General features: G+C 45.2%; 2 protein-coding genes across 5 annotated transcripts in view; one reads left to right on the top strand and one right to left on the bottom strand.

The window, feature by feature from the left end:
• Positions 1-1,844: 1,844 nt before the first annotated feature.
• Positions 1,845-30,168, bottom strand: GPD1L (glycerol-3-phosphate dehydrogenase 1 like). Its single transcript, XM_053410414.1, has 8 exons — positions 29,993-30,168; positions 22,277-22,454; positions 20,750-20,890; positions 19,351-19,489; positions 17,498-17,610; positions 10,942-11,175; positions 9,428-9,534; positions 1,845-6,297 (listed from the first exon to the last, which is right to left on the bottom strand). The coding sequence occupies exons 1-8, from the start codon at positions 30,040-30,042 to the stop codon at positions 6,201-6,203; spliced, it is 1,059 nt and encodes a 352-aa protein (XP_053266389.1). The 5' UTR covers positions 30,043-30,168; the 3' UTR covers positions 1,845-6,200.
• An 18,599-nt stretch (positions 30,169-48,767) lies between these two features.
• OSBPL10 (oxysterol binding protein like 10) overlaps positions 48,768-60,948 on the top strand; it is a 78,923-nt gene continuing 66,742 nt past the window's right edge. For 2 of the 4 annotated variants that reach the window (XM_053409600.1, XM_053409599.1), the window contains exon 1: positions 48,776-49,448. In XM_053409600.1, the coding sequence (XP_053265575.1) occupies positions 49,102-49,448 (347 nt within the window). In that variant the 5' untranslated portion in view covers positions 48,776-49,101. Of the gene's footprint in view, positions 49,449-60,948 lie in introns of all 4 variants that reach the window. The other 2 variants (XR_008332903.1, XM_053409598.1) reach the window with 2 other exon arrangements.

Below are 60,948 nucleotides of genomic sequence, written 5' to 3'. Positions count from 1 at the left end.
GGACGCATGGCAACCCTACTGTGGTCCCTTCCAACTACTATTCTATAATTCTAAAACAACCCCAGCAACTATAGCAGAGAAAATGCTAGGGTCACCACCCCAGCAATTTGCACAGCAATGCCCTCTAGTGGAGCTTCACATTCTTGCAATGAAATGTATTGGTGTACAATCATCTGTGCAATGGTTGAATAAACAGGAATAGAAATTGGATGGTATGCCACAGGTGAAAGTCTTACATTTCAAAAAGATAATCGTAAGTGTCCCTTTCCATTGTTATGATTTTTTGCTACCAACGTGGGATCTCTACCACTTGCACAGGACAGGACCCCATTCACCTTGGCAGATGTTCACACATGTGAAACAAACAGAATGGTTTATGTGCAGGAGCTTCATATGTACGCTGAAGCACACATGGAGCTCTGCTTTAGGGCAGCAGTGGCTGCTCACTGAAAGCCTTTGCACCCCAAATACGCATGTTGTTGTTGTTGTTTAGTCGTGTCCGACTTTCATGACCCCATGGACCAGAGCACGCCAGGCACTTCTGTCTTCCACTGCCTCCTGCACTTTGGTCAAACTCATGCTGGTAGCTTCAAGAACACTGTCCAACCATCTCGTCCTCTGTCATCCCCTTCTCCTTGTGCCCTCCATCTTTCCCAACATCAGGGTCTTTTCCAGGGAGTCTTCTCTTCTCATGAGGTGGCCAAAGTATTGGAGCCTCAGCTGCAGGATCTGTCCTTCCAGTGAGCACTCAGGGCAAATACTATGACTATGCCAAATACGCACAGTCAATACTGAATCCTGCTTTGTTAATTGTGGAGGAAGCCACATTTAAAACAAACAAAAAACAACAACATTGAATTTAGACAGCAAAGCCATTCCACAGTAAAATAAGTAAATAAATAAAAATTCTTAATGGCTGAATTGCTGTTCATTTGTAACTTAACGAAAATATCTACCCACATAACACTACATGTTTGAAGGGAAAGAGCTCTGTTCACCAGCTTTTTTTCCCCTTTAAAATTGTTTAATGTTTATCCCTTTGCTGTAGTGTATCATTTTTTGATAAAGGCTAGCATGCAGTTCAATCCTAAACAAGTTCACATAGGAGCAAACACTTTCTTGTAAGCATACTTAGCATTGCAACCTTAGAGGCACATTCCAATATACTTAGTGGCAGGCATAGTGTTCCTTCAAACTGCAGGCTTCGGTGACTTTTAACATCATGCCAATTTTGTCTTCCCCCCACCCCACTGTTTTGCTTAATATGCTGCATAAAGGAGACTTTTCAAGAACTCAAAGGATTGCTGCTTATTTTGTGCCATTTTGTCTGACCTTAATAAAGGCATGCTGTACTTTGGATTTTGCGCTTCCCCTTCAATCGACCAAGGCAGCTACCTATTATTTTGTGCGTTAGTTGTGTAACTTTTAGAATTATAGAATTGTGGAGTTGGAAGGGCCCCCCGAGGGTCATCTAGACCAACCCCCCTGCAATGCAGGAATCCTGCTCACAGCTGTCCCTCAGTGGGCTCGAACCACCAACCTTTTGGTTAACAGCCAGATGCACCTGTGGGCCAATGTGCCACCTGTGGGCAATCCGAACTATGTCTGCCTGGAAGTTAAGTCCCATTGAATTCAATGGGGTTTACTCCAGAGTTAGAGGCGTAAGTACTGCAGCCTAATTTAGGAAATCTACGGGAAAGAAACGAGTCCTTTCTAACCTTTTGTCCTCCTTCTGTCTTGTTAAAGTGTAGCAGAAAACAGCAACGGAAGAAAAAAGTCTTTGTAACATAGGAGTATTTAGCTGGGCAAATAAATGCCTACAGGAAGAAACACAACACAAAGCATAGTTTATTATGTTTTACTGAAAAAACAGTAACAACAACAACAATAGTGAGTGGAGCTTGGAGAAATCATTCAATGTTACTTCCATTGCATTTCAAAACCAACTGGCTTAACAGAAACAAAGCAAATATTCATTTCATTAAACAGAGTTAATAGCTTTAAAAGTGATTCAACAGTACATGTAATTTGCTACATTCAGTTTACATAGCCCTTTATGTACTACACAAAACATAAATGGACATACACATTGTATGTTAAAAAGATAATAAAGGCAGGTCCATTATTAAGCTAGATAATTAAAAATTAAAAAGAAATGTCATAATTTCCCATAAGACCCAATAGGGTTTATGCCATCAAGGGGAGTGTGTGCTTTCTGCCCAATATAGCCCACCAACAGCCATTCTTTCAAACATGCTCTCCTGAGATTCTAAACAAATCTCACAGTACCACATTAAATTTGAGCCACTCAAGTCCTGACCATCTTTCCTAGTCAACAGAATAGTGGAATCAAGAAAATGAAGGCAAAATGCAGCCCATAAAATTAGCAGCTGCACACTCGCGGTGTAGAGAGTTAACAAAACATGTTTACAGAATCATTTTGTTTTTTTAATTGCTATAGCAAAGGATGTTTCACATGTGCTTTTATTACATGTGTGTGTGTGTGGGGAAAGGTGTGCAATTCACTTACATGACTATGGGGAAGGGGCTATAGCTCAGCAGTAGAGAATCTGGTTTGCTTGCAGAAGGTCAGAGGTTCAATCCCTAGAATCTAAAGGGTAGGGCTGGGAAAGACTCTCCCTTCCCAGAAATCCTGGACAGCGTCTGCCAGTAGTTGACCCTCAGGTCAATCATGGCTCACCAGGGAGTCCAAGTTGGCCTGTGACATCATTTCCCCCAAACCACGCCCACCTGGCAGAGTTTGCCTGCAGAAGGAGGGAGAGATAAAGGTCTGGCCCACTGAGCAATAAAAGTTCCCTACCCCCTGGTGTAGGCAATTCTGATCTAGATGGATCCAGTGGTGTAGCATGGGTTGCCAGTGTTTAGGGCCGCGTGGCAGGGCTGGGTGGGAGGTAAACGGACGGAGTATGCATGTGCGTTCAATTGCCTAACGGCGTCTGCGTCACCCAGGAGATTGCAGTCACAGAGATAAGAAAAGAAGGGTTGTTCCATTGTCTGGAGAGGTCACTTCCTGGTTCTCATGGAGAAGCTGTTTTCAACGGAGCCCAGTAATGGAAGGGCACAGCTGTATTGAGGCAGCACCGGGTGTTGAAATTTTGCGCCCCTGTGGCCTCTCCCCCGCACTACGCCACTGGATGGATCAATGGTCTAACACAGTGTAAAGAAGCTCCCTATGTAGCAAATACATGCAAATGCAATTAGCACATACAAAGAACAACATGCTCTGCATTTTCAGTTTCTATCCTTTTCCCTACATGGCGGGAGGGGCGTGTGAAAGTATCTCCATTCTCAGGTTTTAAGCACTATCTCAGCTGTGTAAATAAATGTACGTGAGGCATTCATTCCCAGGTATCCATTTCATTATAACACGTATAACCTCAAAAGGTTGCACAATAAAACTACTTGGGGCACTTCCATAGTCTTTAAAGAAGGACTATTCTGGGTCTTCTGAATCTTGTTGAACTTCCAACAAGAAAGACCTTAATAACCATACCCAATCCCTTTAAGGGCTAGGAGGGTATGCAAAAAGGTAAAGGGACCCCTGACCATTAGGTCCAGTCGTGACCAACTCTGGGGTTGTGGCGCTCATCTTGCTTTATTGGCCGAGGGAGCCAGCTTATAGCTTCCGGGTCATGTGGCCAGCATGACTAAGCCGCTTCTCGTGAACCAGAGCAGTGCATGGAAACGCTGTTTACCTTCCCGCCAGAGCGGTACCTATTTATCTACTTGCACTTTGACGTGCTTTCGAACTGCTAGGTTGGCAGGAGTTGGGACTGAGCAACGGGAGCTCACTCCGTCACGGGGATTCAAACCGCTGACCTGATCGGCAAGTCCTAGGCTCTGTGGTTTAACCCACAGTGCCACCCACGTCCCTCTAGGAGGGGATGTAAAGGTAGCTAAAAAGCCAGTGTGCTGGAGTGGTGAGAGCATTCTGGTCTACAACTGGGGAGACCCAAGTTCAAATCCTACCATGGAGCTTCACTGGGTGACCTTAGGCGAACCGCATCTCAGCCTAACCTACTTCACAGGGTTGTTGGTTAAACTTGAGGACCACACACACACCACTTTCAATCCCTTTTAGGAAAAGTGGGATATAAATGTATAATAACTTCCATGCTGAAAGTTCCATAATCAGCACAGGATTGCCTTCTAGTACTTGACATACTTGCATTCATCTGCAGGTTATGAAATCATATTAATACACCTGACAACATCCCTCCCCCCAGTTTTTGGTATCTTTTCTTCCAACATAAATAGGCGAACTACCGTATTTTTCGCTCTATAACACGCACCCGACCATAACACGCACGTAGTTTTTAGAGGAGGAAAATCCGTAGGCATGCCACCTGTAGGCATTCCCTCCATAACACGCACAGACATTTCCCCTTACTTTCTAGGAGGAAAAAAGTGAGTGTTATGGTGCAAAAAATACGGTATTTAATGTCCAATTCTAACAAGGGAATTGAGGGATATATCAGATTCTTCAACAGCTGTAAATCAAGATAAAGTAATTATTTCAGTCTTTAAGACCACAGTCCTATACACGCTTAGGGAGGTCAAGGCAGTTTAGATGAGGAAGAACGCCCAGAAACATTTCTCATTTTAAGTCAGCGGGTACTATTAAATAGATTTCAACAGCTGGGCAGAGAAGTCATAACAGGCACTGAAATAAACCACAGTCATAACTGAACACAGTTTGCTTATTATACAATCATGTGCTAATGGGAATTGTCATCACATTCCTCGGTGTGTGGTATTCTGAACCACCCCTGGTATATTACCTACACCAGGGATGGAGAGCCTGTGTGCCTCCAGATTTTGTGGACTACAACTCCCATCATCCCTTACCATCAGCCCTGCTGGCTGGGGCTGATGGGAAATGGAGTCCAACAACATCTGGAGGCGCACACGAGTTATCCACCTCCGACCTACACTAAGCACAACATACTGAGTGCTAGAACGCAGGGCCTGTGAATCACAACCACACAAGTTGCTGTCAGATAACAGTATAACAGCACTAAGTTGCCTGTGTAGGAATCTTTCTGTGGGATACAGGGGAATTTGCTATTTCTAATGTAACTTGAGGAGTGGACAAACAACGAAACCGCAAGAGGTTTTTCCTCTCCGCGTACTGGCCATTTCCAACACATCAAAGCATGCCAGCAGATCAGTAGCAAGATTGCATCTGAGTATCTGTTGTGAATTCCTTTGAATAGCTTTCCAAGCCAAGTGGCAATGAATTTGCAATTTCCGTCATACATGCACTGGATCAGAGAATTCTCTCTCTCTCTCTCTCTCTCTCTCACACACACACACCTGTTTGCCTGAATCCAGCCGGCATAAGGCCAGTTTTGCATTCGCATGTTCCAAAACCACAGTTTCGTTTTGGTAATAAACGTGGGATGATGCCAAGCACCAAAGCCATATCTATAAAGCCCCTTGTTTGGTACACAGGCCCTGTCTACATTACTTCCCCTTTTTAAAAGATGAAAGATATTGCAACTATTTAAACACATTTGATTCCCCCCCCCCTCAATTTCTTAAAATCTCTTTTAAAATGTAAGTAAGTTAAAAGGTCAAAGTGCTCTTCCCTCACCTAATAAATGCTATCAAATTGATTATCATCAAAACATTTGTTAAAAAAAAGAAACATTCTCAAGTAAAGGCATGTAACCCTGATTAAAAGCTGGGCGTACACTACAGAAGCTCATTTTTTTTATATATAGCAAAGAGCCTCAATGCAGAATGCATTTCAGGCCATCTCTGATGCCCATAAAAAAGAAAAAGGATCTGTACCTGCGTCTCTCTCCCCCCCGCCAACAATAATCACTGGAGTGCTCTAGATGGGTCCCTTTAGGAAAAGAAAGCATCAGAATGAAGGCTACAAAAACATCAAGCATTTTCCATACTGCTAAGACATATAAATGGATACTCAGAGGAGTGTGAAAGCCCTGCTCGGTGTTATTCTGAAATCTACCCAAAATGTTAGCCAGTAAAAAAAAGACCGCTGACATTCTAGGCGTCGCACTATTACATCAAACTGAAAATTACCTACAAATTGACATTCATTTTGCCATGATTGCTTAACGGAGTTAACGCTTTGCAAAACTTCATGATACCCATTTGAACCCACGTATTACTATGAAAAGGCAGGAGTTGCGACAATGGCAAGGCATGCGTTATATATGCTCGGGGTGACTCTGAAGACAGGAAATCATATCCTGGACGGGTTTCCCTTCGTAGCAGATTTGGTAGACAGCAGCAAATAGTGGAAACCTAAAAAACAGACACAAGACGAAGGCAAACGTTTTACTAGATGGAGAGGAGAAAAGCTAAGAATGCCGAGCATTCAGGATGCAGAACAAAATTTGATACACAAATCTATATCTATATCTATCATCTATCTATATCTATCTATCTATCTATCATCTATCTATCTATCTATCTATCTATCTATCTATCTATCTATCATCTATCTATCATCTAGGGAAGAGGTTTGTTGCTGAAACAGAGCTTGAGGAATGTATACAAATTAATGCAAGAGTATTTTACGGGACATTTTAGACAACTGCCCATCTATTCATCTATCTATCATCTATCTATCTATCATCTATCTATCTATCTATCTATCTATCTATCTATCTATCTATCATCTATCTATATCTATCATCTATCTATCTATCTATCTATCTATCTATCATCTATCATCTATCTATCTATCTATCTATCATCTATCTATCTATCTATCTATCATCTATCTATCATCTATCTATCTATCTATCTATCATCTAGGGAAGAGGTTTGTTACTTAAACAGAGCTTGAGGAATGTATACAAATTAATGCAAGAGTTCTTTATGGGACATTTTAGACAACTGCCCATCTAACAAAAAATTTCATCTCCCCAGAAAAGTTAGTTGTAGATGCTGGGGTTGCCAGCTCAGGGCTGAGCTTTCTTCCCCCACCCCACCCCACCCTATTTTCTAACCCTTCTAGAAAGTTAGGAAGCAAAATATGCATGTATCCTAAGCTATTTCTGTGAAATGAGCCTGGCTGCTTCCACCTGTCAGTGTTTTCAGACGAGTGAAGTCAGAGCTGTGATTGGTAAGTGAGTTCTCTGGACATCAGGCCATAGGAATCTCCAGGATCCTGAAGAGCTGCTATTGTCCCATCCCCTTTAGCACACTTATTTTCTCTGTAGTTTGCCCTTTCCCCTAGCAAGCAGGGGACGCATCTTTCCCGTGGTGGGTATGTCTGAGATCAGGTAGATCCCTAGAAGTTATTTTGTGCAAACGCTATGACACAATAAGCACGGGTGGATGTTAAATAATCCCTCCTCCTCCTTCAAAGGCAAGTGTGAAATCTTTGCAATGAGGCTTAGGTAAAGGTAAAGGGACCCCTGACCATTAGGTCCAGTTGAGACTGACTCTGGGGTTGCGGAGCTCATCTCGCTTTATTGGTCGAGGGAGCAGGCATTTGTCCACAGACAGCTTCCGGGTCATGGGGCCAGCATGACTAAGCCGCTTCTGGCGAACCAGAGCAGCACACAGAAACACCATTTACCTTCCCGCTGGAGCGGTACCTATTTATCTACTTGCACTTCATGCTTTTCAACTGCTAGGTTGGCAGGAGCAGGGACCGAGCAACAGGAGCTCACCCCATCGCAGGGATTCGAACCGCTGACCTTCTGATCGGCAAGTCCTAGGCTCTGTGGTTTAACCCACAGCGCCACCCGCGTCCCGCAATGAGGCTTAGGCTGCTACTAAGAACGTGCCCATCTGTTTGCTGCCATTCCTGGGAACCGGGTAAAATTTTCGTTTGTGGCAATAAAAATGCTGCCTTGGACTCAGTAGGCAAGGTAAGCATACTGTGTTGCTGTTACTAACACCAGACAGGGCTGGATCTAACACAAATCCTTCTGCAAACTGACGTAGTCTTTCCATTTGAGGAAGGAACTTCAGTTTGGCAGAGGCTTTTGTAAACAGAGCTGAGAAGTCAATGTTCCTCAATTCCACCTTATACCTGTAGCCACCTCTAACATCGTCCCTCTACGCTCCAGAGCAGATTTTCAGATGCAGGGGGAACTGCCTAAAATAGTCTCCCCCCCTTCTCTTTACGGTAGCCAAATTTGTACCCTGTTCCACAGGCAGAGTTCTGCTCATGGATCTCCTTGTTCCTTCTAGGAACAAAACAAATCCTGTTTTTTAGGATTAAGCCCCCAAAACGGACTTTGGACATGTCTGACACATTTCTCTTCCTTACCTCCTGCTGGGTGTTAAAAGATGCGAACAGATAAAACAAGAATACTGAAATCTGAGTTGGCATAAGTGGGAGGGCCAAACATTTTTCAACTCTTTTTTTGGGGGGGGGGGCAAGAACAAGAGCGGAAAACCAAATTCAGTGGGAGCTTTCAAGTTCCTCCAATAAGCTATTATGTGCATCTTGTTCCTTGGTAAAACTACAGCAGCAAGCTGTAATATAGAAAAGATGACAACCCAAGAGAATTGCTTTTAAAGCCGATGGATAAAAGCGGCACTCCTAAAAGGAACTGCCAGTCAAAAGCACCAATTATTTGGGAGACTAGATTGAACAAAAGAACAATGAAAAAGTGGGGGAACCACTCGATTTCTAAGGTCTTTTGGTAAAAGTCCCTTAGAATTTCTCATTATTCAAAAGACTATTCCATCATTGGGAGCAGCCATCTATTAAATGCAACAGTACTCGAATACAATGAAACCAGTGCTCATGTTTTCCACCGAGACAGACATGAAGAGGCAACTTATATTTTAACTTTACCTTTGCGATGAATCTTTCGTCAATACATTAATGTCAGTGGGTTCTGTAGAAATGCTTCTTTTATTTGCATATAAACCAGGCATAGGCAAAGTCAGCCCTCTAGGGACTACAAAACCCATCATCCCTGACCACTGGTCCTGTTAGCTAGGGATGATAAGAGTTGTAGTCCCAAAACATCTGGAGGGCCGAGTTTGCCTATGCCTGATATAAACAATGAATATAATTTAGTGAGAGGCACCACGAGGTAGCTGTTCGTTTATAATAGGGATGGTTAACCTTTTTTCATTTTCTTTTTCTCGAGGGCCACCTGCTAGCTGTCGATGTGCTCACCCACACTTCCAGACACAGACAAGGCACACATACAAACAGGCCCATAAGCCCCCAGCGGATCCATGCAGAATATTTCCCCCCACCCTGCTCATCAAATGTTCAAGCCCATGCCAAACTGCATCTCTATCAGGGTACTGGGGTATAATTTGCTCTGGAGATTATGTTAAAGAATAATTTGGGGCCAGGGGGAAAACAACCAAAAATAAAGTTACCAGAAGCTAGTGCCAGCATATTTGAGAAGGAAATCGTTTTAAAACATGGCTTAAACATGATCTCACTTACTTCTCCACTAATCCTTTCTGTTGAAGAATGCGATACACCTCTGCGGATGTCTGCGGCCCTTGAAGCTTTTGTCCATTCAACATCTCTTGCTCCAATTCTTCAATAGACTAAATTTTTTAACAAAAAGGTGTATCTTTTAATGATTCATAAGATGCAGATAAGCGATATCATTTTTTTTTGTTGGGAGGGGGCAGTGTACCACCTGGGCTACCCCAGATTTGCATGTATCCAGGCTAACCCACAAAACACAGAAATTGCCTTGTTAGATCACACCACTTTGTCTTCAACTATGGACGGTGGTTGCTGTAACCCAGAAACATCTGGAGGGCTGGATGTTCCCCATTCCTGATTTAGAGAGAAAACTTCACAACTCTTTGGACCAAGAGGAGAACCAGTGCAGACTGAACCTAAACAGAACAGTCCATGCCCCAAATCAGAAGAGTAGAGATGTGCTCCAAATCCAAAGCCCTATCTATTGCAACAATCCACAGGTTACAGAATCATAGAACTGTAGAATTGGGACTCTCAGGATCATTTAGTTCAGTGATGGCCAAATTTGGCCCTCCAGCTGTTTTGGGACTATAACTCCCATCATCCATAGGTAACAGGAGCAGTGGTCAGGGATGATAGGAACTGTAGTCCCAAAACAGCTGTGGAGGGCCAAGTTTGGCCATCACTGATCTAGTCCAACCCCCTGCAATACAGGAATATGCAGCTATCCCAGGCTTCCTCAACCTCGGCCCTCCAGATGTTTTTGGCCTACAACTCCCATGATCCCTAGCTAGCAGGACCAGTGGTCAGGGATGATGGGAATTGTAGTCTCAAAACATCTGGAGGGCCGAGGTTGAGGAAGCCTGAGCTATCCCATCCAGGGATCGAACCTGCAACCTTGGCGTTATCGGCACCCCAATCTAACCCAGTGTTTCCCAACCTTGGGTCTCCAGCTGTTTTTTGGACTACAACTCCCATCATCCCTAGCTAGCAAGACCCAGTGGTCAGGGATGATGGGAATTGTAGTCTCAAAACAACCGGAGACCCAAGTTTGGGAAACTCTGATCTAACCAATTGAGCTATCTAAGCTGTAGAGTACAGTGCTAGATTTACTGAAGGGAGGGGAGAGGGAATCGTAGAGGACACCTTTGGAAAATTCCCACGCCTCAAACCCTGACTCCGTCCCCCCACCCCAATTGTAAATAAATAATATTGGCCCTCCTGTTCCCTTCTAAAACCAATTATCTAAGGAGCCCATCACACTAGGTAATGGAGTCAGGTCCGATCTGATACATCCTGCAATGGAACACTACTTAAGAGAATGCTGTGGTTGTCATTATTGTCATCCCAAGACCCCAGCAAATCACCACGAGACCCGTGTTGTACTTTTCCCACATGACAGACAATTATTTTACTCTGTGTGTCCACCTGTCACAAGATGGTTCCAAAAAACAGAAGAGATTCAAGAGTCAGTCACAGGAAAGAAAACAAGTGAGAAGAAGAGCAAGTCCCAGGGACCGTACCTTTCCTGTTTTAACAAATGCTTCGGCCACTCTCCGATTGCGGCCCCCGTAGCACGTGGTGATCAGGTCTGCCACGCCACAGCTCTCCAGGAAAGTGGCAGTGGACACCTGCCCCTTGCAGAAGAACTTCGCGAAGGCAATCATTTCCATCAGCCCCAGCCTAATGACAGCTGCTTTGGTGTTATCGCCGCAGCGGAGGCCATCGCAGAAGCCAGCTCCCACAGCCACAATGTTCTAACGGAGGATTGAGGAGGAGAAGGGGAAAAAAAGGGAGAGGAAAACAACTGTTTGAGAAACAGGCTCTGAAGCGGCAAGGAAGGTGGAAGGGCTCTTGCTTAGGGACAGAGCTCATTGGGTGACTTCAGCCTAATCTACCTCACAGGGTTGTTGTGAGTGTATGTGCCTGGGGGAACCATGTGTGCCATCCGAAGCTCCAAGAAAGCAGTAGGAAAGTTTTAAAGCAATGTTAAATGCAAAAAAAGATGTGCAATTCTTATTTATCCCTACTACTCCTACTATAACTCCTGCCAACCTAGCAGATCGAAAGCATGCCAGTGCAAGTAGATAAATAGGTACCGCTCCGGCGGGAAGGTAAACGGCGTTTCCGTGCGCTGCTCTGGTTTGCCAGAAGCGGCTTAGTCATGCTGGCCACATGACCTGGAAGCTGTACGCCGGCTCCCTCGGCCAATAAAGCGAGATGAGCGCCGCAAACCCAGAGTCGGCCACAACTGGACCTAATAGCCAGGGGTCCCTTTACCTTTACCTTACTCCTATTCTTACGCCAAGCAAAACACTGACTTGCCCAAGAGAACTCAATGACTTCGCAGTTCTGGACCAGGAAAATAAATCCTCATGCTAGAAATGCTATGTAAATGATCAGGCACATTTCACCAAAATGATGTAGCGTGCTTAAAATCCCCACCCTGGCCCCAGGATAAAGAGGCTACAAAGCTTCCTCTTTGAGACAGAGAACTCTGTAATGTTCCCTCCCCATTTGGTAGCAGCTTACAGCATTTCACTGCACCACTTAGATCAACTTGTTATCGTCGTAGGATCATAGAGTTGGAAGCGATCATGAGGGTCATCTAGTCCAACCCCCTGCAATGTGAGAATCTGTTCCCCAGTGTCAGGGGACTGCCATCGGAACAGGGAAGGGAAGCAGAGGGGCAGTTGGGTTACAGGGAACCTCTGAAAATCTTGCGAAGCAGTTCCTCTTCCTGTGGTGAGGAAAGCCCCACCTCCAGTGGGGAAGGGGGGAAGGGACCAGAGGATGCTGCTGGGAGCCTCAGCACCGCTCCTGGCCAAGCCGGCCAGGAGGGAAGCACGCCTCTTCCGTCGCCCACCCTGCGCAGAGGTGTAAAACGCAAAGAAGGAAGGAAAAGGCTGGGGGTGACGAAGCTCTTATGTCGGGGGAGGACCCGGAAACAACCACTCCCGGATTCTGCTAGCGATTGAGGCAGACATGAACTTTTGGTTCTGTACTGTAAATAGTTTTGCACCAAAATAAAACCTGTAAAAGACAGGTCGGAGTCCTGACTGGTTACTCACGAGCAACCACCATTGCCATCTGATACCCAGCATGGGAATCGAACCCACAACCCTAAGATTGAGAGTCTCGTGCTCTACCGAATGAACTATCCCAGCAGACACTGAGATGACAGCTATGCATGCTAAAAGGCCCACGTTCAATCTGATCTCTCCAGTTCAATCAAGTACCTTTGCCTGAGGTCTTGGCGTTCAGCTGCAAGACCAATGGTCCGATTCTTCATAAAGTAGCATCATATGCTCACGATGTAAATACCGTGGAGATATCTATAGCTGTCCGAGACCGGCTTTCCCGTTCAGACTGCCCATAGCTCAGGGAGACAGGCAGTGAATCACAAGGTTGAGCTCAGATTCAATGAACCGCAGAGAACTTTGCCGGGAATGAAATAAATTCAGAATAGATAGCCAACGTGCGCCTTGGCAAGCTTAGCTGAGAGCTGGTGTGAATAATGGATTGTCGCTTGCATTCCCACATTTCTAGGGCATGGAACAGCCAGAAACTAAGCTCTTCAACAGCAGAGGAAGTGCAGACATATATTTACAGTGCTGTACATCGCATAATTGCTGCTGTTACCCAATTACCCTAAAAGAATTTGGCAGCATTTCGCATTAGCATGGAACAGCCACAAATCTGCAAACTCAAAAGGAAGCCTACACACAGCAGGAATGAATGAGTGAGAGAATAGCCTGGAGAGGGAGGTACAAGTGGTGAGTTTGACCTTAAAGAAAGCACTTTCCGTCTCTCTGGAATAAAATGTTGCTTATATGAAAAGATTCAGTATCATCGCTCCCCCTGATGACCAACTTGCAGGTGTCCAGGAGGCTGAAGAGCAGAGTGCTAGAAAATTTGTGTGTGGTCCAGCACAGCTACACATCTTCCAGAACTACCGTATTTTTCGCTCCATAGGGCGCACCTAGTTTTTAGGGGGGGGGGAATAAAGGGAAAAAAATTATTCGCTCCATAGTACGCACACACATTTCCCCTTCATTTTTGGGGTGGAAAAAGTGCGTCCTATAGAGCGAAAAATACGGTAGCTCTCAGCAGCACCAGGATAGCCTTGGGCCACAAGAGAATGAGCAAAGTGTTGCGTCAAGGAGTTCACTGGAAAATGATGTTGCAGGTAATGAAGAAGAGTGATGTTCCTGCTAGAAGGACTGAAAAGGGTGGCGGAAATGGGATTGTGCATCCTAATTGTCTCTCTCCAGCAGGTATTTTTTTGGCAGTAAAGGGGAACTTTACTGGAAAAAAGCAGAGACATCACCTTGCCAACAAAGGTCCATATAGTTAAAGCTATGGTCTTCCCAGTAGTGATGTATGGAAGTGAGAGCTGGACCATAAAGAAGGCTGATTGCCGAAGAATTGATGCTTTTGAATTATGGTGCTGGAGGAGACTCTTGAGAGTCCCATGGACTGCAAGAAGATCAAACCTATCCATTCTTCAGGAAATCAGCCCTGAGTGCTCACTGGAAGGACAGATCCTGAAGCTGAGGCTCCAATACTTTGGCCATCTCATGAGAAGAGAAGACTCCCTAGAAAAGACCCTGATGTTGGGAAAGATGGAGGGCACAAGGAGAAGGGGACGACAGAGGACAAGATGGTTGGACAGTGGTCTCGAAGCTACCAGCATGAGTTTGACCAAACTGCGGGAGGCAGTGGAAGACAGGAGTGCCTGGCGTGCTCTGGTACATGGGGTCACGAAGAGTCAGACACAACTAAACGACTAAACAACAACAACAACAAAAGGGGAACTGGGACACAAAGACACCAATTCTTCTCTGTATATCCTTTCAGCAGGACCAAGCCCTTTCGCACGGCAGGTGAAAATGTCCCAGGGGTCTCCTGTAGTGAAGCCCCTTGCATTGGCTGAGGCCAAATAATCCTATTGGCTGCAAAGGAGAGGTGACCCCCTATCGCTGTCAAAGAGAGTGTGCAGAGAGGGGGCAACAGGAACTCACTGTGAAAGAATAAAAGTTTACTGGACCTTCACCCTCCTTCTCTCCCTCTAATGATCTGCCGTTCCCTGTTTGCTTTCGCATATTGTGGAAGGAAGTGTTTCAAATCACTGAAAGACCTACATTGGCTCGCAGTATGTTTCCGAGCACAATTCAAAGTGTTGGTGCTGAACTTTAAACGGCCTCGGCCCAGTATACTTGAAGGAGTGTCTCCACCTCCATTGTTCTGCCCAGACACTGAGGTCCAGCTCCGAGGGCCTTCTGGTGGTTCCCTCACTGTGAGAAGCGAAGTTACAGGGAACCAGGCAGAGGGCCTTCTTGGTAGTGGCACCCACCTTATGGAACACCCTCCCATCAGACGTCAAGTAAATAAACAACTATCTGACCTTTAGAAGACATCTGAAGGCAGTCCTAGTTAGGGAAGTTTTAAATGTTTGATCTTTTATTGTGTTTTTAAAAATCCTGTTGGAAGCCGCCCAGAGTAGCTGGGGAGGCCTGGCCAGTTGGGCAGGGTATAAGTAATTAATAAACAACAACAACTCTTGGGGCCAAGTACAAGAAGAAGCCTCTATCGCGCAGAGATGTTCAGGTCTTACTATGAAAGTTTTAAATCATATCTCTAGTGGTTCCAGCATCTGAAGTGTGGCACTTCTCCACTCTCTTAAAAAGAAGGGAAACGTATTGCTTTCAAAAGTACTCATGCATGCTTTTCACCAGATTGGTCCCTAGCAATGAAAATGGCCAGTGCACAAAACAGGCAGGAAGCTCTTGTCGCCGGGCACTCGTTTCTAGTGCCTTGTCTCTATAGCACCAGTATGAATGATAACAATCTAACACATCTGGTATTTTTTGAAATGGGGGAAATCTATTTGCAGAGCCTTTTAGCTGCATCTGTATCTCCACCAGCTTGTTGCCAGACATGATAAAAATACATCCAATGAAAGCGGATATGCAGCAGATGTTCTTTCATCATCTTCCAGCTGCAAACATTATAGGCACTGCATTTAGATGTGCTTTTAAGCAATGTTGTGAGCTAAAAATTATCATGATTGGCACATGAATCCCACCTGCAGAACTTTTTTTTGTTGCGCTTGATTCAGTCCTCAGGCAGCTATCCTTAGGGAAACCTTCCCTGTTTTTAGAAAAAGAAGGTAAAGGTAAAGGGACCCCTGACCATTAGGTCCAGTCGTGACCGACTCTGGGGTTGAGGCGCTCATCTCGCTTTACTGGCTGAGGGAGCCGGCGTACAGCCTCCGGGTCATGTGGCCAGCATGACTAAGCCGCTTCTGGCGAACCAGAGCAGTGCATGGAAACACCGTTTACCTTCCCGCCGGAGCGGTACCTATTTATCTACTTGCACTTTGACGTGCTTTCGAACTGCTAGGTTGGCAGGAGCTGGGACCGAGCAACGGGAGCTCACCCCATCGCAGGGATTCGAACCGCCGACCTTCTGATTGGCAAGTCAAAGGCTCTGTGGTTTAACCCACAGCACCACATGCGTCCCTATTGAAAAAGAAGAGCCAATTAAAAAGGGTGGGGCACCGCATCCCACAAAACAGATATGCGAGTGCAAGGAGTTATGGCTGGGCAAAATAACTTCCCCTCCCTCTCCTATCCTGATGCACCCAACTAAATTTGTTCCGTACTTTCCCCCAACACACTAGAACAGATTTGGGGAGAACATTGAGGTATATGCAGGGAGGAGAAGGTCTGTTGCACAAGCCGAAATCCTTCTGCTACTGGATCTATTTAGTCAGATTTATTTAGTCCGGCAAATAGAAGGGGAAGAAATGGAGGCAGTGAGAGATTTTACTTTCTTGGGTTCCATGATCACTGCAGATGGTGACAGCAGCCACGAAATTAAAAGACCCCTGTTTCTTGGGAGGAAAGCAATGACACCCTAGACAGCATCTTAAAAAGCAGAGACATCACCGTATAGTTAAAGCTATGGTTTTCCCAGTAGTGATGTATGGAAGTGAGAGCTGGACCATAAAGAAGGCTGATTGCCGAAGAATTGATGCTTTTGAAGTATGGTGCTGGAGGAGCCTCTTGAGAGTCCCATGGACTGCAAGAAGATCAAATCTATATCCATTCTGAAGGAAATCAACCCTGAGTGCTCACTGGAAGGACAGATCCTGAAGCTGAGGCTCCAATACTTTGGCCACCTCATGAGAAGAGAAGACTCCCTGGAAAAGACCCTGATGTTGGGAAATATGGAGGGCACAAGGAGAAGGGGAAGACAGAGGATGAGATGGTTGGACAGTGTTCTCGAAGCTAACAGCATGAGTTTGACCAAACTGCGGGAGGCAGTGGAAGACAGGAGTGCCTGGCGTGCTCTGGTCCATGGGGTCAGAGAGTCGGACACGACTAAGCGACTAAACAACAACAACAACAATTTAGTTCGGCAACAACCAATGGGACAACGTTGGTGGTACTCATTTGATACTTAAGGACTTCGGAGTATTGCCCCGTGCCTATTACTCTGGTGCTCACCTTTTGAAATCCAGCCTGCAGATAAGAGAGCCAAATGCAACGAAAAAAATAACATCTTCACATATTAGGAAGTGCCCCTACCACCAAACCCCTTTACAAAGAAATAAAGTCTATGTTTGGGTCACTGTCCCAAGCTTGGCCAGATTCTTCTGCTTTGGCACAAAGGAGACAGTTGTTGGGACTATAACTCCCCATAATCCCTGTCCACTGGCCCTGCTGGCTGGAGTTGATGTGAGTTGGAGTCCAACAATTTCGGGAATGCTGCAGGCTTCCCCATCCCTACCCTTGTGGTTTGTTTGGGGGTTCTTGCTGCATAGGAAAAACGGAAGATCTTGAGTATGGCATCACAGTACTTCCCCTTGGACACAAAATATGAGGAAGCCATCTGAGAGAAGGCAAGCTGAGTGGAGTTTTGTTATCACCCTCTAACCGAGCTGTAGCATCAAGAGGAAGCAAGCATCAGGTGTTGGCCTAGTACCCAACTTCCCATAGCTCTCTGCTCTCTAGTTTTAGGGTTGTTGTTTTTTAGCTTTTAATGTCATCCCTGCCCAAAAACAAATATTACCTTAAGAGCACCGCAAAGCTCAACAGTATCGGCATCGTCCACCACAGTTATTCGGAAGTTCGGAGTCTGGAGAAGTTCTTTGAAGAGGAAGCCATTCTCCAAAATTTTGCAGCCTGTTATTTTGGGTTGTGGAGGTGAAGGGCAGAAGGAGAACGGTCAGCTTTATTTTAGCTAGCATGCTGGTTTTTAGAAACAAGACAGAACTGTTCAAAACAAGGTACTAGGCAACTCTTCATGTCTACTTTTATATCCTTTAAAGCCCTTGATCAGGCATATACTATATAGGCCCAAATATAAGCCACACTCCCCCCCCCCCAAAATTCCGACCATAAAAAGTTAAAGTGCAGCTTAAATTCGCAACCTTACAAAAATTATCTTTTACGATATCGCTGCTGAAACAGAAATGCGGTAAAATGGAACAAAAAACCACACGTTTTATTGCCGATTTGCGAGCTTGAGACTGTTCATTTGCCATTTACAGGTGTGAGTGCCTGCGGAATTGCAGCAACTGAATAACGATTTGCTATTTTAGCGACTGTGCAGTAACTTTTGTGGGCTTGCAAGATCAAAGGCTTAAATTGGCTCGGTGCTACAATTCTACCAACCGCAGCGATTTTCAGCCTGTAACCCGATTTTAAGGGAGCGGGTTATATTCAGGTTTTGTCTTTTTTCCTCCCCCCCCCCACTTGAATTTTAAAGGTGCATCTTATTTGCAGGTGCGTCTTATATTCCGGCCAATACGGTACTTCTTTCTCATCTTTCCTTAGTGGAATCCAAAGTGGGCTTACCACCCTGCAAGGGACGAGAGGCCTAGAGACAGTGACCTGGGCTCAAGGCCCATCCAGTACACCTCATGACTTGAACCCAAGTCTTCTCAACATGGTCTGTCGCCTATCCAAGAGCCAGATGCACTATCAAAAACGCTCTGCTGCAAAGCCTTCCCTGCACATGAGGGCTCTTAAAGTGAGAGGACCTGGATCCTACCAGTGCCTTACGGGATGCTGAAGACAAGCCTGATGGAGAAATCCATGGGCCAAAAGATGCCTACAATAACCTAGTAGGGCGTTATATAATTTGGCCCACTCCTGCTCTATTTTAATAAAATTCCAGGTACTATCACAAAGATATTAATGAAGCATGACTGTGTTTTTCAGTAGACTGTGTCTTCCATCCAAAATGCTATCTTATATATATATAAAGGTAAAGGGACCCCTGACCATTAGGTCCAGTCGTGACCGATTCTGGGGTCGCGGCGCTCATCTCGCTTTATTGGCCGAGGGAGCCGGAGTACAGCTTCTGGGTCATGTGGCCAGCATGACTAAGCCACTTCTGGCGAACCAGAGCAGCGCACGGAAACACCATTTACCTTCCCGCTGGAGTGGTACCTATTTATCTACTTGCACTTTGACGTGCTTTCGAACTGCTAGGTTGGCAGGAGCAGGGACCGAGCAACGGGAGCTCCCCCTGTCGTGGGGATTCGAACCGCCGACCTTCTGATCGGCAAGTCCTAGGCTCTGTGGTTTAACGCACAGCGCCACCCGCGTCCCATCTTATATACATAGGTCCCTCATAAAAACAATTTTTAAAAATTCAACTAGGAATATATAAATATAGATTATAAGCACGCCCCTTCTTCAAGCATGTCATTCACCCCTGCGCAAGATGTTACGGTAATTTCCTGGATCTCTACCATTCCTAAGGGTAATCTACAGAGGAATCAAATTCTACTGTTTGCGTCTTGGGTGAAGGATGGGATAAAAAAAGGTCATAAATAACATCTAAAGTCCTTAGAGGATTGGTACCAGATGACAGCAGGGAGAAGACCTTATATAAAGCATCCTAAAAAAATTTACCTATTGTGGTTTCACAGAACTTCTCCGCTGCGACTTCATTGGCAATATTTGCTCCCATCAGCACACTGATGTCTATTCCCATTTTCTCTCGGATGATGTCAGATATGAGTTTGAGACCCTCTGGACCTTCGTCTATTCCCTGCAGTAAACATTAAAAGGTAACCACTATAGTCAGTTATCAACATCGGACAGAAGACTGATAATTATCCTCACTAGTGGATGAAATTCTGCCTATATGCCACCTGGGTGGAATCTACACACATATTAAAAAACGCTGTGAAAATGCTTGGTTTTAAAACGGTTTGAAAAATACACTGAATTTTTGCATAGCTCATTTTCACCATCTAGTGTCACATTTGCATATTGCACTTTAAAAGGTAGAGGACCCCTGACAGTTAAGTCCAGTCGCGGATGACTCTGGGGTTGCGGCGCTCATCTCGCTTTACTGGCCAAGGGAGCCGGGGTTTGTCCGCAGACAGTTTTTCCGGATTATGTGGCCAGCATGACTAAGCCACTTCTGGCGCAACGGAACACCGAAACCAGAGCAGCGCACGGAAACGCCGTTTACCTTCCCACCGGAGCGGTACCTATTTATCTACTTGCACTTTTTTGGTGTGCTTTCGAACTGCTAGGTTGGCAAGAGCTGGGACCAAGCAACGGGAGCTCACCCTGTTGTGGGGATTCGAATCGCCGACCTTCTGAATGGCAAGTCCAAGAGGCTCAGTGGTTTAGCCACCTGCGTCCCACCCCATATTGCACTTTACAACACACTTAAAACATTTCAATTTAACGTGTAGCTGAGTCCATAGATTAGGCCGAGTCCATAGGACTGCAATGACCATTTAAAAGCTGTGGGTTTTTTGTTGTGTTTTTTAAATAAAAAAATCAGAATTCATAAACTGCTTTGCAGAGAAGACCCAAGTGATGTGCAGAAATGGAAAACAAAACACAACACAAATCAAGGAGCAGTGTTAAAACATAAAAATGAACAAATTCAGAAATAAAATAGGAGTAATCTGAGACTGTTCGGGGGGAAAGAAATGTTTCCACTAACATCAAAAACAGAACAATGTAGGGCGTGCTTCATGTCTAATGGAAGAAAATTCAAGAGGGAGGGTGTCACAGCACTACAATGATGAACTCCAGTCACAGCATATTTGCCACAGGGGTGTGTGGCATTACGCCACAGCATCACTGACTCGCCATGTTACCATCTTTACATAATTACATGATGCACAGTGCCTTTCAGAACTCAAAACTGCTGATCCAAATGAGCTAGATCTATATTGCTGTAAGTCTAGGGATTATACATCTCTTTGGCGCTTCAGAATTGTTTTTGTTCAACAGCCCAAAGGATTCCTTGACACCAAAGTAAGGCTTGTATCTGTATCTGTTGTACCTTAATGAGAGTTATACCGACAGCTTTCTTGGCTACGCGCCCCGTGATCTCATCGCAAATTTTATGAATGAACTGGTGGGGAATGACAAAAACCAGCAAGTCTGCGTCTTGCACGGCATCCTTCAGATTTGGGACAGCAACCTATGGACATTTATTCAAGGGAGGAAGAAAGGGAGAGGTGAGAAACAGAGAAAAAAGAAGCCATTTCTCTCAATGTGCTGATTTTATTTTGTTTGTGGAAATGCTTTTTTTTATTACCGTATTATAATGGATGTAAAATTTAAAGATTTTAAACTAGCACAGATTAAAACTAAGCACAGATTGGTTCTACTATTCCAAAAGCGACTCTTTTGTTGGCTGGCTTCGACTATTGGCAAATACATCCAGCTGGAATTGCGGAAAACTTATTTGCACAGCAAATATTTTATACTGCCAAGAAGCTAATACCTGGCAAGCCAACTGATAATAACAGCAAATTTGAAGTAGAAAGGCACAAGCAAATTTGGAACTCATCCCCACCCAATGTAAACCAGCAAAGTATTATTATTATTATTATTATTAATTCAATTTGTATTTTTTTTGCCAAATAATATTTATTAGTTTTCCAAATTTTAAACAAACCAATGGCAAATTACATCAAATTTCTATACTGCCCTTCATCCGAAGATCACAGGGCAGTTTACAATATAAAAACAGGAAAATAAAGTTTCTGCTTCTAAAGTTGGAGACAGAATTAAATAAGATACCATTTACATTGGATTTGGGGAAATCAAATACTTATTGCGGATAGTAAATGGTTACTATTCTCTGTGGGTTAGAATCAGAGGCTTGTGTGCATAATTTCACTCACAGAATGGAAACAAATTCTGTCCCCTCATGCCTCAATGAAAATCAGCTCCAGATTGTTGGTGCAACTTCCAGGGGGAAAAACTTGTCTTGCGCCGCAGCACAGCAGAGAAACAATCTTCTCTCAATTCTATGAATGGAAGGCCTGCCAGACCCAGGCCCCTTTCACAAATGGCAGAACTCCTTCTGTTCACTGGGAGGGCACACTGGGTTCCAATTTTTGCGAATGACTGACAGCTTTTATTTTGGAATTTAACAAAACGTAAATGTGAATAAGAGCTTTTGTTCTTTTACTTTAAGTCTATTATATTGACTATGCCCCATTCCTCTCCTCGCACAAAAACCAGGTTCTGAAGAAGTTTGTTAGTTGGGCCCAATAGGGTTGGGCCCACACTAAAGTCACTTCTGCATTTGAAGATCTCTTATTTCACTTCAACAGGCATAGCTTCCCCCAAAGAATCCTGGGAACTGTAGTTTGCTAAGGGTGCTGCAATTTGTTAGGAGGCCCCTTATTCCCCTCACAGAACTACAATTTCCAGAGTGGTTTTGCAGTCAATCCCTCTTCCCAGAGAACTCTGGGAAATGCAGCAGTGTGAGGAGAATAGTAAAACTTTTAAAACAATACTTTTAGAAGAGTAAAATGCTTAAAATAAACAGAGATAACTAATATATATGTCTTACCACATTGTCTGGAAGCTTGTGCCCAGGGAGATATTTCACATTCTCGTGATCATTATTTATGATATCGGTTAATTTCCGTCCATCAACGTTTTCCTCAAAAACCCACATTTTCACCGTAGAAGCGAACTTTTGCAGCGTTTTTACATTGTTGCCTATTATTTTAGCCACAGCAGAACCCCTGTAATAAATAGAGAAAAGATGACACCTTATTAAATATGCCACATTAAGACAGAGGGCTTGCCGATCAGAAGGTTGGTGGTTTGAATCCCCGTGATGGAGTGAGCTCCCATTGCTCATTCCCAGCTTCTGCCAACCTAGCAGTTCGAAAGCATGCCACTGCAAGTAGATAAATAGGTACCGCTGCAGCAGGAAGGTAAATAGCGTTTCTGTGCGCTCTGGTTTCCGTCATGGTGTCCTGTTGTTCCAGAAGCGGTTTAGTCCTGCTGGCCACATGACCTGGAAAGCTGTCTGTGGACAAACACCGGCTCCCTCGGCCTGAAAACAAGACGAGCACCACAACCCCATAGTCACCTTTGCCTGGACTTAACCGTCCAGGGGTCCTTTATCTTTTTCCAAACTACAATCCCTATCAGCCCCAGCAAGAATGGTACCAGAACTAAGTTCTGGCTGGGGAAAAAAGCCCTGTTTTTACCGGTACTTCTATTCCCCCTCATTTCACTTCACTGAGAGCTGAAAAGCAACTTGTGCAAGGGATAACATAAGTAATCTAAACCATCATATCAACAACAATCCCGTTTACCCTTCCTCAAACTTACATTGGCAAGTCAACTCCTTCTTTCCTTGATATTTACTAGCAGAACATTTGTAACGCACAAGGTCCACGCTAAGAAAATTCTTGCATGGTTTGGGTTAGTGCAGGGGTCAGCAACCTAAGGCGCATGGGCCACAAGCTGCCCATGGGGTCATTTAACCGGCCCACAAGCCGCCCCCGAAACAAGATGCCTGCTCAGCGAGTCCCCATGCGCTGCACTAAACTGGCGCAGCACAGCGCGGGAATTTGCTTTCGCGGCACCGGATATCACGTCTGCGCCGATGCCAGAAATTGCGGGTGCACGCACTCCCACGCACGTGTGATCCAGCCCACGGAGGGATCTCCTCTGGAGCGAACTGGCCCAGGCGAGGTAAACCTTGCCGACCCCTGGTTAGTGTATGCAAAACTCTGTGCCTACAGCAGCCCGAAAACATGGGCAAACTGCACAGCAAGGCATTTTGCATTAAGCACTAGTTTGGCACCTTCAGTGAGGAGGTTAAACTTCTTCAACTGATAAGCAAGGTAATTTCAGAAGCATAAAACTCTGCCCCACTGCAGCGTTTAAATTTATGCCCTTTGAACAATGACAAGTGCCTCAAAGTCACGGACACTCATGCCTGAAGCTTTGTATCATAAGGCAGAGCAGTTTCATGTTCTCAACTTGCCTCCAGTCATTCTGTACTTGTCACATGTCTTTTATATGCTAAGGACAACAAGGACTGGTATTTAAACTGTATGTGCTTTCTTTGACGCAAGGCCCCACTGAGCCACGAGGCAATGGATAAATTAAAAAAATGCATCTGTTAAGAGACTTCTTCTGTCTTATGTGTGCAACCGTCTCTTTCACACACAACTCTCTTTCATGACTTCTGCCTAGGAAGTGTCACATGGGCTAGAATAAATTTAGAAATAGAAGAGGTCCGATATAATGAAGGCTTTTATAGATCACTAAAACAACACACTGAGGATACAGCTCCTCTTCCTCCTCCTTTTTCTTAATATCAGCTGCCTTAAAAGGAGGGGGGGACCCCTGTGCAAACAGATGAATCATTGACACTTTATACTGCTCTAAATGCAGACTATCGAAGACACTAGATTCTAATTTGAAAATTATGCGCTCTCTTGGGTGTGGTAGGTAGCTGACAAAATCCATTGCTAGGGAAGCAATCAATGAATCAATTCTTTCTTATCAGGAGATATTTTCCCAGTGTTTCGCAGTGATCATAGTCCAGGCATCCCCAACCTTCGGCCCTCCAGATGTTTTGGACTACAATTCCCATCATCCCTGACCACTGGTCCTGTTAGCTAGGGATCATGGGAGTTGTAGTCCCAAAAACATCTGGAGGGCCGCAGGTTGGGGATGCCTGTCACAGACTTTCAAACTACTGCTAGATTCAAATCACTCAGTCATGAAGCTCACTTAGTGACTCTGACCATGTTGTCATGTCATGCTAAGCCAAACAATGACTTAGCTTGAATGCACTGTGTAAAACAATTACCGAAACAGCTATTAATATTTGTAGCTTAATATATTTAAATTAAACTGAATGATGCAAGGCAAGGCAAATACCAGCAGTTCCTAAAATTAGAGTTATGTGCACGTACTTGTCAAATCCTTAACTGGAAGAACTAATGTTCAGGGTGTGCTGAAAGAGTTTCCAAGGCCTCCCCCCCCCAATGTATTTCTCTTTGGAAATACATTAACCTGTTACATGCCAAGGATCTGCATGTGGTTTTTTTTTTTGTATTTCCACAATTGGAAACCTCTTTTTGCTTGTCTGTCCCAACATGTATTTGCTCTACCTCAGATATTTTGCACATTTAAAATTGAAACAAAGATTAAACAGGGCTGAAGACCTCAGTCTCACTCAAAAATACACTTTCCCTCTTCAAATTCCTTGGGGACATGTAACAGAGGAAAAGCCCCATGTAATTTAAAATATTGCATCGTGCATTGTGAACATGAGTTTGCCTTCATAAAATCTATATGATAAATTTTGTTCCAACGGCCCAATATATAAAATAGGTCAACACTGCTAAGCTTTGACCAATATGCTACCTGTAAAAAATGGAATAACGTATTCACGTAAAGCCTTTACAACAAAGGAAACATAACAAACAGATAAGGCACCCATGTTAAAAAGCAGTCGTGTTATTGAATATATTTACAGTGGTACCTTGGTTTATGAACTTAATCCGTTCCGGAAGTCCATTCTTAAACCAAAACCGTTCTTAAACTGAGGTGCACTTTCCCTAATGAGGCCTCCCGCCGCCAGTACTCTTCCACCGTTCGGATTCCGTTCTTAGACTGAGGTAAAGTTCTCAAACCGGAACACCACTTCCGGTTTTGTGGAGTTCGTAAACCGAATAGTTCGTAAACAGGGTTGTTCATAAACCGAGGTACCACTGTACTGCAGTATCACAATGGCAATGGATGAAAGCAAGTAACCAGTATAGGAACTCAAAATTGCAAAATAGCGAACCACCTTCTCCCATTTCCTCATTCCCAGTCCTGAAGAGTGTGTGCTGTGTAGTTTTGCAACTCTCTGTAAAATGCTTCTGACAGCTCCTACAAGTGACCACAAAATAAAGTTTTGTCTCTGCAAGTTTGAAATGGGGCTCATGTAAAACTTATGCCCTTCAGGAAACAAAGTCAGCACTAATCTGCTGCCAACATTGAGCAATTTGAACAGGCTCTGTCAGCTGACATTGCAGAAGATATCTCAGTGGGTGCAAGACAAAAAGCAGGTTAAAAATAACCCACTATTCCTCCTGGACATAAACACCCCTCCCCCCTTTTTTAAATAAAGTACACTGGTACCTCAGGTTACATACGCTTCAGGTTACATACATTTCAGGTTACAGACTCCGCTAGCCCTGAAATATTATCTCGGGTTAAGAACTTTGCTTCAGGATGAGAACAGAAATCATGCTCTGGCGGCGCGGCAGCAACAGGAGGCCCATTAGCTAAAGTGGTGCTTCAGGTTAAGAACAGTTTCAGGTTAAGTACGGACCTCCGGAACGAATTAAGTACTTAACCCGAGGTACCACTGTAGTACTATGCACCCCTATGGGGATGGTACTGAATTGTACAACTGACCCTGGTGAAATATAGAAATGAACTATTGACCCAAAACCGTCTTGTGATGAAGCATTCAGATGTGCTGCTAACAAAGCTTTACTGAAGACACGATTAAGAAATGTCACAGGCCATGGCTGTCCATATATTACCTGAAGTTAGAAACGCAATGAAACCAAAGGCAGATAACTCTTGCCAAACACGACCAGTAGAACCAATAATGAGAATGTTCTGAATGGGATTGTGTTGCATTTTGTGTTTTCTTGATTTCTGTAAACTACCTAGAGGACTCAGTTTATGGGCAGTCTAGAAATAGAATTCCTCCTCTTCTAGGGCTGGGCGATAGATATATGAGTATATCATCCAAATCAGTTTGAAGTCCATATTGTGATAGCGGTTTCATAATTTTTGACCTGGCAATATATCATGAATCATCATGTGTGTGTGCTATGCAAAAATCACGACGCAGGAAAAACCGTGAAGCCAACCAACGCCTCTACATAGCTCCATCTTTTCTTCAGACATTGTGATATATCAGTACAGTGGTACCTCAGGTTACAGACGCTTCAGGTTACATACGCTTCAGGTTACAGACTCCGCTAACCCAGAAATATTACCTCGGGTTAAGAACTTTGCTTCAGGATGAGAACAGAAATCGTGCTCCGGCACAGCGGCAGCAGCAGGAGGCCCCATTAGCTAAAGTGGTGCTTCAGGTTAAGAGCAGTTTCAGGTTAAGAACAGACCTCCGGAATGAATTAAGTACTTAACCCGAGGTACCACTGTATATCGCAATGTTTAGCTGGTGATATATCACAATGCTGAAAACCAGATACCGCCCAGCTCTATCCTCCTCCTTTGTAAACAGACCAAAACATCATCTAGATTCCTTGAAGAGCAATCTGAACTGCTCCCCAACCTGCAAAAAGCTGCTCCATTTGAAGGGATAAAAATGCTATCCCAGTTATATCTCTATTGGATTTGAACTTGTTTTCATATATGTAATTTTTCTAGGTTTTATTGTATTGTAGAATTGCTTTGAGGTGCTTCACAGGAAGCAATTTGCAAATATCAGTTATACATAAAGCCATACACTAAGCTTAATAATAATAATATTTGTACCCCACCCACCTGGCATAAAGGTAAAGGGACCCCTGACCATTAGGTCCAGTCGTGGCCGACTCTGGGGTTGCGGCGCTCATCTCGCTTTATTGGCCGAGGGAGCTGGCGTACAGCTTCCGGGTCATGTGGCCAGCATGACTAAGCTGCTTCTAGTGAACTAGAGCTGCGCACAGAAACACCGTTTACCTTCCCGCCAGAGTGGTACCTATTTATCTACTTGCACTTTGATGTGCTTTCGAACTGCTAGGTTGGCAGGAACAGGGACCGAGCAACGGGAGCTCAGCCGGTCGCAGGGATTCGAACCGCCGACCTCCTGATTGGCAAGCCCTAGGCTCTGTGGTTTAACCCACAGCGCCACCCCTGTCCCTACCCACCTGGGATACAAAAGCGTTAAAATCAAAAGTCAGCTAATGGAAAGGTGAAATGCCTGCATAAGCGCAGCAGGCATTTAAAAGCTGACACAGAGAAATTTCTATTGGCAGATGACACTAAAGGCTTGGCTACTTGTTGCAGTCAGTCGCAGGAGCCTCACCCTCACCAATGACGCACCTGTGAATGAATGCCCAGAAGGCAAACTTCAGCTGAATGCACAGAGGGTGGGGCTGGCTAGCATGTTCCCCTTCTCCTTCCACTTGTTCAGACAACAGGGAGAACAGGGCTAGGTCTCCCAGTCCTGAATACAGGCTCCATGCATGTGTAAGTAAATTGAGCATTTATCCATGTGCAGTCTCAACTTTGTCTGTTCTGCAGAGCTTGGGGGGGAAGTGGAACCAGCTAGCGTGATTCTCTCCCTCCGTGTATGTTCCATAAAAGGATGAAGACAAAGGTGAGCAAAGGGTACAGGCTACAGGTAATACTTTCCAGAGCAAAAGGTATTCTTCTTAAAGCAGCATGGAAAGTGGAATATCTATATGCAACAGGCACCGTGCAAAAGGAATGACAGCCGCTGTGGTTCAACGGTTGACTAGAACCCAGGAGAACCAGGTTCAAGGTGTTTTTTAGCCACATTCAGGTGGTAGACAAGAGGAACTTAGGACAAAGTTTGTTACTGACAGGGGAAATAAGTAGCATTCTGAAACAGACACTTCTGGTTTCTAAGCGGAGTATTTAAGGCGTTGTGGGACACAGGAAGCAGGAACATGGTCATCTCGCAGAAAGTGAAGCATAATGGCCCTGCTTCCATCTCACTGTATATCTAGCACACAGTCATCTGATAGCTTTAAGCACAACTGCTGGAAGGACTAGGCAATGTCATGCAAAAGGAGCCATCGTAGTGCAATGGTTAGCATACAGGACCAGAACCCAGGAGGATGAAGTTCAAATCCCATCTCCAACATTCACTGGGTGGCCTTGGGTCAGTGACTATTTTTCAGCAGAACAGGACTGCTGTGTGGATAAAATGGAGGGAGGGAACAGAACCACTCACTTCACCCTTGGAGGAAGAATAGAATATGCATGTAAAGCATACATAACAAGTGAGTCCTGCAAAAAAATATATGTTACGTATGTGTAGCTGGATAGCTCAGTAGAGCATGCAACTCTTAATCTTGAGGTCATGGGTTCACATAGCTGTCAACGTTTCGGGTGGCGCTGTGGGTTAAACCACAGAGCCTAGGACTTGCCGATCAGAAGGTCGGCGGTTCGAATCCCTGCAACGGAGTGAGCTCCCGTTGCTCAGTCCCTGCTCCTGCCAACCTAGCAGTTCGAAAGCACTTCAAAGTGCAAGTAGGTAAATAGGTACTGCTCCAGTGGGAAAGTAAACGGCGTTTTCGTGTGCTGCTCTGGTTCGCCAGAAGCGGCTTAGTCATGCTGACCACATGACCCGGAAGCTGCACGCCGGCTCCCTTGGGCAGTAAAGCGAGATGAGCGCCGCAACCCCAGAGTTGGCCACGACTGGACCTAATAGTCAGGGGTCCCTTTTACCCTTTTACCTATGGATTCAAGACCCATGTTGGTTTCCTAATCAGTCAGCATTCTGCAACCACTGAGCATACTTAGACCTCATCTTCATCAAGCTGCTTTGAGCTACCTTCTCCACCTCACAAACCTTGGAGAGCTATTTCTCTCTTGTGCATGGACTCTTTAATCATAGGGTCGTGGGTCTGAGCTCCAGGCTGGGCAAAGGATTCCTACATTGCATGCAGTTGGCACCCTTTCGGCATTGCATGGACCAGGGTTCACGTTGAGTGGATGGGAGTTTTGTGGGCTGTTCTCTGGTGGCGTGCGTCCTGCCCACCTGCCTCGGGAAAACCCTCCCAAACTCGAGAACCGTCATCGGTGCCCTTAGAATAACGCCATCATTCTTCCACTATCATAAGCCAGGGCGAGGACAAGAAAGGGGGCGGCGGGGGGGGAATCAGCGGGTGATCAGGCCCAGCCCTGGAGGTATTAAAACGAAACGCAAACCTTACGCACGTGCGATTAACTATTCAGGGGGGAAAAAATAGTTGCCATTCAGAAAAAAGGAGATTTGCAAAAGGGTGATGAGGGGTGTCACCTATTCCCGCCCAACAAGGAAGTAGAACAAGGATGACGGCTCATGACAGCTGTATATATTATTTTGCAGGGAATTCTTTGTTAGGAAAAACAGACCTCGATAGAGGAATTGGAGACGCCTGATTCTCCACCCCTGCCTGTGCCCCTAACCCGCGCATCCTAAGCAACAAGGGCTGAGGACGAGGAAGCGCAGGTTCCTCTCGGTGCCCCGGTGGCCTCTGGGCGGATCGCGCCCCCCACCTGCGCTCACCAGTTTCCTGAGCCCACGATGCTGACTTTCAAGGGCGACGCTGTAGCCATGGGGGCGGCGGCAGCGGCAAAAGAAGCAGCGCAAAGGGAACGGCGCCTGGAGACCCTCCAATGGCCGCGTCCAGCAGTCCTCCGCCGCCCATGCAGAATCGGCGCAGGAGACGATCCCGCCCCCCAGCAAGAGCCGGGGACCTCCTCCTTCACCCGGAGCTTGCTGGGAATTATAGTCCTCTTCCGACTGACTAGGCTAGACACGTGCCGCCGGGTATTGCTTTCATTTCATTTTTAAAAATCTCGCTGAGGATGCAGCGCCGTTGCGCCGGATTTGCTTTGCGCGGCTCATTCTTTGCAAGCCCAAGGGAAAGCCCCCATCGAGTTTAGGCAAGCGTTTTGCAGTTACCAGGGAAGGAGTCGCGTTGAACTCGATGGGGCTTACTTCTGAGTAGGCACGGTGAGGCTTCCAACCTTGGCAGATCCAGTCCGCTTATTTCTGCCTGTGCAGAGGATTACTCTTGCTAGAAAATGAAAGCGCTGCAAAGAGCCACAGGATATTCCCTAAGGCGCACTGACTCACAGGAGAGAGAGAAATTCCACGTGGGAGTGGATCCTGCCCCTCTTGTGGGTCAGACGCTGTTATTCATATTTATTTCCTCTCTAACGCAGGATTAAACAAGGGCATCTTAAGGTTTTTACTGTAGCAGCAACTGTATATATTGTAGCAGAATAAATATAACATATATACATGTGCGTGTGTTTTTATCCTGAATATCTACATACTTTTCCCAATATTTTCTGTGCATTGGAGACAAAGCCTAGCTAGCAGAACACCACTGGGGAACATGTGCAAGAGGCGTCATGTGACGGCAGAAAGTAGAGTTTTCAGAAACAAGTCACGTGCCATCTGATGCAAGGCCTGCATGTGCAGGAGTCATAGACTGATAGAACGGTAGACTCGGAGACCCCAAGGATTATCTGTTCCAACCCCCTGGAATGCAGGAATATGCAGTTGTCCCATGTGGGGATCAAACCTGCAACCTTGGCATTACCAGCACCATGCTCTAACCAACTGAGCCTCAAAATGCCAATGGGGTTTAATCACAAATAAGTATGCAAATGATTGCAGCTGTGCAATGCAGCTCACCCCTAAGTAAGTCCTAAAGGTAAAGGGACCCCTGACCATTAGGTCCAGTTGTGGCCGACTCTGGGGTTGCGGCGCTCATCTCGCTTTATTGGCCAAGGGAGCCGGCGTACAGCTTCCGGGTCATGTGGCCAGCATGACTAAGCCGCTTCTGGAGAACCAGAGAAGCACACAGAAACATTGTTTACCTTCCCGCCGGAGCGGTACCTATTTATCTACTTGCACTTTGCCGTGCTTTCGAACTGCTAGGTTGGCAGGAGCAGGGACCGAGCAACGGGAGCTCACCCCGTCGCGGGGATTCGAACCGCCGACCTTCTGATCGGCAAGTCCTAGGCTCTGTGGTTTAACCCACAGCACCACCCGCATCCTATTGAATTCAATTGTGCCTTAATTCCAAAGTAAGGGTGCATAGTCTTGCAGAGAGAAGAGGAGAGCAGGCAAGGGCAATGTTGTTTAAGGGATGCTCGATTTAGCCTTTCCCAAACTAGGGGCCTAACTGATCGTTGTCACATTCGTTTCTCTGAGCGACACCGTTATTCTCTTTCACATTTGGATGGTTGACATTAATTCAGGGTGTGGCCTTTAGTAATATGGTGCCTTGAGCAAGGGCAAAATTTGGTGCCCCTGCTAAACATTTCTTATTTTCACAATAATTCATTTTTTTACTTAGCACACACACACAAATGTGCCTTTTTATTTATTATTAATTTGTGCAAGGGAAACTGCCCATCTCATCTTAAATCCAGTCCTACATCCTTTCCTTTAGGGAGCCCCCCCTTCTCCCTCTTTCCTTTTTTTTTTTGCAAAATGTCATAAGTAAAATCAGATCAGATTGGAGCATCAATTCCTTTGAGAGGACAATGCAAAGCTAGAAAAATACAGCCATACATGAAAGCTGGGAGATGCATGGGTCATTGAAGGCTTAATGGAGTATGTCAAGAAGAGTAAGATATATTGGCTTGAAGGATTTACTCTCAAAGCATGAGAAAGTGCATTTAGAAGAATACAAGCCTTTTTGATCATAAGCTGTGGATGAGACAGGATTTTAAACATTGCAGCTGACAGCTTGATGTCATGTAGGCAATACTGATATTTTAATTTCCATATGGGGGGTGGGGAAACATTTCATTTGCCAGAGCCCTCCCTTGCTAGCTAAGGGAGGTGCAATGTGTGGCATTTTGTCCGAAAGTTGCACTGGTGCGGTAGCAATGAGGCAATATTATTGCTCCACTCGCAGCCGGCGTCTCTCTTGCTGCATTGCCTCACAAAGGCGTCCTGAGAGATAGAAACATGCAGAGAAAGGGATGTGGTTAGTCCTTGGGTAAAACTCAAGCCCTCTTGGACAGAGCCAGTTAAATTGGCGGAAAAGGGAAAATTACATGTGTACAGCACACAGACTTCCAGTCATGTGAAAGACTAGCCACGTACAGCTATATAAAGCTGGAATAAGAGATTATGAAGCCCCAAACCATGCCCCTATTACAGTGGTAAGCTAAAGGTAAAGGTGACCCCTGACCATTAGGTCCAGTCGTGACTGACTCTGGGGTTGCGGCACTCAACTCGCTTTATTGGCCAAGGGAGCCGGCGTACAGCTTCCGGGTCATGTGGCCAGCATGACTAAGCCACTTCTGGTGAAACCAGAGCAGTACACAGAAACGCCGTTTACCTTCCCGCCGGAGTGGTACCTATTTATTTACTTGCACTTTGACATGCTTTCAAACTGCTAGGTTGGCAGGAGCAGGGACCAAGCAACGGGAGCTCATACCGTCGTGGGGATTCGAACTGCCGACCTTCTGATCAGCAAGTCCAAGGCTCTGTGGTTTAACCCACAGTGCCACCCATGTTCCTCATTACAGTGGTACTTCGGGTTAAGAACTTAATTCGTTCTGGAGGTCCATTCTTAACCTGAAACTGTTCTTAATCTGAGGTACCACTTTAGCTAATGGGTCCTTCTGCTGCTGCTGCTGTGCTGCTGCCACACGATTTCTGTTCTCATCCTGAAGCAAAGTTCTTAACCCGAGGTACTACTTACGGGTTAGCGGAGTCTGTAACCTGAAGTGTTTGTAACCCAAGTTACCACTGTATTCTAACAGAAAGGACAATGAAAACATAAATGGTTTGAAGCTACTGTGTGAACAGTTAGGGTGGGGAAGAGTTGTGAAACACACTGTGGGGGGGAATACACAACTTTACTGACACTAAGGCGGTAATGTGAACACACCCAGAGTGTGTTGCAAGGCCAGAAGAAATACCCCTTTGCCACCATCACGTCTACCATGTTATCCTGCCTCTGCTCATAAAGCCCTGCAGCTGGTGGGACGCGGGTGGCGCTGTGGGTAAAAGCCTCAGCGCCTAGGGCTTGCCGATTGAAAGGTCGGCGGTTCGAATCCCTGCGGCGGGGTGCGCTCCCGTTGCTCGGTCCCAGCGCCTGCCAACCTAGCAGTTCGAAAGCACCCCCAGGTGCAAGTAGATAAATAGGTACCGCTTTATAGCGGGAAGGTAAATGGCGTTTCCGTGTGCTGCGCTGGTGCTGGCTCACCAGAGCAGCTTCGTCACGCTGGCCACGTGACCCGGAAGTGTCTCCGGACAGCGCTGGCCCCCGGCCTCTTAAGTGAGATGGGCGCACAACCCCAGAGTCTGTCAAGACTGGCCCGTACGGGCAGGGGTACCTTTACCTTTACCTTTATTAGCTGAGAAATAAAAAATAAAATAAAGCCCTGCAGCTCTCAAAAGCTTCTATGGGCTGCTGTTAGAGACTGGACAGAGGGGGAATGGTGGAGACCACCTCCCCAGCCAGACCCTCCCAGGGAAGAAGGTAGTTCAGAATTACAACAGCAGTTTGTGGGAGGTCACAACTCAGAGGCAGATGAGGGGGATGGCTGGGAAATAATGGGAGAGGAGGAAGTTAAGCCCCAGGAGGGGAACAGCTGATGGACACAGTGTCTTTAGAAAGCATTCCAGACACGCCCCCTTCCCAGAGCCCAGCAAGCCTTGAAAGCAGGAGAGCAAATACCACCAGGTAAATGATATACTGAATGAGGACAAGAGGAAAGTTGGGTTTGAGGTTAAAAAAAATTCAAGATTTCAAATAGAATTGATAGAAGGCAGAGGTAAAACACTATCCAGGATGTATGATTTGTTGTTAGACTGGTTTACAAAAGATGAGGAAGTGAAGGAAGCGTTGATAAAATGGGCTATAGATTTTGGGCATACCATTGAATTGGATGCATGGATAAAATTATGGAATGAAAGTATGAAATTTATGGCATGTAAAGAAGATTTATAGGTGGCATTTAACACCGACAAAATTGGCAAAAATGTATAGGATGAGGGATAAAAAATGTTGGAAGTGCAAAGAGGTGGATGGTGAACATTATCACATGTGGTGGAGTTGTGATAAAGTAAAGACATTTTGGGAGTCGATTTACAACAAACTTAAGAAAATATTAAAATATACTTTCCCTAAAAAGCCAGAGGCTTTTTTGCTTGGCCTGAAGGGAAAGGAGATTAAGACAAAAGATCAAAGATAATTCATGTATACCACAGCTGCGGCAAGGACTTTGTTGGCCCAAAACTGGAAATCACAAAAAGTTTCTACCATTGTGGAGTGGCAAACAAAAATGATGGACTATGTGGAGTTAGCCAAACTGACTGGCAGAATTCAAGATCAGGATGATCAAAGATTCCAGGAAAAATTGGAGTGAATTTATTGTGTATTTAAAGGACAACTGTAAAAACTTAAAGACACTAGCAGGATTGAAGTAACTCCTACAATGCGGACAAGATGATTTAGGTGTAAAAAGATAAAATACGCGACAGGATGTGATAAGGGATACCAGCTGAAGGGAGGGAGGGAAGTCGCAAGCTCGGTAGAGCATAAGGTTTATAGGTTGATTAATGTACTGTTAGAATGAATGTCTGTTGTCTTTGTCCATGGAGTTTTCTTGGCAGGGATACTGGAGTGGCTTGCCGGTTCCAGCTCCAGGTGGATCACATTTGGTCAAAACTCTCCACTATGACCTGTCCATCTTGGGTACCCTGCTCGGCATAGTTCATAGCTTCTCTGAGTTATTCAAGCCCCTTCGCCACGGCAAGGCAGTGCTCACTGGAAGGACAGATCCTGAAGCTGAGACTCCAATACTTTGGCTACCTCATGAGAAGAGAAGACTCCCTGAAAAAGACCCTGATGTTGGGAAAGATGGAGGGCACAAGGAGAAGGGGACGACAGAGGACGAGATGGTTGGATAGTGTTCTTGAAGCTACTAACATGAGTTTGACCAAACTGCGGGAGGCAGTGGAAGACAGGAGTGCCTGGCGTGCTCTGGTCCATGGGGTCACGAAGAGTCGGACACGACTAAACGACTAAACAACAACAACAAAGAATGAATGTGTAAAGAAAATAATAAAAATGTATTGGGGGGGGGAGAAAGTAGGAGACCAAAGGGCTCAGGAGCAAAGGGCTCAGAAGCAAAGGGCTCAGAAGCAAAGGGCTCTCAGCGCCACCTGTAGAAGGGATGACGAATGAGGAAGTGGGAGAAAAAGCGGGTGGAGAGTCACTTGGGAAAACACCACTATTCCAAGAGTGCTTTCCCAAGCCTCTCTGTGAATAAAAAGCAGGTGGTAAGGATTTTTCCTTGTCTTATCCGTTCCTGGCAACCTGCCGTGGGGATTGGTTCCTCTGCTGCCTGACATCTGCATACACACCATAGATTTCAAGTACAGTGGTACCTCAGGTTACATACACTTCAGGTTACATACGCTTCAGGTTACAGACTCCGCTCACCCAGAAATAGTACCTTGGGTTAAGAACTTTGCTTCAGGATGAGAACAGAAATCATGCTCCGGCGGCGTGGCAGCTGCAGGAGGCCCCATTAGCTAAAGTGGTGCTTCAGGTTAAGAACAGTTTCAGGTTAAGAACGGATCTCCAGAACGAATTAAGTACTTAACTCGAGGTACCACTGTACATGCTTTCCCTCAGAGAATCCTGGAAGCTGTAGTTTATCCATTGCAGAACTACAGTTCCCAGCACCCTTAACAAACTACTATTCCCAGGATATTTTTGAGGGGCTGTGAGCCATTTTCTTTAAACATATAGTGTATACACAGCCATCGTCTCTAACCCTGAGCCCCAAATATTTTTAATCTCAAAGGGCAGCACCCACATATCTGCAATATCCAAATCACTATTTTTTTATTTTATTTAAAAGAGGTTCTCTTTCTACTGGGGTAGGAGAGCTGGTGGGGAATCATGTCTGGCAACCAATGCATTGTTTTGGTTTCAGATAGTACATGGGTAGAGAAGTCTAAAAAGCCCAGGACACAAATTTTCACGTCCCTCTAGTGGCAGTGGTGGCTCATGCGGCAAAGTAACATATTTAGCATGAACTCTGGAAGTGTATCATTGATTCTGACAAAACTAAGCCTTCTAGAGTTCCAGAGTTAACATTAAATAACATTGCTTCTGTTAAATGAGCCACCATCGCCACTAGAGGGATGTGAAAATTTGTGTCCTGGGCTTTTTAGACTCCCCTACCCATGTACTGGGACACAGGTGCCGCTGTGGGTTAAACCACAGAGCCTAGGGCTTGCCGATCATAAGGTCGGTGGTTCGAATCCCCGCAATGGGGTGAGCTCCCATTGCTCAGTCCCTGCTTCTGCCAACCTAGTAGTTCAAAAGCACAAAGTGCAAGTAGATAAATAGGTACCACTCCGGCGGGAAGGTAAACAGCATTTCCGTGCGCTGCTCTGGTTCGCCGGAAGCGGCTTAGTCATGCTGGCCACATGACCCGGAAGCTGTACTCCGGCTCCCTCGGCCAATAAAGCGAGATGAGTGCCGCAACCCCAGAGTCGTCCGCGACTGGACCTAATGGTCAGGGGTCCCTTTACTTCTTACTACTAACAATAATTTCATTATTTATACCCCACCCATCTGGCTGGGCCTCCCCAGACACTCTGGGCGGAGGCCTAAAAACAGAAGAAAACTCCAAACATTAAAAACTTCCCTAAACAGGGCTCCTAGTTTTTCACCTGCTTCTGTTCAACCTGCCTTTGATTTCCTCTAATTGCAGCTAGTTCCCTTTCCCTATCTCCTACTCTCCTACTTAGGGAAATGCCAGGATTTACAGAAATGCAAACTTTTTTCCCCCCAAGGGGGGAGGAGCTCTAAAGGGGATCCCTTTTGTACCAACAGCTGGTGCGGGTTTTATCGTCTTATAGTACAGCGGCCACAGAGCACAGCCTGACTTTGTTAGGAGCAGCAGGCAGGGGGTGAGCAGCAGCAGCCCCCACTGCGATATTTGGGTGCAGGGCCCTCTTGTCAATCATCTCAGTATCAAGATGGGTTTCGTAAATGTAAACAAAAGATGCTTCAGGCTGCCATTTCCTGAACATCTACTACATCATGACACCAGGCGATATGATAAATTAGTGTTTCAATTCTGAAAGAAAAGTTAAATGTATGCTGGGGTTATTTAATCCAATTAGGCATAGAATCCCAAAGGAGTTCAGAGCCATTAAAAGATTATAAGGGCTAGTATAATGTCATGTGCTGAGTTAATTACTACATTCCCAGTTATCAACTTAAATGTGATTTAGTATGTCTAAGAATGCTGGATCGCTTGTAATGAATTCTGAGTAGTTTTGCATCGTATCGCCTTCAATGCCTTTTATTTCGAGCTCTTTAAATCTTTTAAATTCTAGAGGGCAGAGATGAAGTCTAAAGACACCGCTGCTGGGTCTCATTGATGTCAGTTGTGCATGCAAATAGGGGCAACTGATGTCCTCTTACATGGTCAGTAAATAGGGACCATCTGGAAAATGGTTTCTAGTTCCCCGTAGCTCTCATTAGGCTCAATGGGGCAGGTTGCAGTAAACAAGACTGTTAGAAGCCTGAAAACCAATTGCCTAGAGAAATCCAATGGCTGTAGATCCCTTTAACTGGTCGCATTCTGCTCCAAGAGCTTGAGCAGAACCTCAAAGTTAACCTTCCAGTCTATCTTGTTCCAAGGCACCAGCCTTTGTTGGCTGGAAGAAACAGCTGACCATGTAATATGGAACTGTTTGAAGTAACGCAGTGAATAGTGGGGCAGGAGAGCTGAAAACAATGCCAATATATTTCACATCTGGCAACCAATGTGCCCTTTGTTTTCAGATAGTACATGGGTAAGGTAAAGGGACCCCTGACCATTAGGTCCAGTTGCGGACGCTCATCTTGCACTATTTTGGGATCAAGTCAGAAACTAGGGATGGCTTCTGTAATTCTGGGACTGTCCCTGGAAAATAGGGACACTTAGAGGGTCTGCATAAGGTCACAACAGTTTAAAACACAACCTTAAAGGTAAAGGGACCCCTGACCATTAGGTCCAGTCGTAACTGACTGGGGTTGCGGCGCTCATCTTGCTTTATTGGCCAAGGGAGCCGGCGTACAGCTTCCAGGTCATGTGGCCAGCATGACTAAGCCGCTTCTGGCAAACCAGAGCAGCGCACGGAAACGCTGTTTACCTTCCCGCCGGAGCGGTACCTATTTATCTACTTGCACTTTGACGTGCTTTCGAACTGCTAGGTTGGCAGGAGCAGGGACCGAGCAACGGGAGCTCACCCCGCCGCGGGGATTCGAACCGCGACTTTCTGATCAGCAAGTCCTAGGCTCTGTGGTTTAACCCACAGCGCCACCCGCGTCCCAAAACACAACCTTAACAACAGCCTAAAACAAGCTACAATCACAATACGAGGATGGGTCCTAAATATATACATCTCAAGTGTCAAAGGGCAGGGGGAAGATAGAGGTGTGTATTAGAAATCTAAACAAGCAACCCAAGAGCAAATGCAATTAACATTTATGTAGATTTGTCTCCTCTTCTAAGGGTGGGGTGCAAGAGGAAGACATTTCCTATTTGCATATTTACAGGTATGCCCTGTTAGCTAACATCAAGGCTAAAGCTCTTACAAGGCAACCTCTGCTTTGAGTAGGTTTATAAATGGCCATGTTGTAATCTTATTGCTGTATATCCATCTTCCTCAACATGGTGCCACCCAGATGTTTTGGCCTGAAACTCTCATCTGCTCGACCCAGCATGGCTAATGGCCCGGTATGGTGCAAAGTGTAGTCCAGAAAATTTGGAGAACATCAGGTTGGGCAAGACTGCTCTATATGAATATGTCTCCATCATTAGTACCCTGAGCATTTGCATATTTGCTCACTGAATGCAATGGGACTTACTCTCAAGTAAGTGTGCGTTAGAAAGCAAGTTTCATTAGTCTAGTATTGACTCGTTGCTAGACTCAGTATGTTAGTTCCAAGGATGTGATTCTTTCAGCCTGAGTTCAGTGCTGTTCGGTTTATTTTAAAAGTTAGTCATGTTGTTAAACTAATCTCATGTAAATCAGTGGTACTTAGCTGCACTCCTAAGCATACTCACCCGAGAGTAAGTTTCCTTTGTAATAATAAAAAAACCTGTGTGTTTTCCCCCTGTCATCTTTAACATTTAGACTCATTTGTTCACTCAGCTCTGACAGTACTAATTATCTGGTGGTTGTTATAGAGATGTTATTTACCTTTCTACATTCACCCAGAGTGCAGAGGAAATTAAACAGATGACACTACATGCCTGGGAAAGTGCAAGCAGACACTTTTATGGGCCTGTCTTACAGTTCTCTACTTTATTTTATTTGAGCAGTAGATGCATTTGCCTGGAGAACTGTAACCCATGACCTTTTCCTTTTTGGTCTTTAGAGTTTAGAGAGAGAGTTTGGATTTGATATCCCGCTTTATCACTACCCTAAGGAGTCTCAAAGCGGCTAACATTCTCCTTTCCCTTCCTCCCCCACAACAAACACTCCGTGAGGTGAGTGTGGCTGAGAGACTTCAGAGAAGTGTGACTAGCCCAAGGTCACCCAGCAGCTGCATGTGGAGGAATAGGGATGCGAACCTGGTTCCCCAGATTACGAGTCCACTGCTCTTAACCACTACACCACACACACTTTCTCTCTACTGAAACAAAGAGAGCACTAATGTTAGGAGAGAGACAGGAGAAGTGGAATTATGGTTAGGGAGAGCTACATGGAAAGAAAGCGGGGATGGTAGCTGAAATTGGCCTCCTCCCAGAAGCCAGAAGAAGTCTTGGGAGAGGTTCTTGATGGAAGAAGACTCCTGGGGTGGAGGATGACTGAAACTGCAGAGAGTTTTTGTCAGTCATGAGCTAGACCACTGGCCTGACTCAGTGTAAGGTAGTTTCCAACATTCAGCCTTAAAGCACTGGGAATGCTCTGGGTCACACTCTCATCTCAGTTCACTCAGGTTGATACTCAGGTATCGTGAGCTAAATGTGCCCTGTAGCACATGCCTCTGAGCTCAGATCTCCAGCTGGAGCAGAAGGAGGGCTGAGAGAGTCTCTGAAAGAAGTCACTGAAGAAGGACTTAAAATGTGAGAAAGGACTTGCCTGGACAAAATATCTGATGTTAACCTGAAAAGATGTTCCAACCCTAAGCCGTGAACATAAAAAGTGAGGAACACAGTGGCAGATCCCAGGGGAAATGTCTCTTTGACCTCCTCTTGACCTTGTAGCCTAGGCTGTATGTTTGCCGTTATTCATTGGGATGGGGATTTATACAATATAGAGGATCCTTTCGAGACCTTCTTCCCCTCTCACACAACTGCATTTTCAAAGGGTGGAGGAAGTTGAGGTCAGGGGCTACCCCTTCATTCACCCCATATCAAAGAGGACTTGTTTGGAGCTTCTGTATTTTTCCAAAAACAATAAATAGTTTAACAAACCAAAGTAAGGCACACTTTGTGTAGTCCGACTCTAATGCACACCAGTGCAATCTGTCCCCAATGACGTAATTACATAGCTGCTGTCACTCTGCTGGAGTGGAGGCCACACCCTGGAGGAAATCTTTTATGATAATCCCATCCCCAGCCTTCAAACAATGCCAACCCAGTTCTGCAGAAAATCAGAAAGAGCTCTGCCCCGACTCCCAGGGTCAGGATAGAACTGCCTGAAGGGGAAGGAGATTCTGCAAGAAGACCCTGTATATCAAATGCTTGTACATTACATTTCCAAGTTTCCTAGTACATTAGTGCGTTGGACTCAACATTAACTATGGTGGGCAAATGTCGAAAGGAAATGGACCAGAAACATATGAGTTGGAAAATAAACTTATTTGCAATGCTTCTTTAGGGTGGAGTTTCCTGAATTGTGGACAGCTATGTTCTTGTGAAAAGTATGACTCAAAAACATTTTTTTTAAAAAAGGGAAACGTAACGATGAAAAGGAGTAGGAAGAATTCCCTGCTGCCTCTCTGTGTAAAGCATTTCTCTATAAGCAGCAAATGAGTCACAGGCATGCTTTGTACGCATTTGAAATGCAGGTATGGCTGGTTAAGAGCAATGCCGGATTCACGTATAAGCTAAACAAGCTATAGCTTAGGGCCCCGCTCTCTTGGGGGCCCTAAAAAAATTTAAAGGAAAAGAAACCTGGATGTACATTTCCAAAATATAAGATAAAAAACAAATAAAAATAAAATCTACATACAGCAACAGTGTTTTGTGTTGTGTAGGTTCCTATGATGTAAGTAATGGGCCCCGCCTGCTAGCTTGCTCCCTCAAATATCACTGGTTTGCTCATTTCTATATATAGGGTGCCTACATTCTGCATGTGCAAATGGCTTTAGATACCTATTAGGTCCATAAATGATCATAAAGCATATATTCAACACAAAAAAACAGTGACAGTTTGTTGTTGACAAAGGACAGCTGGACATATAAAGGGCCCCATTACCTTCAGTAGCTTAGGCCCTCATCAAACCTAAATCCGGCCCTGGTTAAGAGTCAGGGAACGGGTGGCGTGCAGAGCATCAAGAGTATCAGCAGTATCCCTTGGGGCAGTGCTTTTCAACCTTGGGTTCCCAGATATTGCTATACTAGAGCTTCTGTCCTCCCTGAGCTGTCTAATGCTGATGGGAGGTTGTAGTCTTGGGAAAACAGGCAAACTAATGCCAGTGCATTGGAAGAAGCAAAAACCACCAGTGTTGAAACAATGATTCTTCAACAACAATTTTGTTGGACTCGTCATGTTGTGCGGATGCCTGATGATCGTCTTCCAAAGCAACTACTCTATTCTGAACTTTAAAATGGAAAGCGTATTGCTGGTGGTCAACAAAAGAGGTTTAAAGACTGTCTCAAGGCAAATCTAAAAAACTGTAGTATAAACACTGACAACTGGGAAACACTGGCCTGTGAGCACTCCAGTTGGAGAACAGCCTTTACCAAAGGTGTCATGGGCTTTGAAGACACTCGAACTCAGGACACAAGGGAGAACCGTGCTAAGAAGAAGGCACGCTTGGCAAACCCTCACCATGATCAACTCCTGACCGGAAACCAATGTCTCCACTGTGGAAGGATGTGTGGATCCAGAATTGGCCTCCACAGTCACTTATGGACTCATTGTTAAAACCGTGTTTATAGAAGACAATCTTACTCGGCTACAAGTGATCGCCAAAGAAGAAGAAGTCTGGCAACATAGCAAGCCTTAAGGCTGGAGAACAAAGCAGGAGTGTTTAAAATGGCCGGAGTTTTTCAAACGTTCAACCCACAGAAACCTTCCCTACATCAAGATATCTGCCGCAGAAGCTCTGTATGGTTCCAGGGATTACTGGCATTCAGAAGGATGCTGCCTTGGACCGTGGAAGCAGAGCAGAGTCATCATGGCTGGCAGCCATTGATACCCTGCTCCTCTGTGAATTTGTCCACTCCTCTGTTGAAGTTGGTGGCCATCATTGCCCCTGGAGGAGCAAGTTCCACACTGGCTGTCACCAGTGTTGAAGTGAGATTCAACTGCCAGTCCTGCTAGCCTCTGTACATGGAATGGAGGACAGAGGGTTGGAGGTTGTCAGCTTTTTATTTGTCTCAGGCAGTAGAACACCTACCTGCCCAAACATCTAGGCTACTTTGGGAGGATCTGTTCCCTCTGCCTTCCCAAGTAAGGCAGGTGATGACTGGGGAAAGAGTATTTTCATTGTTGTCATACCCCAACTCTGGAACACTCTCCTCTAGAAGGCTTGCCTTGTACCTGCACTCATACCAGACAAATTATATTACAGTGGTACCTCAGGTTACATACACTTCAGGTTACATACGCTTCAGGTTACAGACTCCGCTAACCCAGAAATAGTGCTTCAGGTTAAGAACTTTGCTTCAGGATGAGAACAGAAATCATGCTCTGGTGGCGCGGCGGCAGCAGGAGGCCCCATTAGCTAAAGTGGTGCTTCAGGTTAAGAACAGTTTCAGATTAAGAACGGACCTCCGGAACGAATTAAGTACTTAACCTGAGGTACCACTGTATTATTATTATTATTATTATTATTATTAATAATAATAATAATAATAAGGAACTCATCTGACTGGGCAGCTTCCAACAAATTAAACACATTTAGCACAGTAAAACATCAAACATTAAAAATCTCCCTATACAGGGAATTGATATATTTCCAGGTGTTTGCTATTTAATTATTTGAGGCTGCTTTTGTCCTGCATCTCCCCACCCTCCCACTTCATACTGCTCTGTTTTAATTTCAGATTTACAGTGTTTTGTTTTTACTTTGTTAGCTTCCTCTAAATGTAGGTTAATGATGGACAGGGCATAAATATGTTGAAGAAATAAATAGCACAAAGATGTAGGAAAGAAGAGGGTCATAAAAGTTCTGAAACTTGCAGAGAATGTGGCTGTAGATTCCCTCCCCCCCAAGTCTCTGCCTTTGCCACAGCAGCTATAGTGAGGGATAGGACTGAGTTTCCCAGAAACACTTTGCTATGCACACTTAGCTTGGAGTATAGGATTGCACTGGTAAGGTCTCCACTCATATGCTCCACTCATAAGGTCTCCACTCATATGCTCTCTTCCATGTAAAACCTGCCTAGGATCGTGGCCAAATAACATTGTAAGCTTGTGTTGAGGGAGAGAGAAAAAATCCCATTGTCACCTTCTGGGTCTTTGTATAGGAGGAAAGAGCAAAGACCAAATCTGTAGTGCTAAGTTTCATTTTGTATTGAATTGGACAGAATGGATTCCTCTTGCAAGATCTGAACAGGAATTCACTTGGAAGCGTGCACCAGTTCATCTGAGTTCCAAACTGTTAGGCATGGGCGGCTGACCTTCTGAACCCAAGCCCACATTTTCTGGCATTGTTTTCTCTGTGTCTGTAATCCTCCAATAACAGATACATCAAACGATCCAGCGAACCATTTTGGCTTATTTTCTTGGTGCATTTCAGTATTGCTTTTTTCTTCATCTTTGAAGGCTTTTATCATTGCATTGACTTACATTTTGGACAGCTTCCAGTATTTGTATGCCAGCTATTAGCTTTAAGAGGTGAGAAGTTTCTAAATATAAAAAAATGAATCACAAAAGCTGAGTAATCCATTTAACATGTTCCTAAATCATAATGGAGATGCGAGTGGTGCTGTGGTCTAAACCACAGAGCCTAGGGCTTGCTGATCGAAAGGTCGTCAGTTTGAATCCCCGCGACAGGGTGAGCTCCCATTGTTCGGTCCCAGCTCCTGCCCACCTAGCAGTTCGAAAGCACATCAAATACAAGTAGATAAATAGGTTCCACTCCGGTGGGAAGGCAAATGGCGTTTCCGTGTGCTGCTCTGATTCGCCAGAAGCGGCTTAGTCATGCTGGCCACATGACCCGGAAGCTGTCTGCGGACAAACGCTGGCTCCCTTGGCCTACAGAGCGAGATGAGCGCACAACTGCAGAGTTGTCCGCAACTGGACCTAACAGTCAGGGGTATCTTTACCTTTACCTTTAAAATCATAAAGTGGCACAGGTGGTCTTGGAAAAGAAATAGATAGGTCCTGCATTGTGCTCTTTATGTAGCTTGACAGAATGGCACCTTTATCCTCAGGGCCGTCTTAAGCATATCTGGCGTCATGGTGCAAAGATCCCTCCTGCGCCCCCCCCGGCAACTCCAGACCAAGGGAGGGGGCGGTGGAAAATGTCCTCTGCTTCCCCCACCGCCCCGATCCCTGGCATGGCAGCGGCGATCAAGCAGGAAAACATGCTGGCGGACATGCTTTCTGGTGTCAGGGTGCCCGAGAAGGGAGCCCGGGAAGGCTGCATGCTGCCTTTCGCCAGGAAGGAAGAGGACAACGACCGGGAGCAGGGCCGTCTTTAGCAGATGCAGAGGCTTGGGAGGGAAGCTGTGCATCCGCCAGCCATATAGTTGGCGGGGCGCAGCTGGCAGGCGTGCAGGGAAAGGTGAGGCTGCCAGCAAAGCCGTGCAGCTTCCCTACTCACTAGGGTGCCCCTGAGAGGCCGGTGCCCTGGCGCAACGAACCACTAACACCAATGGGAAAGACGGCTCTGTTTATCCTAAAACATTTGTATTAGCGTATACAGTCATACCTTGGGTTGAAGTAACTTCAAGTTAAGTATTTTCGGGTTGCGCTCCACAGCAACCTGGAAGTAACAGAGCACGTTACTTCCGGGTTTCGCCGCTCGTGCATGTGCAGGCGCTCAAAATGACATCACGTGCATGCGCAGAAGCGACGAAACGCGACCCGCGCAATCGGAGTCGCGTGTTACACTTGTTTCAGGATGCAAACGGGGCTCCGGAATGGATCCCGTTCGTATCCAGAGGTACCACTGTATTGCAATGCTGAGTTGATGTGAAACTGCAAATCTCCCACATCTCATTTGATTGGATCGAGCTACATCATGAGAGATATGGGGGAGACCAGAACTGCAGACAAAACGAAGGAGAAATCCTGACATGAAGCTCTGTGTGCTTTAATGGGGTCAGGCTTTTACCTCTGCTTCAATTAATACACTTATGGATCGATCCATTAAGTGTTTAAGTGCAATGCAACATCAGTAAGAAGGCACTGCAAGCAGAAACTCTAATACTTGGAACCAGGCTGCCAGCAAGCACATTATAGCAACCTGCATAGCAGGAACATTTATATACTTCAGTATGAACAATACAAGGGTATTGGTATTTATTTTAGAAAAAAATGCTACAGGGTTCTAACACTTTTTTTTTAAAACGAGCACTAAAACATTACTAAATACAGACTAATAACTCCTTTACTCACTCTCACGTTTATCTACGTGGTATTGATTCACACATACGACTGTGTGGAGGACAGCACCACGGTTGCAATTATTCTGAAAAACTCTTTTTAAAAAAAATAAAATTATTTAATATTCCATTTTAACAATCCAATCAAATCACATTAAATATTCAAAATTATACAAATACATATCATATAGCCCCAATATTCTGCCAAATTATAAATTGTTGGGACTTCCCATGCTTCAAGTTTGGGGGGGCTCTGATCATCTTATATCTCCACTGCCTTGAGTTTCCAATAGTTCCTTTAAATCTTCCTGTTGTTAATCTTCCTTCTTTCATGGCCTCTGAGTTGTTTCCACAGGCGAGTTGAAGTAAGCAATGATGTGTTTCTGTGTGGATTTTGTATGCTTGACTCTCCTATTGTTGCAGCTTGTAAGCCTATTGTTGCAGTATCTCCTCACACGCTGGTGTTTATGCCGAATCAATCCAAAAGTCATTTCACTGCTGGCAGACGTCATCTTCTCTCAGTTCCGATGAAATCTAATCTAGGCATTTGCTCATTAATAGTTATTCTGAAAAACTCATCGCAGTGGACTATTTGCCTAGCTCATTCCTTGCTGAGGTAGCTTTCTATTTGCAGGGAGTTTTTTTGTGCAAGCCTGCACTCAACAAACGCTGTGTGCTGTAGGCAGCCTGAAGACCAGGGCCTGAGTGGGATTTACACCAAGTAGACAAGCACAGGAATGGGCTGCACAAATAGTCACAGGGTTGCATTATTCTGATGCTTTCAAAAGCCTATGCTCAAGAAGTGGTTGCGGTTTGGTTTTAATCCATGAAATCGAATGTTATTTATTACCCTCTGTATCCCAGTTCCCAGTTCAAATTATGTAGGGTGGTGGCAGTGCATTTTGCGATTCATAAACCCAGAGCCCCTGTTCATCTGTTTTAATTCAAGTCATGTCTCCCACCAGCACCTTAGCTTCATGCCCCATGGGGAACATACCTTACACGTTCAGAGTCCATGGTTACTTTGGATTTAGGCCTCCTAGTGGTGCAACAAAACTGCTAGCACGTGTGCAAAGCGAAGCAGGGTCCGGTTTCAACTTGGGAGTTCCTAGTGTTGAGATTCCTGCATCTCAAGGGCTTGAACTAGATGACCCTCAGGGATCCCTTCCAACTCTTGTATTCTGTGAAATTGGTTCAAAGCAACCGGCCACACCTTTCAGGTGCATGTGGGTTTTGCTTTTGGCAAGGTGAGGCGGAAGGCTGTTTTTAAAGCATCCCCTGAAGCAGGGGTGCCAACCTGAATAAATTATTGGGGAGGGAAGGAGTCCCAGGTAAGCCATGCCCCATATTATCGATCACATGATGGGGTGCACCCACATTATTTGAATGACAATGCCCATTAACTTGGGGGGGGGAGGGTGGTCCATAGGTGTAGGGGGGGGACAGCTGCCTCCCAAATCAATACAAATCTGAGGTTATCCCCCTCCCCAAAAAATCCTGGCTACGGCCTCCCTCGCATATTTTATTGGGGGTGGGGAGTTGGCTCCTATGCCCTGAAGTAGTTGCAACCAGGGCTTTTTTTTCTGGGGAGACGCAGGGGTACGCATACCCCTAAACATTTTGTGAATCTTTGTACTTTTGTCCATTTATTGTATTTATTTTTCCCCAATTTGAACTATAAAGTAGTAGTTTCCTTGAGTGAAAATGAGAGTACACCTAAACATTTTTAAGGGGAAAAAATGCACTGGATAGTTGGAGCGCTCTTCCCTGGGGGTACGCATACCCCTGGGACGCGGGTGGTGCTGTGGGTTAAACCACAGAGCCTAGGACTTGCCGATCAAAAGGTCGGCAGTTCGAATCCCCACAACGGGGTGAGCTCCCGTTGCTCAGTCCCGGCTCCTGCCAACCTAGCAGTTCGAAAGCACCTCGAAGTGCAAGTAGATAAATAGGTACCGCTCCAGCGGGAAGGTAAACAGTGTTTCCGTGCTCTGCTCTGGTTCACCAGAAGCGGCTTAGTCATGCTGGCCACATGACCCGGAAGCTGTACGCCGGCTCCCTCGGCCAATAAAGCGAGATGAGCGCCGCAACCCCAGAGTTGGTTATGACTGGACCTAATGGTCAGAGGTCCCTTTTCCTTTACCTTTACGCATACCCCTAACCATTTTGTGAATCTAAGTTTGGCCTCATTGAGGGGCAGTCTTTCAATATGAGTAGGAAAATGAGGGTACCCCTAAACATTTTTTAAAAGATAAATAGCCCTGGTGGTGACGCCTGGAAACCATCGCTTCCAGAAGGCTCGGACTAGACGACCCTCGCGGGGTGTGTGTGTGGGGGGGGGCTCGCTTCCAACTCGAAGCTTCTGAGAGACTCGTCGCCAGCGACCAAGCTCCCTCTCCGCACATCCCCGCGCAATTAAGCGCGGCGCCTTCGCCCCTCAGCGCGCGCACCGGGGCGCAGGAGGGCCGCAACGCGGGGCGGCGGCAGCAGCCCTTCCCTCCTCCCTCGCCCGTTTGGAGGGCGCGAAGGGTGTTTCTCCGTCCCCTCCTCCTCCTCCTCCTCCTCGCATCGCCCATCTGTGGTGGGAGTCTCCTCGCGCTCGCTCCCTGAGCGAGGCAGCGCTTCATGGCCGCGCGCCTGGGCTGAGGGGCCGGGCTTGAAGCGAGAACATCGAGGGACGGGGCGGATCTCTCCGCCGCCGGACACAAAGCGTCGCCGACGCCGACGCTGCTTTTCGCAAGCCCTGGAGAAGGAGGAGGAGGCGGCGGCGGAGAGGACGGCGACGGCTGCCCCTGGGGTCTCTCTCCGGCCCTTCCTCTCTCTCTCCCTCCTTGCGTATGAGTCAGGTATTTCCCAGCCCGCCGTCGGCAGCCGAGGCCGCCTCCTCGCTCCATGGAGAAGGCAGCGGCGCAGGGCGGCGGCGACTCCGGAGCAGCCCCGTCCAGCGGCGGCAGTAACAGCAGCAGCCGCAGCAGCAGCCGCCCCACCTCGGCGGGCTCCTCGCCGTCCTCCTCCGCCAGCCGGGGAGGGCTCTCCGGCCGCCAAGGAGCAGCGGCGGCGGCGGCTACACCAGCGGGGAGGCCGGAGGGAGGCGGCGGCGGAGGCAGCAGCAGCAGCCCCAGCTCAGCCGCGGCCAGCCCGGGAGGGAGCGGGGGGCTGGCGGCCGGCAGGACGACGGAGGCGGTGCTCGAGGGCTCTCTCAGCAAGTACACCAACCTCATCCAGGGCTGGCAAAGCAGGTAAATGTGGGAATAATCTCCTCAGTCTCATTTTTTTTGGGGGGGGGGTCCAGTGGGTCGACCTACTTCCTTCCCCCCGTCTCCCCCCCCTCCCTGTTCCTCAGCCCACAGGGTTTGCCCCCTCTTCCCACCCGCCCTTCTTTCGGCGCCGGCCTCTCCCACGCCCGCCCTCTTTGACTCAGAGGTAACTGTGGAAGTTTCCCCTGTCCTGCGGCGGCTTCCCCGTGGGATTCCCCACGGCCGCTTCCCACAGGGCAGGTGTCTATGTCTCCCCCTGCTGGCTGCTCAGGAGGTGTCCAACGCTGTTCCAAGTGTTCCTCAACACCATTTTCCCCACCCCTAATTCACCTGATAGGGTGGTGTTGTGGGTTTAAACCACAGAGCCTGGGACTTGCAGATCACAAGGTCGGCGGTTCAAATCCCCGCGATGGGGTGAGCTCCCGTTGCTCTGTCCCTGCTCCTGCCAACCTAGCAGTTCGAAAGCACACCAGTGCAAGTAGATAAATAGGTACTGCTCCGGCGGGAAGGTAAACGGCGTTTCCGTGTGCTGCTCTGGTTCGCCAGAAGCGGCTTAGTCATGCTGGCCACATGACCCGGAAGTTGTACGCTGGCTCCCTCGGCCAATAAAGCAAAATGAGCGCCGTAATCCCAGAGTCGGTCACGACTGGACCTAATGGTCAGGGGTCCCTTTACCTTTAATTTACCTGATTTTTCTTTCTTTTAGAGGTTGCTCTTCCAGCACGCATTCATATGCCAAATTTGAACTCTCTGGACGTGTTCCATATGCAGGGAATAGTTCAGCCGGTAGAGCACGAGATCCTTAATCTCATGGGTCACGGGTTTGAGCCCCCTGTTGGGGAAAATATTTCCTGCGTTGCAACGGGTTGGACTAGATGACTCAAGTGGCCCCTTCCGACTCTACAGTTCTGTGATTCCAGTGGCAATGGGATAATAACAAGATGAGAGCTTGAGAAGCCATGTGTTTGGTAGCACTTGGGAAATTGGCTGTGTAGGCAGCCCAGTGCTGTGTGCCAAAGTTGCAGGTTCGATCCCCGTGTGGGACAGCTGCATATTTCTACATTGCAATGGGTTGAATTAGATCAGGCATAGGCAAACTCAGCCCTCCAGATGTTTTGGGACTACGACTCCCATCATCCCTAGTTAACAGGACCAGTGGTCAGGGATGATGGGAGTTGTAGTCCCAAAAACATCTGGAGGGCTGAGTTTGCCTATGCCTGAATTCAATTATTTTCAGGATCCCTTCCAACGCCACAGTTCTATGCTGCTAGTATGCAGGACTCTGCTTTTTGAGGCTTTCTAGCGCATGCTGAGAATTAAATTTTGCATGTGGCAGTGGTGCATGTGAGCAAGCTTTTCCCAAGGCTACCCTGTACCTGGAATATCTAAACTGGCCATGTAAATAGTCTGAAGTACCTGGAATGATTAGGAGCATGTCCTGAAGACTTAATATTGATCTGTTTTCCTTCTTGGTATGCTTTATTCACCCTGTCATGTTTGTATTCTGGGCTGTTTTGACTGCATGCTTACTAGTGAAATGGAGGTTATGAAACATTAATTCTGAATTATTCAATGCATCGTTGTGATATTCTTTTCTTTTTCGTTAAGATTAGACTGCATTAACTGCTTGTTTCACACTCAGGTTGACTAGGGAAAAGAGTAGTGGCTTCTTAACCCTGTCTATACAAGTTTATAGAAGAAAAGGAACTCTTGTTTTTCATGGTTTCCCCAATTTGTAGAGTTGTGTATGCAGCAGAAAACATTTCAGTTTTTTGGTTCCTGTGTTTAATTATCCCATCTCTTCTGGGATAATACACCGTCAAAAAGTTTGTCCTGTCATTTTTTCTTTAGAGTTGAAAGCTGCAGTCCTAACCTCAGTTTACTAGGAAGTAGGTAATTGCAATCCTAACCCCAATTTACCTGCAATCAAATTTACTTCTTAGTAGACAAGGTTAGGATTGTGCTATCAACTGTATTTTTATTTTTACTCTTGTAGACTTTTGCATGGTCGTGGTTGGATGCTAGAAACTTAAAATTTTTGTTTGAATTTTTTTTCTGTCATTTTGACTGACAATAAGAGTTGGACTTGTTCGTATGGCGGTAAGATCAATGGCATTTGTTGTGCGCAAAATGGCGCAATTTCCGCTACAAATGACATATTAGTGAAAAGATGGAGGGAAATATTCAACGTTCCTCAGCACAATCCTATACATACCACTTCTCAGTTGACCCGAGTCCTAGTTCAATAGGGCTTACTCCCAGGTAACTGCGTAAAGTCTTGCAACACAATATTCTACCCATTTGCTCCCCAGTACCGGGGGGAAAACCAAAACTTGTTCCATTTAATACTCACTGGGTGAAGAGAAAAAAATCTTGTATTTCATGTGCATAAAAAGCTAGGGTTTGACAATATTGATTCTTTTGGTTTGCATAACTTCCTGGTGCATTACTAAGAGCAGTCTGCCCCTTATAAAGTCACTCTGACTTTTGTGGGCATGCAGGTGGAGACAGCCACTGTGAAGGGGAAAATGTGTGCCATGTTTTTGCAGCCATCTGTAGGAGAATGTAATGCTGATTGCTGCTTTTTTCTTTTTAATTTATCGGAGATGAGGTTTCTGTTTTCCTAAGATATTTTATATCTATTATGTTTGTGTGTGTGTATGTTTGTGCGTATATATATATATATATGTATGTATGTATGTATATATGTATGTATCTTCCTTTGTTTCAATAGCAAATAACTTTAATAACTGCTGAAAACAGTAAATTTGCAGAAATGTTTACTCGATTCAGCACAGAACATATACCCTTGGTTAGCCACTCATTTTGCTGGAGAAGCAACATGAGAAAAGGGGTTATGGTGGCCAAGACTTTGACCCTGCTCCCTGTCTGACCTGCTATCAAGGCTGGCTGTCATGTATACTCCATGTCTCTTTGATTTTTGAAATGGCAACTTGGGAAATGGAGGCAGGCAACTCCTTTTAGGAGGCTGGATTTGCTCCAGGAACTACTGGCTACTGATCTTTATAGTCATTCTTTTCCTTACTGGGAATTGGGATTTTCTAAGTCAGTGTTTAAATTTCTGATGGGGAACATAGATTCTACACAACGATCTTAAATATAATTATTTTGAAAAAGCTTGCGAGAACCAATGGTCTTCGATGTGCCTTTTCTGTTTCTTTGCAATTTCCTTTCTGATACAGACTGGAAGCACTATTTCCTAGCACAGTATGGGCATACTGTTATCTTATGATAACCTGCTCTTCTGCTGTTTCAATCCATTTCTCTGTTAACTTTTATAAATTTACATGGATATCATTCTTTCGGTTTCCTTCCTACCTTGATTCTTTGATCTGTTTGGTTGGTAGATAACAGGTTTGTTTGTTTTTGTAATATTTAAGTAGTGTCTATCTAAAGTTAAGATAGCATCATCCCAGTGTGTATTACTTTAGAGCACTGTTTCCCGATGTTGGGTCTCCACCTGTTTTTGGACTACAGCTCCCATCATCCCTAGCTAGCAAGACCAGTGGTCAGGGATGATGGGGATTGTAGTCCGAAAACAGCTGGAGACTCAAGGTTGGGAAACACTCCTTTAGAGTTATACCGTACTTTATGATCTGCTGATTTTTTGAGTTTGAAGAAATTAGTGGAGTTGCTCAGCCTTGAATATTCCCCACCCTGTATAATTGGGTGATATCTACACACCTGGCTGCCTCACTGTCTACTGCTGACTCAACATAAACCCACCTGTCCTGGTTTGAATGTAGATCCTAGCAGAGTGTACTGTTTGTGGACACTGACATTTTGTTCCTACACATACACCGTTTCTTAAGCAGTTAAGGATCTAATGTTGTTGTTATTATTTTTATGACTATTAAGTCCTGTTGGAACCTTTTGTGTTGAGCTGTGTTAAAAGGTCTCCCCCATCCAAAATAAAAAAATCAAATTGAAAATGTTCCCTATTAAATGCATAGGGACATCCCTGAATAACATGTAACACTTCTGTTGCTGCTATTCATTAGATTTCTTATCTGCCCTTCATCACAAGGTCCCAGGGAGGGTTACAGCAATCTAAAAATATAATATTAAAAACAGTTGAAACAGATTACAACCAAGAGAGCTGAGTAGGTCCTAACCTATATATCTGAGGTGTCAAACCACAGAGTAAATATGTGCATACAATAAAAACTACATTAAGTAGGTGACAGATGCGCACCTCGGGGGATGCCACGGAGAGGCCTCTCCTGGGCTCTCTCTGCTGTTCTTAACACTGAAGAAGGGAAGGAGGCAATATTTCAGTTATTTGGGTCCGATGTATTGAATACAGTAGTTCAGAATTAATGTTTCGTAACCTCCATTTCACTAGTAAGCATGCAGTTAAAACAGCCCAGAATACAAACATAGGGTGATTAAGGCATACCAAGAAGGAAAACAGATCAATATTAAGTCTTCAGGATATGCTCCTAATCATTCCAGGTATTTAAGACTATTTACATGGCCAGTTTAGATATTCCAAGGTACATGGTGGCCAGTTTGAGCATCTTGAACTGGGCCTGGGAATGAACCCAAAACCAGGGCAGGTATTTTAAAATTGAGTTTTACCAGTTCTAAATGGAACCCCCGCCATTGATCTGGCTGCTGCATTTTGGACCAGTTTAAGCTTTTAAGCCAACCTCAAAGGCATCCACAAGCACGGTAGAATGTGCTTTAGTAACCCAGTCTGGAAGTTACCAGAACATGGAGCACAGCAGTCAAATCATTTCTGCCTGAAAGAGACTGTAGCTGGCGAACCAGCCATAGCTGGAAGTAGGCCTGAGACGCTAATGACATGTTGGATCCAGGAATTCCCTGCTTTATAATTTAGTCCTAACTACATTTGCTCAGAGGTAAGTCCTGATGAATTCAATGGAGCTTAGGCTCAGGTCATTGGGGTTAGGACTGCAGCCTGAGTTAAACAAGGCTTGCCCTTACACAAACCATTCTGGTTCTTTTTGGTAAGGCTTGTTCTACACTCAAGCACACATTTGTTTCGCCCTCCTATCTCCTTGCTGATCATTCATTGACCAGGTCAGAAGAAGTTACAGGTTTGTAATTTCTTGGTATCTTTAACCACTTTCTAATGTAGTTGTATGGTAAAGAGGCTGATTTGAGAGAATACTTTTCCTCTTTTGCCCCACTCGCCAGAGGGGATATCCAGATTCAACTGTTCCTGGTCTGGATATCATGTAGATTACTCACAGCTGCATATATCTTTTGTAAGGGCTCCCAGATGCTTGTTAGAATTTGGTGAGGGGAGGAGAGAAGTTGCAGTTTGTAGTCCCATGCCCCATTACATCCTCCCCTGGCCTGGACAGGTTGCCTGCTGCTGACCTCCAAGCTGGTGACACATGTCCTTCCTCAAAAGTTGTGCTTCTATAACTAGGAAAATTAAAGACCTCCCTTGTATGAATTCTAACCTGCACTAGCTGAACTCCTACAGCAGAGTCTTAAGTATATCCACTAGGGTTGGGTGATATATCGATATATTGTCCAAAACCAGTTTGAAGTCCATATTGTGGATACCGGTTTCATAATGTTTGACCTGGCAATATATCGTGAATCATGATGTGTATTAGAGCTGGGCGATACATCATACAAAACCAGTTTGAAGTCCATATTGTGTTATCTGTTTCATAATTTTTGACCTGGCAATATATTGTGACTCATTGTGTGTGTGCACGCTTATGCAAAAATCACAATGTAGGAAAAGCTGTGAAGCCAGCCAGTGCTTCTACATGGCACCATCCTTATTTCAGACATTGTGGTACATCGATGTATCGCGATGCTTAGCTGGTGATATACAGTGTTAGAAACTGAGATACGAAAGCTAGGAGCTAAATGGCACCTTAAACCTAGGTTATGGGTGCGGTGCAACAATGGAACATCTAGGTGCACTTTTTTATAACAAGAATACAAAGCTGAAAATGAATGAACTGCAGCTAAAATCTTAACATTCATTTTTCACACTAGTCCTCTTCTGAAGACTGCAAAAAACAAAGCCATACTTTCTAAGGGGGTCTCTTCTCCAGTCTTCAGAGAGTGGCTGGAAGGGGGAGACAGACAAATGTCCTTTCCCTCTATTCTGCTGTTTTAATCTGAAATCTTAGGCACGGCACTTCTCCCAGACCTCAGAAAGTGCTCGCGCTAGTGAAATTCCTTGTCACAAAATGCTCCTAGAACAATGGGAGTTTCGAACACCGGTGATATATCTCAGTGTTGAAAAACAGATATTCCTCAGCCCTGATATCCACTGAGCCAATGTGTTTCTCAGTTGCTTCACATACATTGGGGTTCCTGACTTTTCCCAATATGCTTGGCTTAAAAAGCCGCTTTTGAAACTTGGGGAAATGTCAAATGTTGCTTATGGTGCAGAGGGGTGATGGTGGTTCTTAGGTCTCCTGAAGGAGATGTTGCGACCGTGGTAATTGTTTATTGGCATCCACCCAGCACCCTGCTGTTAGCTTGTAGGCCCATATCTGAGTGAATAGTTTAGCTCCATTGACATACAGCCTGGTGAGAACTGATGTGTAAAATGGCACCGCGCTACAGCCACATTTGCTTCCTTCAAGATCTGAGATATTTTCGAAAACATGATTCTTTTGCAGTAGAATAGAGTGCATCGTAATCATTTTTTAAAAATTAAACCTGGTAGGTCCATAATTTGTGGCACAATCCACCCTGGGCTTCTTTGGTAGGAAGAGACAGATATCAATTGGATAAACAAAATAATAAATGAATCGTCTAGTCAAAGACAGGCACTTTTAGGTCTCGTTAATTTCAGTGCGAGATGTTTGAAGCACGTGACCGTTGTTTATTGGCTGTATTCAGTTGTCATCCCCTCAGTTTCTAATGTATTCAGAATTTGCTTCTTGCTACAAGTCTGGTTATAAATTATCAGTTAAGTTTTAAAAACGAGCAGTTCCCTAGGGCACATGCTCTATACAAATTAACCACTGTTGTTGTGATGCATTAACTGTTTGCCACACTGCAGGAATTAAAAGTTCTGTGTAGAATATCAGTCCGCTTTTTTTGTGTCTGTGAGCCAGCTAAGCAGAAATGGAATGAATGGAATATACCAATTTAAGTAGAACCCTTTCAGAACATGATTGCTCTAATCCAGGATTTCCTAACCTTGGGTCTCCAGCTGTTTTTAGACTACAGTTCCCATTGTCCCTGACCACTGGTCCTGCTCGCTAGGGATGATGGGAGTTGTAGTTTGAGAAATGTGGCAACAACATTTCTCAAACTTGTGTCTCCAGCTGTTTTCTGACTACAGTTCCCATCATCCCTGACCACTGGTCCTGCTTGCTAGGGATGATGGGAGTTGTAGTCCAAAACCAGCTGGAGATCCAAGTTTGGAAAACCCTGCTTCCAATCCCTAAAACGTCTGTTATGAGAAGCTGTTTTCAATACCACACAAATCGCCACGGTGTGTGTGATACATTAAAAAACTAGACAGCTAGTAAAATTATTAGCATTAGCATTTTAATCACCGCTTTTGATGTTCAGTCGTTTTATTTGTATACCGCTTTTCTAAAGTTAAAACCAAGCTCCAGGCTGTTTGCGACCTATATAAAAGAATTACATAACTACAAACATAACAAAAAGCAGCCATAAACAATAAACAAAGCATCAAAAAGTATGCAACCAAATCAAACAATTTCCACATAAATCATAAGATCCAAAGGCATTCTTAGTTTTTAATTTAATTCCCACTTCCAGTCTGTTAATAATGGAACAAAAATAATCAGCAAGAGGTTTAAAAAAAATCTGTTCTGTTTGTATCAATAACGATATGGAACAGCTTGATGTATTCTGGCTTTACACTTTAGTTGAAGGCTGTCAGCTAATTAAAATGCTCTCCACACCTCCTCATATCTGTGTTGCATAATATGAGCTGGTACAATAGTTCTGTGTCAAATACACTCTTCACGTCCCTAGGTGTTTGTATTCCATAGGCACTGTGGAGATTTAATATATTATCTCACATAGAGCTTGCTTTAATTCAGTTAATGTAGAATGAAGTATATTAATGCTTGTCGTTTTACATTTGTCCTTGACTTAGTAAAATGTCTTAGACTTCTACTATCTGAAATCATTTCTGTCACAGATAACTTCTATTAAAATACGTGTGCAGTAGAAATTCCTGTTTTGTTACTCTTTCAAAGAAGTAACTTTTCAAGATTTATATCTCTGATTTATAGTTCTTTGATTACAAAGAACTCATAATTTTTCCCCCCTGGTACATAAAGCCAACTGTGAACTGAGAGATTTTGGAACCGGGACTGAAACTGCAGTCCTATATACTCTGACTTCAGAGTAAGCAACCATTAAATTCCCTAGGGCTCATTTCTGAACCCGATATGCATAGGATTCACTGTGAATCAATTCAATGAGCAAACTAATATAATGCGAATGTTGCCTGATATTAGACAGTACATAGTTCTGCGCCTGGCCTGAAACATCTGTGTGCTCCATCTTCAAGCAGAGGTCTTTGCCAGATTCTTTCAGGATTGAAATTCTTCCACCTTTTGCATCTCTCTGTCCATTTCTTAACTGCAGTCTGTGACAACAACAAAAGTAATTCCAGAACAAATCCCTCATTTCTCTTTGAAAAGTGGGTTTAACTTCACAATACCTTGGAAGTCAAACGGAATCTATTCTGCAAGTGTGTTCGACTTCCAAAACGTTCAGAAACGAAAGCACAGCTTCTGATTGGCTGCAGGAAGCTGCTGCAGCCAATTGGAAGCCCCGTCGGATGTTCGGGCTCCAAAGAACATTCGCAAACCGGAACAGTCACTTCTGAGTTTGCGGCGTTCAGGAGCCAAAACGTCCAGGTACCAAGACGTTTGGGATCCAAGGTACGCCTGTATGTGCATTGGTAGGCAGCTTCCTTTTTTTTTTTTTGGTAGGCTAGTAACTGTTGTGAGCTTATTTATAAAGCCTTACTGAGCACAAAAGAACATGACAGGCACAAAGGGGAGTCCTGTTTTTGTGTTCTTTTGTTCGAGAGGACCTGAGAGATGGATGGAAAGCTAGCTATGTCTATTGTGGGCCTGGGAACAGATGCGCCCACACTTCCTTTGCTTTTCATTACTCCATTTACTGGTGTTCTGCTGTTGGAGTGGAGGTGTTCCATTGACACTCCCCCAGAATATTGGTTGGCTACTATCACTTCCATTATTTTGCTTTGTAAATAATTACTAGGGCAGGGAGCAGGGCTGGGCAATATCTGCTTTTCAACATTGAGATATATCAGCAGCTAATTCCGATACAGTGGTACCTCGGGTTACATACGCTTCAGTTTACAGACTCTGCTAACCCAGAAATAGTACCTTGGGTTAAGAACTTTGCTTCAGGATGAGAACAGAAATCATGCTCCGGCGGCGCAGCAGCAGCAGCAGGAGGCCCCATTAGCTAAAGTGGTGCTTCAGGTTAAGAATAGTTTCAGGTTAAGAACGGACCTCCGGAACAAATAAAGTACTTAACTCGAGGTACCACTGTATATCACAATGTCTGAAACAAGCATAGAGTTATGTAGTCGCATTGGCTGGCTTCACGGTTTCCCCTGCATCGTGATTTTCGTCGGCGCCTGCTCTTGTGACTCACTGCAGGGGAGTGTTGAGTCGGCAGAGTTAACAGGGGCTGCAGGAATTGAGAAAAGCATTGGCTGGCTTCATGATTCTTCCCCACATTGTGGTTTTTGCATAAATAACACACACACATACACACACACACAATTCACGATATATTGCCAGATCAAAAATTATGAAACCGATATCACAATATGGACTTCAAACCAGTTTTGGGCGATACAGTGGTACCTTGGTTCTCGAACAGCTTGGCTCTCGAACAAATCAGCTCCTGAATGCTGCAAACCCGGAAGGAAGTGTTCCGGTTTGCAAATGTTTTTTGGAAGCCGAATGTCCGACGCAGCTCCTGTGGTTTTCAATTGAGTGCAAGAAGCTCCTGCAGCCAATTGGAAGCCGGACATTAGTTTTCAGATGGTTCCGAGAGTCGAACGGACTCCCAGAATGGATTAAGTTCAACAACCAAGGTACCACTGTATATCGCCCAAGCCTGGTAGGTAGGCAATGTTAAGTGGGCCTGATGGTCTGAAAGAAAGCAGAAAAATGAGAGTAATTTAACAATCTGATTTCAAATGTCTCCTCCCTAGTTCCTGGTTGCTTGGATGTGATCCTTTCTTGCTGCAGGAGACCACATAAAATGGTAGTTTGCAAGCCTCCTTGAGGAGTAACCAGATTTGAAGTACAGTGGTACCTCAGGTTACATACGCTTCAGGTTCCGCTAACCCAGAAATAGTACCTCAGGTTAAGAACTTTGCTTCAGGATGAGAACAGAAATCGTGCTCTGGCGGCGCTGCAGCAGCAGGAGGCCCCATTAGCGAAAGTGGTGCTTCAGGTTAAGAACAGTTTCAGGTTAAGAACAGACCTCCGGAACGAATTAAGTGCTTAACCCGAGGTACCACTGTAACTGCATCAAATTGGATGATCCTGTAGCTACAGTGAGGCTGGAGATATGTTTTTGGGTGGGCAAATGGAAGCTTAGCAAACGGATGAAGAAATATGTACATTTTTATTCTTAATATAAGAGTTTCCCACATATGAGTGAGAGGCTGAGGAATTGATTTAGAAACCTATCAACTCCTTTTCTTGGTGTTTTATTCCAGAGGCTGTTGTTGCCCAGCCTCAGCTCTTTGCAGCTTGTTTCCCATTCTCTAAAGAGAACAATGGCACATGTTATGAGATTAAACCCAACAGATATGAGGTGCTTGGATATTAAAAGATGTTGAATCTTGTCACTAATGCTAACTTAAACCAAGCTCATCCGCTCTGCTTGCTACAGGTCAAAGAAGCAGCACTTAGCCTATGTCAGCAAAACGATAACAGTTTTTTTTTTTTTGAAGGCGAATGAATAATTAAACGAAATAAGGATTCCTGAATTTAAGGTGGATTCATTTTTATCAAATGGGAGTGGTACAAAGAGGCAGCAGTGCTGGTTTGAAAGATATGAGCTCTAGAGGAGTTCTCTATGCCTTATAGTCCCTTATTTATTCAGGTGCATATGCACAACAGCATTGGTGTGCATGGTCTGATAGATGAGCTTGCCCAATGAGCTTGCCATCTAAGATGGACAATGGGAAAACCAACAGTAGAAGGAGTTCTAAAACTTTGATAACTTGCTGTTAATTATCTCTACAAGTTGCACCCCCCCGATCTACAGCCTCCCTACCTGAGCTAGCAGAGGGGGTCCCAGGGATGGTTTTAATGTCCCCCCGGCTTAGTTGTTCAGGGGGACTTCAGCATCCATTCCAAGGCCCCCTTGTCTGCCGTGGCTCAGGATTTCATAACCCATATGACAACTGTGGTCTTGTCTCTGTTAATATCTGCTTCCGTCCATGTGGCAGGATGTACTCTGGGTT

Source organism: Podarcis raffonei, chromosome 12 (genome assembly GCF_027172205.1).
Source record: "Podarcis raffonei isolate rPodRaf1 chromosome 12, rPodRaf1.pri, whole genome shotgun sequence".
NCBI lineage: Eukaryota > Metazoa > Chordata > Lepidosauria > Squamata > Lacertidae > Podarcis > Podarcis raffonei.
The sequence above is the reverse complement of the archived record's forward strand: the minus strand, read 5'-3'. Positions and strand labels throughout refer to the sequence as shown.

Coding starts and splice junctions, on each gene's coding strand:
- GPD1L (XM_053410414.1), bottom strand. CDS start 30,042: ATGGCTACAGCGTCGCCCTTGAAAGTCAGCATCGTGGGCTCAGGAAAC. Junction 22,455..29,992: donor ATCGTGGGCTCAGGAAACTG/GTGAGCGCAGGT, acceptor TATTTATTACAG/GGGTTCTGCTGTGGCTAAAA. Junction 19,490..20,749: donor TCGGTATAACTCTCATTAAG/GTACAACAGATA, acceptor TGTTTACTGCAG/GGAATAGACGAAGGTCCAGA.